Source organism: Phyllostomus hastatus, unplaced genomic scaffold (genome assembly GCF_019186645.2).
Source record: "Phyllostomus hastatus isolate PE091 unplaced genomic scaffold, TTU_PhHast_1.1 phas_contig_29, whole genome shotgun sequence".
Lineage (NCBI taxonomy): Eukaryota > Metazoa > Chordata > Mammalia > Chiroptera > Phyllostomidae > Phyllostomus > Phyllostomus hastatus.
Window position 1 is genome coordinate 41,680,402 of NW_025333835.1, and position 71,939 is coordinate 41,752,340.

The following is a 71,939-nucleotide window of genomic DNA, read 5'->3' on the forward strand; positions in this document are numbered from 1 at the left end:
CGTGTTCTGCAGCGACTCTCTATTGGCCGAGAATGGTATCGGGGGTCCAGAGACGTGGACTGGTTGGCTGGAATGAATTCCAGCTTCCTACTAGGTATCCCAGCGGTTTGTTGCTATGAGGTGTCCCTGGGCATTCTGCGGTTCGAAGATCCACTCTCCCGGTTTTCCAAGCGCCTGTAGCTGACAGGGCGTGGGAAGAGCTCCATTTCTGTCGAACCTTGAAAAAGGGCGGGGCTGGGGGGGAAGGTGGCGGGAATCCCTGCGACGTCCCCAGGAGTGGGCCCTTTGGCCTTCGCCTCGGGCAGTGGGCTGCAAAGACCCGTCACCTCTCAGTGTACTGATGCTTAAAACAAAGCTTCATTTTGTTGTGTTTATGTTCGGCCCCTTAAACAAAGCTTCTCGTTCTGTTTATACAAGATAAAATCAAAACTTGGGAATGGTGAGAAAATGGGTGGTGTCGGGCAAGACCCTCATGCTCAGACCTCCTTTTTGGACTTGTCCGTCTCTTTTCACTTCCCTTCTCTGCGACGGCTGCAGACTTGCCTTGGTCCCTCTAACATCTCGTCTCCGCCAAATTCTGAGCGTGGGATTCTCAGGTGGACGCGGTTCCCGTCTCCGGCGGACGAACTGCGCATGCTCATTACCCAGGCCCCGGAGTTCGCCCTGGAGTGCGAGTGAGGGTGTTGTTGGGTGGCCCAGGTGGTTGTTTATCTAAACGCGGGCGGAGGCTACCCGGCTGCGCCGAGCCTCACGGGAGCGCGCGCTGCCGGTCGCCTAGGCGACAGGGTGCAGGGGCGGGGCTAAGCCGCTGGGGCCCCGCCCCGGGCCGCGGGCCCCGCCCCCGGCAGCTCTGCGGCTGGAGCTCGGGCTCGGGCGCGCGCTCTGGCGCCGGGGTAAGCGGCGGCGGCGGCGGCAAGGCGGGGAGCTGGGCGTGGAGGCGCGAGGGGCGGGGCAGGGCGGGCAGCACTGCGGGCCCGCGGCTCGGGCGGCTCCGGCGGCTCCGGCGGCTCCCACTCACTGTTCGCTCTCATTGCCTACCCGCGCCGGCGGGACCGCATTGCCGCTTGGCTCGGCCCATGCCCGCTGCTCCCTCCGCCAGCGCCCGGGGGGCTGCAGCGGCTGTGAGGTGGTGGAGGCCGCATAAGGCGGCGGGATCGGCCGCCGGGGCAGGGTCCGGGGACGCAGCGCGGCGGGCGTAGGTCTATGTCGCGGGCGGTGGCGGCGGCGACGGCCGCGGAGGGACGATGCGCGAGTACAAAGTGGTGGTGCTGGGCTCGGGCGGGGTCGGCAAATCCGCCCTGACTGTGCAGTTCGTGACCGGCACCTTCATCGAGAAATACGACCCCACCATCGAGGACTTCTACCGCAAGGAGATCGAGGTGGACTCCTCGCCGTCGGTGCTGGAGATCCTGGACACCGCGGGCACGGAGCAGTTCGCGTCCATGCGGGACCTGTACATCAAGAACGGCCAGGGTTTCATCCTTGTCTACAGCCTCGTCAACCAGCAGAGCTTCCAGGACATCAAGCCCATGCGGGACCAGATCATCCGAGTGAAGCGGTGAGAGGGCTCGGGGCGCGGGCTGGGGGCTTCGCTGTGCAGCTGGGCAGCCGCCGTCCCGGGGCCAGCTCTCCCTCTCCCTCTCTGTGCTCTGGGGTGGCCCGCGGGCAGGGGGAGCCGTCTAGGGAGAGGCCTCTGGGGTCTTATGCTTTATAATATTTTTTTCATTTTGCCAGCATCACCATCATCATCATCTTGAATCTCAAATTTGATGCTTTGTTTCACAACTCAAATTGGGCATCCCGTGAACCCAGAGCACAGCTCTTTGTCTCTTGGATATTATTAGTAGCGCTTGTGTAGAACCCCGGAGGAAACAAAGTTTGAAACTTGCAGGGGGTGGAAGGATGAGTTGGTTTGTGATGGGAAGAGGGCAGCTGTGCAAGTGTAGTGGAGACATTTTCAGGCTGAGCAAGAAGAAATCTCCCTTTGCAATATTTGACAGCAAAAACTGTTCACACGTACAGTGTACTAGTAAAAATGTCAAATCGAGGGGAAACAGACCTTGCTCATCTCAAAAGATTGAATGATGCCAAGGCGTTTTTTAAATTGAACTCTTCAGTTAAGACGAAACTTTAAAGACAGATTATCAAATTATTTGAGGACATCTTAACAGCTCAGTGGGGCTGAAAGAATATTAACTTTTTAAAAAATTCAGCTGTCTTACTCTCCTCCCTCAGAAAAAGAAAAAGAAAAAGAGGCATTGCTAGAAACAAAACAGAAGTTTCTTCAAAGCTGTAACTTAAGTATATTACCGATTTCTTTGGGTTTTTTTAAGTATATTATCTAAAGTTAATGCAGCTAAACTCTTTCATTATATAAACTCTTTTCTAAAGTATGTACTTTGGAAATATGGCCATATTTAAATAGCTTCAAATGCTTGTTTTCTCTAAATGGACTTAGTGTTTTTTTCCTTATTTCAAGCATTAGAAGTATAATAATATTTTAGTTCAAAGTTTTAGGAAAATTTTCTAATTATTGTTTAATTGCACGTTAATTCCTATAATTAGTTAATAGTTGCTGATAATAGTGGTGTGTCACTTTATTTTCCTCCACATAGTTCTCCTCAAAATTGGAAGACATTTACAGAAAGATAGTTGTAGGTGTAGACAAAGTCACATCACGAGTCAGTTGGAGTCTGTTCATTGAGAAAGAGCAAGGACCAAGTCCTGTGAACTCAGGGGGGCTCAGAAACGCAATACCAGCAGTGGGTTTTTATCTCAGGGATGAGATCAAAGGGGAAATCCTCTTCCCAAGACCAGCCCCCTCCCCCCCGCTCGAATTAACTCATTGACTGCACAATGTAATAGCTAAACTAATATTTTGCATATTATTCCCTATGTTAAATTTCAAACTGGAATAAAATGGATATTTCCATGGCCTTTGCTGCTGCTCTGAAGTAGAAATCTGGTAGCTTTCTACTTCTCCATTCTCACTTAAGATTGCAAATTATTTAATCCACTGTATCTAAAGTATTATCACTCAATATGTAAACAATATTCAATAATTATTTTGTTTTACTTTGTTTTTCATACTAAGTTTTAAAAATCCAGTGTGTAACTTTACACTCACAGGCCATGTTTCAGACTAGTGTATTTTAAGTGCTCAGTCAGTCACCACATGTGGCTGCTGGCCACCATATTGGACAACACAGGTTTAAGGTGAATGTATTTTGGGAAAATGCTTGCATCTCCAAGCTTCAGGTTCCTTATCTGTGAAACAGAGTATAACATATACCCTCAGAGTCTTTCTTAGAATTAAATGAGATATATTTTAAGGTGCCCAACACAATACCTTGAACAAAGAAATTCCAAAATCCCAGTTGTTCCTTTTTTTTTTTTTAAGATTTTATTTATTTACTTTTAGAGAGGGAAGGGAGGGAGAAAGAGAGAGAGAAACATCAATGTGCGGTTGCTGGGGGTCATGGCCTGCAACCCAGGCATGTACCCTGACTGGGAATCGAACCTGCGACACTTTGGTTCGTAGCCCACGCTCAATCCACTGAGCTACACCAGCCAGGGCCCAGTTGTTCTTTTTAGTAATGATAACCTTGTCACCCTACCTTCTTTAAATTTTATTCTTACTGTAAATGTAATATTATAGGAAATAAATTCGTGATTGCATTTTGAAATTCATTATATAATGTAGACAAGAAGAGGCTAAAAAGCAATTAGGGTTCAAGTAATCCTTAAAAAGATTTGTGAGCGGTCACTTCAAATATCTTTCCTTGCTGAAGTCAAATGGCGCTGGCCGGGCGGCTCACTTGGTTAAGAGTGTTGTTCCAGTACATCAAGGCTGTGGTTCATTTTCTTCCCACCCCCGCTTCCTCTCTAGCTAAAATCAATAAATACTTTTTTTTAAAGATCTTATGGGCAGGAGAATGAACATTTAAGTTCACCTCTGGCACTAATGCATGACCAAACAGTGAAATGGAGCTTTTCATTGAATTGTTACTGTATGGAAGGTTTTGCTTTTAAAAAAATATAAAACAAGCCAATATCCCTTAAATATGTTCAGATGCATAGACGTATGTGTATACACACAGCCTTTTGTCAAGGCCAAGTGGGCCAACTGAACATTGCTACATTTATAAATTGGTATGCTTCCTTTTTTTTAACTTGACTTTGGATGAGGTCACACAAGGAAGAGTGACAGGGCTGCAGAAAATGTCTCGAGTGAAATAAAACGAGAATTCTTTCCCATTTCATCATTGCTTTTCTCATCTCTACCAGGGTAAGCCGTGGTCCTCACTTGAAGTATCTTGGAACAAGGCATGTTCGTCTTAGAGTAAAGCCCAGGAGTCTTCAGCATGACTTCCAGGCAGGCGGAGTGTGCTCTTGCCCAAACCCCCACCCCCCACCACCCCCTTGGCAGCCTCCTCTTGCAACACTCCTCATCCCTTAGATTCCGGCACCCGCGCCTTCTTTTAGTCTCTTCAGAGTGTCCGTGTCCCGGCTTTCCTTCTACCTGTGGAACTCTTCTGCCTTTTGCAGAGTTCACTCCCCTTGCTTAAAAGACTTCCTTCTCAGGGATCTTTCCTCCTCCCCAATTGAATGAGCTCCTTCCCATTTTCCCACTGTAGATTAACTGCTTGCCCGGGCCCCCTCTCACCCAAGGGCTTCAGACTTCAGTTGCAACCCACGCTTCCCTCCTGTAGCGCTCCTGAAAGCTTAATTCTTGTGTAATGATTTGCGCACAGTTGGCCATTGAACTTGAATTCCATGAGGCTAGCCCAGCGACTGGTACATAGGAAACAATCAAGAAAAAATATGTAGAAAAAAAAACTAGTGTTCAGAAGGAAAAGTATTTTTATTGTCCTTTAACCTCAGCTTTCCTAAACATTTTCATTTTGTAGATGAAGGAAATGATTCTTTAAAGCTCATTTTGCGGATGGAGTAGATGGTCTTCCCCCAGCTCGGAAGTTCTATGAGAGTTCCTCTATCTAGTTAGGGCAATGGGGGAAGAGGTGAAGTTCAATATGAACCTTAAAAACTCAAGAGCACAACGTCAGGAGGTGGGAAATGCACAGAACATGTTTGTTAGCTATTAAATAGACCAGATTAGCTAAACTTGGAATTTATGTAGAAGTGTGAGAGGGGATAAGGCTTAAAAATGTAAACTTAAATGATAGAAAGTTGAAGACTTTGGACTTGATCTTACTAGTCAAGGCCCAGGATTCTAACTGTTATAAAAATAATAATATGGTGGTGCTATGATGTATGGCCTAGTGGCAGTAGACCACAGTTAAGAGGAATAGTTGTGAAATATTGTGATAATCTAGTTTCTGTCTGAAGTATAAAGATTCTGAATTAGCATGGTGTCTGTAGAAACAGAAAGGAAAGAATGTACATAAATAATGTCATTAAGAATGAATGAATTAAACTGTATGGGAGGGAAAGAGGGAAAGGTCAAAAGTAACCTTGACATTTTGAAAATGAACAAACAGAATTATGGAACAGTAGCTGAGGGAGATTACTCCAAGCTTGGGCGATGGTAGTCATCCAGGTAGATGCACCTACTAAGAATAAGAATATTTGAGTCAAGCCTGAAGTGTCCGTTTATGTGTGAATCTAAAGACTCGTGATGAGCCGTGTGGTTCAGGTTTATAGAGTAGGTGCAATTTGTTGGGTAGAGTGTAGACAGACAGGAATGAGTAAATGCGGCCAGAAATAGAAATTAGACATGAGTATAGCCAAGGATAGAACTTGAGAGTTGTAAGCTATGTAGAGACTTCATACTTTGTACTAGGCTAGAAGGTGTTTTAAGATTGGGGAAAAGGTTAAAAATGGGTGGTTGATTTGCACTCCCCAAAGTAAATGTTACTGTTTTTTTTAATTAATATTTCTGTATCATTTAAGTGATCACCTTCAAACAACAGAAATGATTGTTTGCACTTTTTTTCTTCACAATAAGTAGCCATATAAAGAGAGAGTCGGAGTGCCCATCGCTATACAGAATCCTGACCTGTAACAGATGGGTGCCGTGAGCCGAAACCAGGAACACATCAAATAATGTTTGTCCTCGATAAGTCGACCTTGTGGAGTTTGCCACCATTCCTGTCTCCACAGACACCTCCTTCCCCAGTGTGACACCTCCAATAACCAAACTGTAACCGAAATCCGGGCCTCCGAGCCCTGGCCAGGTGGCTTGGTCGGTGGGGCGTCGTCCCGCACACCCCAAGGTTGTGGGTCAGCTTTCCAGTCAGGGCACACACCTGGGCTGTGGGATCGGTCCCTGGGTAGGGTGTGTACCGGAGGCAACGGATCATTCAGTGTTTTTCTCCCTCCCACCCTTTCTCAAATCAGTAAGCATATCTAGGGTGAAGATTTAAAAAAAAAATCTGGTCCTCCAAGGTACAGAGCCTAATATCCAGGAGTCACTTTATATAGCCCAGAATGATGTTTTAAGTAAATTTACAATTTTGTGTTGGGCCACATTCATAGCCATCCTGGGCTGCATGCAGCCCGTGGGCCACTGGTTGGACACCCCTGCGTGATCCCCCCTCAGCTGGAACATTCTCCAAGTACTTCTGTCCAGGTGGTGTTACAGAGCAACAAGAGGGCACCGAGGGCAGCCAAGGCAATATACTGTTACTCGAAAGGAACCCCCCAGGTTCATTATGTCTGCCGCCAGAGTCAAGACGTCTCTCAATGCCAGAGATTTGTGAAACGGAAAGGAAATGTTTATTTAATGCTATACAGACTTAAAGTAGTGACCTAATGTCTTCATCAAAATCCCAAAGTCCCTTAAAACACCCACAAAAACACACAGTCCTTCCTTCCCCCACTGTGCCCAGTCTGGGGTACCGTGTCTCAGGAAAAGAAATAGAAGTCCGTGGCTCAGGCAGCCCCCAGTTCTTCCCAGTAATCTGTCTCAGCTGGTAGGCCTCCCTCGGTTCCCGGCACCATCAGCTGTGTCACCGGGATCTCTGCTAAAGCCGGGTGGTGGTTCCCCCTTCTAAAGCTGCGGGGGTCCCACTCTGGCAATGCCACAAGGTTCTCTTTCCACTGCCCCAGCCATGTGGTCCTCCTTCCACTGCCCCAGCCGCAGGGTCCTCTGGCACAATGGCCGCAGGAGTCCCCACTCCGGCAAAGCCTCGTGGTTCTCTCCTCAAAGGCTGCTGCGTCTGGGTTTAAATCCCTGGGCCAGTCCTCCTCTGCAGCCCAGTTTCCGACTCCGCCCACAATTGGCTACACTTGCCAGCACTCTTATATGCTTCCAACTTTACTGGGCTGCCATCATGAGTCTGGGCCAGCATGGCCCCAGGTCTTGGAGCCAATCTTCTCCAAGCTCCCACGCAGGCGCAGGCGCTGTAACTAGGGGGACCTGCCCCCCAGTTAAGTCTTGGTGGGGAAGTTACTTCCATTCTCCTGGCTCAGAGCATGACCACAGCTATTTAACATATCTATGCAACCAGTTAAAGGTTATAGATATGTTAAATGGCCACACCAGAGGTTAGCTGCAAAGCTGTTGCTGTTCAAAACAGCTCTCAATGGCCCTGCTCCATTTGTCCCTTCCCCCAACCCACACCTTTGTGGGGGTGGGGGGGGGGTGAGGACATCCTAATATTTCCTGAACACCCTGAGTTCTGGACCCCATTCCAAATCCCTATTTGGGGGCCCCCCCCTTGGCTGCACCCTGTTACAGTTCAATGAGGAAGAGAGGTCAAGTTGAATATGAACCTTAAAGAACCAGCAGCCTGTAATCTGCAACTCTTGTCTCGTTAAGATTTGGTAATGATATCAATAAAATCTACAATCAGACGAATCATTACAATGGTTTTTTTTTTTTAAGGGAGAGGGGACAAAAGTAGTTTCCATACTCAGCCAGCGGGTCCTCTGCACACCGGCAAAAGATACCAACCGTCCTGCCAATTGAACGCGGGCCCCCCTCCCCCCCAGAACAGCTGAGGCACGTGAAAGGCGGTGTGACGGACCACTGGGGGAGGAGTATTCAGGGCACTCGGCAGTGGAGAATACTGACTTGCCAGCTCTCCTTTAGGAAAAAGTTGGATAATTAATTAACTGATAAACATTAGGGAGGAGATAGAGGAGCCGATAAAATGTTTTTAGAGGATACAGCCAAAGGAAGGGCCAGCAAAGCTGGAGAGTCTATCCGTATACTTGAGAAAATTAGTTCTCTATATGCTGTCTTCCATTCAATCATATATGGCACACTGAAATGCATAGATTGTACATCGATACCCATTTCTAAGCTGTGACCTTTACATAAAAACCATGTGTACCATACTTAATGTAAGGATTTTTTTTCTAAGGATAATCTTTATTTTCTCTTAGCCATTGTCTTCAGACCCCAGGTCTCTGGGGAAGGGTGTGTGGCACTCCTCCAGGGTTTCCTTTGCTTCTGTTTCAGCTTTGCCCTGGGACCCGTTTCTCTCCACCTGCTCTCAGCCTGGTGTTTTCTTAGGCACTCATGCTTTTCCAGCCTCCTGCATGAAAAGAGTTATTAAGTTCTTTACATTTTGGAAAAGTATTTGTGTGTGTGAGTAGACTTCCAAATGAGATCAAACTGATGGACACAGATTAGTTATAAAAGTAAAAATTGCCCTGCCTGGCATAGCTCAGTGGATTGAGCGCGGGCTGCAAACCAAAGTGTTGCAGGTTCGATTCCCAGCCAGGGTACATGCTTGGGTTGCAGGCCACGGCCCCCAGCAACCGCACATTGATGTTTCTCTCTCTCTCTCTATCTTCCCTCTCTAAAAATAAATGAATAAAATCTTGAAAAAAAAAGTAAAAATTACAGATAGTATTTCTGTAGGAAACGTATCATGAAATGTTAATGATGTGCGGAAATCCGCCTTTTTTCTGTTACTTTGAGAGTTGTGGTTCGTTATATTAGAAATGATTCTCAGCCTCACAGGAAAAAGTTTCTTAAACATTCCTTTATGCTTTACCAAATCAAACTGAACCTTTTAGTAGAGTAATATAAATAGTGATAATGCTGTGATTTTAGACACCTGCATTTTGGTAAATTTTAAGGTTATAAAATACTTAAAAATAGCTTACTTCTAGTTGCTAAGATTTTATTGTGGTATATACTGACCATAATATTTGAACAGATTTAACTTTAGACTTCTAAAGATTGAAACCTTTTTGAAAACACCAGCCCTAATATAATAGTTCAACTATTATACTTCTTAGTCTTGTGGGAAAACTCTAATATACCTATATTATCCTGATTTTTAATGAATTTCCATTTAAATTAAGGCTCACTGCTATGAAGTAAGATTTTTTTTAAGCATGTGAGTTAAAATAAGGTTACTGGGTGTCTGAATCAGATATCAGTGTATTATTTTTAAGTTGCGGTTTGGGAAGTCCAGAAACAAGGCAACAGTTAGAAGTCTTTGGAAATTTGATGCATCTAATTGCTTAATGTTGGAAATGTGCTTGTCACACATGGCTGAAAACTAGCTGAATAAGCTACTTAAAGTAGACTTTAGTGTGTAAATTAAATGCACTTGTCATTACGTATTCTTTTTTAGTCAAAATGCTGATGTCATCAATGGAAAAATGGGGTAGGTGATTGCTTTTGTTTTGTTTTGGTTTGTTTTTAAGATTTTATTTATTTATTTTTAGAGAGGGAATGGAGGGGAAAAGAGAGAGAGAGAAACATCAATGTGCAGTTGCTGGGGGTCATGGCCTGCAACCCAGGCATGCCCCCTGACTGGGAATCGAACCTGAGACACTTTGGTTCCCAGCCCGCACTCAATCCACTGAGCTACGCCAGCCAGGGCTGTTTTGTTGTTTTTTTAAAAATATGTCTTCCATTTTGCTGTAATTAATACATTTAAGATTTGAAAACATACCAAAATTGTTATTTTAAGGAAAAATACAGTGACTTACCATTTTTGTATGTTTTTGAAATTTATTTATTGGCATTGAAGTATAATTGGCATGTAGCATTGTATTGGTTTTAGATTTTTTACTTAGTAAAATTACCCAAGAGTAACATTGTAACCCTTACTTCAAATATGCCCATGTGTTATTTCTCATAAAACATAATGATTTTATATATGTACATGTTGAGAAATGATTACCAGTGTAAGTGTAAGTTTAGTTAGCATCCATCATCACACATAGTTAACATATTTTGTGTGTGATGAGAATTTGTATGGTCCACTGCCTTAGCAGCTTTCACGTGTACAGTTCGGTGTGGTTAACCGTGGTCACCACGGTTTATATCATAGCCCCAGTACTCATTTATCTCAGAACTAGAAGTTTGTGCTTTCAGACCACATTCAGCCATCCCTTCTTCCTCACTCTCCCTCCCCCACCCCGCCCCGGCCCGGCCTCTGGCAGCCACCGGTCTCCTCTCTGTAAGTTCAGTGCTGTTGTGTTGTTTCAGATTCCACGCACGAGTGAGATCACTCCGTATTTGTCTTTCTCGGTCTGACTTATGTCATGTAGCATATTGCTCTCAAGGTCCATCCATGGTGTCCCACGTGGCAGGATTTTCTTCTTTTTTTATGGCTGAATAATATTCCATTATTCTCTTTTCTTTACATTCTTGCCAACACTTGTTATTCTTTGTTTCCATGTTATGCTTATTTGCATGTTCTTTCTGATAATAGCCATTGTACCAGGTGTGAGGTGGACTCTCATTGTTACTTTGATTTGCATTTCCCTGATGATGACTGATGTTGAGCACCTATTTGTATACCTGTTGGCCATTTGTATGTCTTCTGTGAAAAAAGGTGTATTCAGATTCTCTGCCCGTTTTTTAATCAAATTGTCCGTTTGTGTTCTTAATGAGTTTTATATTTTTATGTACTTTGGATATTAATCCCTTTTCAGACACGTGATTTGTAAATATTGTCTCCCCTGCCATATGTTGCCTTTTCATCTTGTTGATAGTTTCTTTTGCTTTATAGAAGCTTTTGGGTTTGGTGTAGTTCCACTTGCTTAATTTTGCTTTTTGTTGCCTTTGCCTTGGATGTCAAATCCAGAAGATCAAGCCTGATGTCAAGGCGCTTACCCCCTCTATCTTCTTTTAGGAGTTTTATGGTTTCGGGTCTTACATTCAGGTCTTTAACCCACTTTGAGCTGATCTTTGTGCGTGTGTAAGAGTGGTCCTGTTTCATTTCTGCATGTGGCTGTCTAGTTGTCCCAGCACCATTTACTGAAGAAACCCTTCTTTCCCCATTGTATCCTTTGGCTGCTTTATCATAAAAAAGTTGGCTATATATTCATAGGCTTATTTCCATGTTCTTTATTTTGTTCCATTGATCTATGTATCTGTTTCTATGTCAGTACCATACTGTTTTGATTATTCTAGCTTTGCAATATAGTTTGAAATCAGAGCCCATGATATCTTCAGCTTTGTTCTTTTTTTTTCATGGGAACTTTTGCTATTCACTGTCTTTTGTAGTTTTATACAAATTTTAAGATTGTTCTATTTCTGTGAAAATGCCATGGGAATTTTGGTGGGGATTGCATCCAATCTGTTGATTGTTTTCTGTAGTATAGGCATTTTAACTACATTAATTCTTCTAATTCATAAGCACAGAATTACCTTTCCATTTATTTGAGTCTTCTTCAATTTCTTCCAGTGTTTATAATTTTTCCTTTTTAATTGTTATTTGTAAAAAAAATTAGTAAAATGACACATTTCTGTCTCCTTCTCTGCATTCACACAGCACTGACATTCACGTTTGCTTCATCATGGCCCTCAGTAGAAATGCATTTCATGTGGTGACACAGTGCAGACAGGCAGCAATACATGTAAGCGAAACCACAGTTTCGTGAAATGGTAGTTACACTTCCTGTGTTGCTTGTGTTATACTTTTACTTTTGATTTCATCTTTATTGTATTTTTTCCATTATCAATATCCTTTCCATTTTATTTCATTGTTTTTAAATGCTCCCCTTGAGCCACTAAATCAACCTCATCACACACAATTTGAAAACTGTCATCCTAAAACATTTAACTCTAAGAAAAATAAACGGAACTTTCTCGTTAGTATTGTGAAACAACTCTTATCCTCTCTTCCTGCTTGTTCTGTTTTCAACAATGCTATGTGAATGCTATGAACATGAAATACTTCCCAACGTGAATTAGTCTACGCTGCCTCTGTGACAGAGGAAGATAATATGTAGTCACCGGAAGAAACAAGATACATAAAGTGTGTCTTTTAAGGAAGCGTTGATGACTGTTGTGCATATTAGAAACCTGAAGACATGCCTCTAATTGTGTGCGTTCTGAGAAGGAGGGATAGCCCCTGCCTCATAAAACTTTGGGGCACAGAAAGGGCTACTGTAGTAGGATTCAGACTGGTCCGTGGTGGCAAGCACCAGCCTCCGTCACTGCCTCAGGCTGCCGAGGGGGCTGGGGAAACGGGGCTTTTTAAGAGGTTTGCTGCAACAGTCCAGGGAAATATTGATTCGGCTCTCCCTGTAAGACAGTAAAAACACATGAAGATAACTAAACTTACAGATATCTTAAAATCAATTAGTAATATTACCCAGGAGAAACATTGTAAACCTTTACTTAAAACATTTAGGAGGTTTATTTCTCGTGCTTTCCTAGGAGTAGCCCCTTAGAAATTAATAATTCAAGTGTGGAAATCCTACATCGTATTAATAATTCAGTCCATATTAGTATTTTCTTCTTTAGTAGGTGTCTTTACAGCTCTCCATAAATGAAATCTTACAGTGTTTTTCTCCGTTTTTGCACCGAGAATTTGGTTCTAAATTAATCCATCCTTAGGTTTCCAGTGAACATAACAAATAGTACAAATATTATAATTGCTGTAATTCAGTATTTTATTTAATTGTGCATACTGATATAATCTTATTTCCAAACACAGTTAAGTGGTACTTGCACTAGAGCTGAGCTCCAGGACATATTAGTTATATAATTACGGTCAAGCTAACATTATCTTCATCTCCATTTCCTCATCTGTAATGTGGGTATAATGTAATAAATGATGAGGTAACAAATGTAAAGTGTTCCTCTCTATGTAACTCCAAAATATCAGCAATAATATTTCGCCAAACCTGACAGAAATGGGAATGAAACCCAGGCATTTATCTGACCTTATACAATTGTGTGCTGCCTGGTGATTTCTTAGGAATTAGACTCTTTACCGTATGTAGATATACTGTAGCCAATGTAGTACTTCACTTCCACGTGTCCCTTCACCTTCTCCCCTGCATCTGAAATGCGGGAAGGGTGTGTTTCAGAACTCAGGGCACAGACCAAGTGCTCCGAGTCTCTCTCTCCCCCCGGAGCCCAGGCTGGCTCTACCTGGGGGCCGTGTGTTTCTGCAACTCACGGAAGTTGATGATGATTTTTTAATACACACATTTTAAAAATAAAAAATACTTTCTAAAAAGCAATCAGGCATATAATTTTAAATACTTGCTAAATGACTGTTTTTCTTTTTTAAAAAAGTGAATAATAGACCTTTTTACAAATACCCCAAACTGCACAGGATGAAGATAATTTTAACAGTCTGTATGGATAGGTACATATTTATAGCAATGTGTTGACAATCTTTAATAAACTGGTCCCAGAAGTTTTGTCTGTCTTCGGATAAAAGTCATCACTGTCAACGTGAAATGCTCTGCTGAAGCCGCTTCGTTTCCATGACATCGCCCTGGGCATCGTGCAGAGTGCGCGCAGGAGATCTCTCTGCCACAATGCACTATAAATAAGCAGACAACTAAACAAGCATTTGACAGTGTTAATTAGAATAGAGGCAAATAGAGATTTTTAAAGATTTTATTTATTTTTTAGAGAGAGGGGGAGATGGGGCGAAAGAGGGAGAAGCACCGAGTGTGAGAGAGATACATCCCTGCGCTGCCTCCCGCACACCCCCAACCTGGCCTGCAGCCCAGGCGTGTGCCCGACGGGGAGTCGAACCGGTGACCCTTTGGTTCTCAAGACAACGTCCAACCCGCTGGGGCCACACCAGGCAGGGCAAGAGATATTTTTTAAAATAATTTGACTTCTTAAGTTTCAAATTTTTTTCCATCGAGGACTTTGCTTTTTACCAGGCCACCTTTTCTAAGTACTTTTTCAGGCACTCTGCATCATGACAGAAGTTCAAAAATTTGTCTAAGAGACAAATGCTCACAACAGGCACAGTTGTGATTTGTGCACAGGGGTTTGACTTAAGATTGTTTGACTTGATGATGGCGCAGAAGCCATCCTCATTCCATAGAGACCACACTTTGGACTTTGATCTCCTTCTGGACTAGAAATGTATGGTGCGCCACTCTGTCGCGATGCCAGGCCCAGCAGTGAGCTGCAGCCGCCCATCAGCCATGCGGTCTCTAGGGCAGTTGGCTGGTACTCACCGTGTACATGTTGTGTTTGATGGTGCTCCCTGACTGCTGGCTAATGGGGGTGTCCTGAGTGCATTTGAGGTCACCTAGGCTAGGCTGTGATGTTCAGTAGGTTACGTGTATTAAATGCATCTTCGATTTACAATATTTTCCATTGACAGTGGATTTATTGGGAGAAAATGAAGGAGTATCTGTATTTATTGCTATATGTAGTAATTTGATCCTCCTTGGAAATGAAGTATCTAATTTTCTATTTGTATTTGGTGATAGGATGGTTTGAGCAGAATAATTATTTTAGAAAGCGGTAGAAAAGTAAACTGATTTATGGAAAATTGAGAGAAAACAATGCGTTAGCTAGTGCCCAGGGAGGAATGGGTGGGGTAGTTTTTTACGCAGCAATAGTCATCTGGAAAAATGAAATGTTTTAAAAAATATTTATTGAAAGTAAGTGATGAGTGAATGAATGACTGTATCTTAACTCTTAAAAGGCAGCAAATTGATGCAGGCGCCTACCATCTGCCCCCACAACTTACCTGTCCTGTGGCATCGCACTGTTCCTGCCCACACGTGACTAACTGCATTTTGAGGATCACATTTTACTGAGACTATAACATATTAAAGTTCCAGTTCAGGAGAAAAATCTAAGTATACAAGATATGTCCAGAAGGTATCCAGCCATGCGATATGGAAAATGGAGGCATTTGTAGAAGAAGATACAAGCAAGACACAAGAAACATTGTACATAGGACAAGGACACCTCAGTCCCCTTCCAAGTAGGCACCTTGGGACCTCACGCAGTTCTTCTCCCGGTTGCCATCAGCTGCCCTGTTGTGCTTTCCTGAATCTCATAGATTATCCGAAATCTCTCCCCTTTCAAAGCTGATTTTAGTTTTGGGATAAGCCAGAAGTCACAGAGCGCCAAATCAGGGCTATAGGCGGACTGAGTCATCTGGGTGATTTGATGTTTCACCAAAAAACTCTGCATAAGATGTGATGCATGCGTGGGCGTATTGTCACGATAAAGCTGCCAATCACCAGTTGCCCATAGCTGTGGCCTTCTGAACTCAGCTGAATAGTTTCCACAGAGGAATGTTCAAGCTTAACACAAAATCTGATGTAGATTCATTGCTCTATTCGCTCAGTCATTTTTAATGCAGCGACCACACAGTACGCAAGCTCACTCAACAGCACCTACTGTAAGCCCCCCACTGACTAGTACAGTGAAGCCGTCATTGTTTGTGCATGGTCATTCCAGTCCACTCTCCTTGGCTGCCAGTTTATATCAATGTCACACAAACGATTTTCAGTATATTAACAGTGGCTGGACTTTTTCTGGGCAGGCCTTTGTGTGTGTGTGTGTGTGTGTGTGTGTACACTAATCGTCTGCATTGCCTCTTCCCCCTTCTCTCTGCTCACGGTGTATGTCGTTTGTAAAAGTAGTTGACATATATTATCCAATTTATGTTAACAAGAAAAACCCTGCCATATATTTGCTGGTAATCTGCTGTATGCTGGCACCCGGCACCTGGTCCATAAAAAGCACTCAGTAAATGTTTGTTGGATTCATGGATAAAGGTCCCTTCAGGTCATCACCTTCTGAATTGTGTCCATTTCCTCCCAAATGTCTGGAGACTCCTAGTACTGCCAGCCAGTTTCAGCATTTCAGTATCTAATGCAAGGCCTGACAAAGATTTAAAAACAAAAAAACATTGCAGACAGTGTGCGTCCAAAACTGCTTTTTGGCCGGGTGACCATGAATATGTTTGCATTGTCTCTGTGACGTTTTCCTGCGGGCTCCATGCAAACGCTGTCATCTTTGAAGATCGTCACTTCATTCCGCTTTGTGTGCCTGCGAGTGTCAAGAACCGATCCCCGCCCTGGGGTGGCAGCGGCTGCACAGAAAACACACGCTTTGACCCACTCCTTCCCGGGCTCCCGGATGTAGCTTCAAAGGCAGCCCAGCTGGCTCCAAGGTAGCCCGAAGGCAAAAACACGACTTTATGTAAGGGCTCCTGGTTTTATTGAGTTTTGGTTTTTTTTTTGTTGTTGTTGCTTTTTTTTAATTACCCCCCAGTGTCTTACTAGGGCTTCAGAGCCATGGTCCGCATCTAGTGACTTGGTTTAGCAGTGTCTGGAATGAGAAGGTGAATGGAATAAAGAAAGATATTTCTGTTTAAATAAGATGGTAAGTGGTCAGCCTCTGATTAGAGAGAAGACGCATCTACTTGTTTCTCTCAGACCTTTTCCACAAGGGTCAGTGGCCTCCCAGCCAAACGGTCAGATCGGGCCGTCGTCCTTGCCAGGGAACGGGCCCGAGCAAGGAGGGGAGTAAGATGCTAAGTAAAACTTCGTACTCTCACGGATAGATCGCCGCAGTCAAGATTCTAGAACTACTTACTAGCGGGTGGTTTGAGGCACCTTAGGAAAGAGCAGTTAGCGTTTCTGTAGTATTTTACAGTGTCCCTAACACTTGACACCGCTCATTGTAGTGTCCAGCACTGACTAAGCCCTCTGCTGACTCTACCCATTATCGGTAAAGTCAGCGCCACCGCCCTCCTTGACAAAATACCGAGGTATCATTAACAGTAGTTTCACAGGTAAGGAATCTCAGAAAGGGCACGTGACGTATCCAAGGGCTCAAAGCTGGTGTGTATGCCTAGGTCCTGTGAATCCAAATCCAGTTCCCTCCCCCTCGTAATGCATTTCATCCTGATGTTGCCATTGACTCCGTTGTGGTTGGCCTTGACTGTGAACTCAGGCCTAGACTTGATCTAGCGGCTGTGGAGTCACCACGTGTTTTTCTGGGGTGGTGGATTAGGGAGATTGGGAGAAGACGGTGGGAAGCCGTGTGTTAAGGTGGTGAAGTGACTTGCACGGTGGAATAGAGGGGTGAGACGTTGGAGGTGGGACCAGGCAGGAGACGGCTGCATAGCTCGGGCCTGAGTTGCTTTGGAAGCCCACGGGGTTGGGTAGTGGGAATGAAAGGACACAGGCACAGACTTCCTCGCACCCGGCGAATCCTCGCTCTGCCCGCCTCCCGAAGCCACTGCTGTGCTGGGCCTGTCGTCACAGCTTCTCCGCCCAGCCCCGTGGCTGCTGCAGCTGGTGAAGACGGTCTGCTTCCCACCCATTCTCCATCGCTCCCACTGCAAGGGCTTATAACTGTTTCTCGTTTCCTCTGCTTCGGCGTCGGCGAATCCTGGGAACGTGCCTGTAGCTCCTCATTCACCATTGGCTGCTGCTGGGCCCCATCCTCCCCGCCAGGAATGCCAGTTCCCAGCTCCTTTATTGTGGGTGTGTTTTGTTTTGCTTTTTCCATCTGTCACCTGTTACTTCTCCTGGTTCAAATGAAAAAAAAAAACCTGTTTAATAGACATCGCCAGTCACTCTTACACCAGTTGAACGAACCAGGTCCGTGTCATATATAATTGATGTCTTCCTCCCTGGAGCTGTTTATTGCTGGAGAGAAGAAATGCTAATTCTATGGGTCCAATAACCTGAGCTTTCTAGAAAGCTGGTAGATTTTTTGTGTGAGGTTTTTTTTTTTTAACTTTTATTCAGTGCTCTTTATACTTACTGATTTGGAAATAAGAAATATTTTAAGATCTTACTATTAAGATAGAAACATTTCCTAAGATAAGTGCTCTTCTACTGATAATTTTAAAAGTTCCCTAAAACGTTTTAGTTCTTCATAGCTTTGGTGCATTCTCAGATCTTCTTCATTCAAAGATATCTTTTAAAAAGCATTCGTAACTGCACTTTGTCTACCAAATGCATATGCATTTTTATTCATAAACATTTTTGCTAAGAATTCTAAAATGAAGCCGTGCTGAGAAGATGTACCTTTTAATGTTTTTCAGATAAAAATGTAGATAATTCTAATAACTTTTATACTCTTGAGCAATTGACTCAATATAGTCTTTTCAAGTATAATAGGCCGACTTATTTCTCAATACACAGGTTTCATATTTCAACTCTCACTAAAGTTATGTCTGAACTTTATTATGTCTGAACTATGTTGTTGTCCCTTTAACAGATTGAAACCTGTGTGTTCTTCATATGTGTTCAGGCTTGAATTTTTCCTGCTATTTAAACTATGTAAGAAGAATCATACTTCGTTGACAGATTTGAATATGACATTTTTGATTTGGTGGCTGGATGTACATTAAAACACAGATTGAAATTTAGCTACACATTCCAAGTATCAAATATAGATCAATGACTTTTTTCTCTACATATTCTGGTGTCTTGGATATTTTGCTTTAAAAAAATAAGACAGTCAGTGGGTTTATTTAGACAGTTTTTGCATTTGTTTTTTAAGTGACAAGGTTTTAAGCTTCTAGTTGCAAATACTTCCTCACCATTAATACATTACTTGGGTGGATAATCTCCATTTCTAATTTTAAAAAGCCAGATTAAATGTATTCATCATCATGTTTTTTTCTTTTTAATGTGTATATTTGCAATACTGTGGTATCTTGATGTGCCTGAAACAGATTGTGGTCAGATGGATACAATTTATAGATCTGATTGTGAAGAAAATGTTCAGAACTGTTACTGCTTTTATTTCCAATACCATACACTTTAGTACTAGCATTTATTATCCGTTTCGTCTTTGGCCTGTTTTGAGTCTAAATTAAAAGCATAGCACTTGGACAGAAATTTAAAATTGATTAATAATGTGCAACTGAGTAATAAACTGACTGATCCATTTAATCGTGCACTTTATGTGATTTCAACCCCGTAATCAACATACGTGTTTACTCCGTTTGTCTCGAAGGGTATTTTACTATCCCTATTTTAATGAGGACATCTTTTAAATAACTACCTTACTTATTGATTTTTTTTTTGTTTCAATTTTTTTTACTGAGGTGCCTACACGTAGTGCAACCAAATCCCAGATGGAGAGGTAGGACATTTCAGGCAACTCGGCAGGCGGCTCACGTTCCATCCTTGACGTCTCTGTGCGCAGAGGCCGGCCCGGCTAACCTGGCCCGCTGCCGAGCCCCTGGCTCTGCGGGGCTCATCTCTGTGGCCATTGTTCATCCTCGCTGAGAGGCGCAGTGGTCCCCTTGTATGATGCACTGCGGTGTCATCGTTCCGTGGACGGGCGTTTGGACAGTTTCTGGATGGGGCGGTCACGTGTGATGCTACCATGAACCTTCTAGTGCGTATCTTTTGCTCGTATACCTACATGCAGTTTCTCTTAGTGTATACCTGGCAGCAGAATTCTTGGGCCGAAAATGCGCGTGTTTGCCGTGAGTCCGTACTGCCAGATAGTTCTCCCACGCAGTCGTTCCGGCAGGTCACCCTTCTCCCAGCAGGAGTTCCAGGTGTCTCACAACCTGGCCCACACCTGGTACTGCCGGACTTTTTAATTGTAGCTGATCTGGTAACATTCTAAAAGGGGTACTTAATGGTGATCTTAGCTTTTGTTTCCCTGGTACAGCATGATTTTGAGCACCTTCTCACATGTTTGTTTATTGACTATTTGGGTATCTTTTAAGACATATTTAAGTGCTTTGTCCATTAAAACATTGCATGGTCATCTTTTTATGTTCCGTATGAATTCTTTTTACATTCTGGATAGAAGTCCTCTCTTCCTTGAGCAATTGTGAGTAGAGCCGCTATAAACACCAAGGCAGGCTTTCACCCTCCTGGGCAAACACCGAGGATTGCGGGACTGTGTGGGAAGAGTGTGTGTCGTTTTGTAAAAACCCATCAGACTGATTCAAGGGGCTGTGACATTGTGCATTCCCGCCAGCAACGGATAAGAGTTCCAGTTGCTCCACCTCCTCCTGAGCATGGATCCTCTCAGCGTTCTGGACACTGGCCAGTCTCCTCGGTGTGAGGTGCTGTCTCGTTCCGATTTGCGTTTCATAACACAAATGGTGACATAGGACGTAGAGCATCTTTTCACATGCGTATTCGCCATCTTCGTATCTTTTTTGGTGAAGTGTCTATAAAGTTTTTGGCCCAGTTAAAGTTTTCTTATTGTCGAGTTTTAAGACTTTGTATATTTTGCATAAGAATCCTTTATCAGCTGTTTATTTTTCAAACGTCTTCTCCCTCAGTGGTGTGTGTGTGTGTTCCCGTGAAACCCATTGCTGCAGACAGGTGGTGTCCACAGCTGTCCTGTGGGCAGTAGTGTGCGGACCCTGCTCTAGGTGGTGCTCCTCCTCTGCATGGGCCAAGGCAGGTCGTTGTGACTTAGTCCATCCAGTTCTAGAAAAGAAGGGCAAAGGGCAGACGTCTGGGGCAAGGAATTTCCTTCTAACAAAGGAGTGCAGGATCCCACAATCATCCCCACTCAGATTTTATTGGTAGAATTGAGTGCCATGGTCGCACCTCACTGCAAGGAAAGCTGGGCTGGGAAATGGAGTTTCTGGATGAGCTGCCGCGTGGCCAGGAAGAAGGGGCGGATGGCATGGCAGGACAGCCGGACACGTGGCACTGGGTCCTTCCTGGCACCAGAGCCCTCTGCGGTTTGCCCTAGACGGACTTTGGAAGGAGCGCAGAGCGGTCTGGGCGAGCAGTTCAGATGTCTCCGATCCCGTGTTTTTCAAAGGGTAAGTCTTGTCCATGATTGAGCCATGAAAATCAGTTCAGTGGGTTGTGACCAGTGACCTTTTTTTTTTAATGGAAAAATATGGAAAGGAGCAGAATACAGTACAATAAAAAAGTTAAAGTATATTATATCAGTAACTTGCATGTTATACAGGTAAATAAGTTTATGAATATTTTTATATACTGGTTATGATATGAAATGTATTACTGACTTTAGGTCACAGTTTCGAAAAGTCTTTTCCCATTTCCTTTCTTTCTGGATTAATACTCTTTTTAATCTTCCCTGGGTCTTCCTAGTACTTGCTTCACCGAATGTTCAAACTTTTGGGCCCACCCCAGGGTTATGAGAAAGTAAAAGACAGCTTGGCCAGTTAGTAAAGAAGTGCTTAGAAGTTCGAGAGAGGATGGGTGATGTGCAGAGGGGAAATCGGTGGGTTTGTTTCCTAGTCTTTTTTAAAAATAATTTTTATTTTTTTAATTATAGTTGGTGTGTACAATATTATATGACTTTCAGGTGTACCAACCGTGTGATCAGACATTTCTGTAACTTACAAAGTGATCACCCCAATAAATCCAGTGCCCATCTGATACCGTATATAGTTATTAGAATGTCATTGGCTGTATTTCCTGTGCTGCGTTTACATCCCCACGACTGTCCTGTTACTGCCGATCTGTACTTAATCCCTTCACCTTTTCACCCAGCCCCCAGCCCCGTTCTTGTCTGTCAATTATCAGGATGTTCTCTGTATTTTAAGTGTGTTTCTGTTCTGCTTGTTCATTTATTTTTTTTTAATATTCTACATATAAGTAAAATCACCTGGCGTTTGCCTTCTCCGTCTGACCTAGCTCAGTCAGCACAATACCCTGCAGACCCGTCGCGATCCGTCCGCACTGTGACAGATGGCGAGGTTTCGTTCCCTTCCGTGGCTGAGGGCTGTTCCGTTGTACACGCGCTCCGCTTCTTTTTCATTGGTCGGCGGGCGGGCACGTAGGCTGCGCCCCGGTCTTGGCTAGGGCAGATAGTGCTGCAGTGAACGCGTGGGTGAATGTGTCTTTTCAATGTAGTGCTGTAGGTTTCTTCAGATGAGTACCCAGAAATGGGGCTGTTGGCTCCTCTGCTGTCTCTTGTTATGGGGTTTAAAGTCTGTTCGGTCTGGGATAAGCATTGCTACCCCAGAGTTTGTTTGTTTGTTTGTTTGCTTGTTTCCATTTGCGTGAAATGCCTTTTCCCATCCCTTTTATTCTGTGTCTTTAGATCTGCGGTGAGTCTCTTGCGCACAGCACACGTAAGGGTCTTGTTTGGTTATCTCCTCAGCTACCATACTTCTTTTGATTGGCACATGTAACCCATTTTCATTTAAAGTGATTATTGATAGACACGTAGTTATTGCCATTTTATTATTCATAGTATTTATTACCTTTTTACCCTTTAACATTTCTTGTAATACTGGTTTGGTGGTGATGAACTCTAGCTTTTTCTTGTCCGGGAAGCACGTTATTTGTCCTTCCAGTCGAAAGGATAGCTTTGCTGGGTAGAGTCATCTTGGTTTTAGGTCCTTGCTTTTCATGACTTTGAGTGTTTTGTGCCCGTCCTCCTGGCCGGCAGATTTCCATGAAGCCAGCTGATAGTCCTAAAACTACAGAACGCCTCCCGAATTTGCGTGTCGTCCTCGCACGGGGCCCACCCTGATCTTCTCTGTGTCACCCCAGTTCCCCCGTGCGCGCTGCCGAGGCGAGCGCCCTCGGTGACCGTTCAAAGCAGCGTTTCACCGCCTGAGCTGCAGCCAGGACCCGTTGGGCCCTCACAGTCATGCTGTTAGGAATTCATTCTTCCGATCAAAGGTCGATCCTTAACTTCTGTGAAAGCAGATTATTTTTATTTACATTGGAATGGAATAGCCCTGATAGCTTTGAATGGGGTTTTTTTTAGCATCATTACTCTCCGTACTTAATTTTTACATTACATTTACGGTTTCTCTCTGTTCTCCTTCAATATGTTTTCTGAAACCAAGAGAAAGTCAGAGCAAAAGGTTGTGATTTCCTTTCATTATGCAAGCTAAATTACCAGGAGTGCCCTTTAAGATAAAGTATTTAGTCACTTCCAAACAAGTCAGCTTGGAGGAAGAGGGCGGCCTCATTGAGCCCGTGTTTCCCTTGCAGGAGGCGTTGCTGCCCCACGCTGGCACGCTGCAGGGCCCGGGCCCTCGGCGCCCAGCCCCGGACGGCCTTTTCCACAGGCCTGCCGTCGCCCTCTGTTGGAAAATTAAAAACATCGATCCCACGGGCGGGGAAGCAGGCACCCTTGTCCGAAGCACTGGCAGATTTAGTATACGTTTCTGGGTGTCCGTTGAGACTGCGTGTGTGTGTGTGTGTGTGTGTGCGTGCGCACAGCAATCTGACGAACCGACCTTGAAGTGAGATTTTTCTGGTTCAAAGGGTGTGTCAGACACACACACTCACACACACATCCTGTGCGTACCTTTGAGACAGAAATCACACATCTAGGTATAATTCGTCAGATCGTCATTTATGTCAGTGAAAAAGATGAGGGGATGGCAACCCTTCATATGCATTCATGGGGGAGGAGTGATTATATCACAGTACAGCTGTAGCCTAGAATCTATAAAATGGAATATTACTTATCTATTAACATAGTGTAAATCATAGATTGAAATAGAAAGTTCTGTGATAGTAAATAGAGCTTGAAACTAGTAAATAAAATAGGTATGATACTTTTTATAAAAATGTCTATGTTTATATAGATAGGTAACTGTATAAACTATTTTATATACTATATTTTATAAAATATACCAAAGTAGTTATAGTAATTATTCTGATGGAGGTGAGAGGTTTTTTTTTTTATTTTCATCTCTACCTATTTACCTATTTCCAGAGACTTTTTAAAAATCATCAAGTATTACTTATTCAACTTGAAAAGGGAGAAAAGAAAGAAACTCTCATTTTCATTTTGGAGAAAAGAAAAGATTTCTCTGTTCTAAAGGGTGAAAGCACTAGCACCCAGAAGGAAGGGGAACACATTAGATTCCAGCTCATCCGTCAGGCGGGGTAAACCCTGTAACACCAGCATCTAACAGGACTGGCCGAAGGGCCAAACGCACAGCCCGAGATGCGAGTGTTGTATCACTAAAGATGCTCAGACATGACAGTTTGGGAAGGTTGCCATGGAAGCAAGTGATTGACACACCAAGTGTTGGAACGTGTTGCCTTGAGACTCCTGGTAGGTGAGATTTTTTAACATCGGGTGGAGGATTGAACAGGGGGACCTATAAAAATCTTTCTGATTCTCATTTCTGAATTCAAAGACAATTGTATTTCAAGCTGCTTGCAAAAAAGTAGCTAAGGCAAACAGGAAGATAAAATTCATGCGATGGATGGCCATATAATGTCGTACTACAACATCCTCAAACGGAAGTTAAAGACCCTGGCAGTCCTGGGGTCTGTCCAGGACTTCTCATGGGTGAACCATGAAAGGAACAAGGAACCCGTCCCGGGCTCACCAGTGTACAACCAGGAGCCAGGTCCCTACCCGTCCGGTGGGGGTCACAAAGCAGCAGGTTAGGCCAGTGCTTCCGAACCCTGCTGGAGTCCACAGGTGGTCTTGAGTGCTTCCGGGTCGTGATATGGGTGTCGATATACGTTTTCTGTCTTGAGCCCCGATCCCACACGTTCAGCCTCAGTAGGTGGAATAGGACCTGGATCTCAGTATATATATTTTTGAATCATCAAGTTATTCTGATGACCAGCCAAGTTTAGGCACACAACCAAAGTAAAATACACATGCACACGTACATAACAAATATGCACATGTTGGGACAGTTACAAACAATAGAGAAAACATAAGGTTGATGGGTAAGCACATCAAATTCTTTTGACTGTTCGTATTTCCAAAGCCGCCTCACCGACAGTCCGTGGACGTTCAGGGCTGAGTGACACTCCAGCCAGGGATCCTGATGTTTCATGCAGTGCGTTGAGCAGAGCCGCTTCAGAGAACTAGTTTTACTTATTAATACAGTTCGTCATCATGCTCATCTATATTCTCGTGAGAAGAATGAGATGCAGTTGTACCTTTGCAAGCAGAACAGACTAGGAGCCGGCCTCGTCCCGACGACGAGCCTGGCAGGGCGGCTCCGGGCGAAGCTGCTCCGTGCGGCAGGGCGGGGTGGCCCGGGTGCGAGGCGGCTGACGTTCGGGGGTCTGTGATGCAGCCTCACTCTCACTCTCATCGCTGTCGGTCCGCCGGGAGGCCGAGGGGGACACAGTCGATCGCGAGAAACAAGGAAGGGCCCCGGGTAGAAGCAGCAACAGGAGTGGGCGGGGCCACTGTGACTCCCTGGAGAGTCAGGGACGCGGGGCCTTGGAGACAGGTTCAGGGGGCCCGGCCCGGGACGAGCTGCCTCTGCCCCTGCTCCCCTGGCTGCAAGTCTCGTGGGGACTCGGATGCTCAGCTGGGAGGGAAGGAAGGTGTGGGCGTGCTCCCCGGAGGGAGAACGTGCCTAAAGGGTGTGTAATTGATTAATTAAAAACATCATTTTGGAAAACTCACTTGTGATCCACTATGGGAGCAGCTCCTAAATGCCCTCAGGTAGGTGTGGAGCCAGTGGGGCGAACGATTTTTCACGCAACTACAGGGAATATCTGCAGCGGGTAGAGTACGGTGGAGAAGAGAAAGTGCCTGTACCCACTGAACTTCGCGCTAACTCTCAGAACGTGTGTGTGTTCTGTTCCCGTAGGTATGAGAAGGTGCCAGTCATCCTGGTCGGGAACAAGGTGGACCTGGAGAGCGAGAGAGAAGTGTCCTCCAACGAAGGCAGAGCCCTGGCCGAGGAGTGGGGCTGCCCCTTCATGGAGACTTCCGCCAAGAGTAAGACAATGGTGGACGAGCTCTTTGCAGAGATCGTGAGGCAGATGAACTACGCCGCGCAGCCGGACAAAGACGACCCCTGCTGTTCGGCGTGCAACATCCAATAGCGTTCGGGAACGGCTGTCCGGGACCGGATCCGCCCCACGCCGCAGGCGGCACAGACCCGTGCGCGTGACCCCGGGGTCGGCAGGCTGTGCGGCGTGGATCTGCAGTGAAGGAGCAGCCCTCACCCGCCATTCAGCGGCGATCGTCCGTGGGCGTCCCTGAGTAACGTTTGGGCTCCGCAGCTACAGGTCTCGCCATTGTCCTCAGTCGGCCAGACGCACCTGCAGCTTCCAGGCACAGCCGATCGATCGGTCGATCTACGGGGCGGGGCGGTCGCCTTTGAATGCTCTGATGGCGTTGTCGCTGCGTCCACCGAAGCAACTCTTGTGTACATTGAAAATAATCATGAGAGAGAAACCAGAAGAATTCCTATGACCACTACAATTAAAATATTTTATCTTCTTTAAAAAAAAATAAGTAAAGGAGAAATATTTTCCTACGAGAGTACTGAATTTCAGGAATTGAGATAGTGCTTCTAACCGCTGTATTCCGCCAAGCAGGACAATAGCGGACCTGCCGACCGCAGTCCGGGGAGACTCTTTGCTCCGCTGGCGCATTTCTGTTTCTCGAAATCGATGCCTAATTGTAGACGTTATCCTCACTGGTGACACGGAACTGACTCCCGCATCCATCCTCGGCAGAGCAAAAGTCAAAACAGGTTGTACGCAAATGCAGCCTGGCTTTAGAATGTGCAAAATTACCTGCTTTGCCACAGAAAACGGAGGGCCTCGCTAGGGTTCCATCCGAGTCCAAACCCCAGGCCCACCCTCTGCCGACCAAGCGGGTGGGGTCACCCGTTAGTACATTGCTGAAGGAGAAGGAAGCAGCTGGAGGCAGAGGTCACCCGGCCTTACTAGCCAGAAGCGCTCTAGTCGTAGGTTCACTAGCACCATCACGTAAGGAAAATGAAGCCATGTCGCATCCACATGTCCCCGTGTGCAGAAACCTCGCAGGACGGTACAGACACCTTGCGTTTTTCCGTTCGTTGAAGCAGCAGATTCCTTCTTGCCTTTAAGGGCTATGGTTGTGGTGTGATTCTTGGTTAACCGGCTTTCAGAATCAAATTTGCTGCAGCAGAGCTTTATTGCAGGCATTTACAGAGATTGAATAACCATGTGAAATCATTTGGGCTTAAAAGTAGAACATAAATTATAGAGTGGAAGGTAAGGGACAAAAAAAAAGTCTTTTATCTTTCATTTTCCTGGAGAAGTACCTAAAGATTTCCCTGTACCAATTTTGCCCTGATTACTGAAGTGGCAAATAAAGCTAGAGAATATTTTGTTTTGAAAAGGTGCTCAAGCTCTGAAATTTCTGGTTTCCGTAGCCGCCAAGTATTTGTCATTGGCATGACTGACGGCCCAGGAGGAACCTATGCGTAAGTTTTACAATCAAGTGTAGAAGGGTTTTTAACTAACGTCAGAGTTCCAGATGCTAAAGAGAGTACCTCGAGCTGATTCTCTGGGGATGAACTTGGCCTTCAGAACTGCAATATCACTGAGCCTGTGGTCTACATGCCGCCCCACATGCTGTTGGTTTCACTCTCCTGTGCAAGTAGCCTCTGGTCTTACGTGTGTAACTGAGAGAATAGTGTGTGTTTGTGTGTGCATGTGTGTATTGTTCCTAAGAACTTGGCACAAGTCAGAAGTAATTGCCTATACTGAGAATCTGTGTTGCAGATTATAGTGTATCAAAAACATCTTTTTGTTTTAAATTATTTAAGTGTTCGTTATACATCATTGAAATCATTGGTAGCCACCCCTCCCCCGCACCCCAAGTGTTTAGTTAACTGGTCTTAAGCTTAAAGGTGGATAGTAACTTCTCATAGATGAGAAAACAGGTATGTGGGCAAAACCAGGCCATGGTGGTCAAAAAAGTCTTTGAATTGTGAATATTTGCATTCTTCTGTGTAGGTTTTTTTTAAAGCCCAATTATGAAGCACCTTGTTTATAGAACGAAAACTTCTAACCAGTCTGACTGAAACAGATTTCATTGTGTGAAAGTTGATTTGACTCAACATGTAGAGAAATCAAAGGTGCAGGGAGTTTGACTTATCTCCTGAAGTAGAAATAGTTGCCAGTGAGTTGGTTGAATTTTGAAGCCTCTCACTTCTCGGAATGATTCTGTTTTTGAAAATGCCATATTTAATAGCAGTTTATGACAACTAAGATTACATATTACAAACATAAAAATTCTACAGTCTTACATAGTGGATTGCTATGCAGACGAGAAAAATAAGTCTAGCAATAGGAAAGGTATGGCAAAACGTGTGGTTGGAAGAGATTATCTAAAAACTGGGGTTTTGGTTAGACGCGTGTGTCAGGCTGAAGGTGGGCTTCCCCGCAAAGATGTTCCTAATGACAGACTGGGCCGCCTGATCGGTGTTCCCTACACGTTTAGTGACACGGCATCGAAGACACCCAGACCCGGGGGAACCCGGGGCGCTCCTCCTGTTGGTGTTTCGCCTGGTATGAATAGAACTCAGCGTGAATGAGTGTGTCTGTGGAGATGTTAATAAAAAGCTTAAAAACCGGAAGATTGCATTGGTTGGCACATGAAATAATAGTGGCTACAGAGAAAAGCCAGTGACTTGGTGTCGCTGTTTGTTTTATGCCCTGATCAGACTAGCAACTAGATATGTGGACGTTTTTCTAACATGCCTTAAAAATATTATGGTTTGATCCAAAGACCCACTTTTTTTTTAGCTGTTATGATAACGTTTTTTTGTTGTTGTTGTTTTGTCTTGTTTTACTTTTATACAAAGGTGGCATTTGTTAAAGTTTTTTTTATGTTGCAACTTTTTAGGGTTCTTTTAAGCTGTGATAGCAGTGGTAACGGATGCTTTTCATTCTGTTCATCGTACACAAAACAAGCCAGCATCTGGTCAAAAGTATTACATACAGTCTTTCTTATGCTTGAAAGGTGCTTCGATGACTTTCTTCCCTGGGTTTGTGGCATCAGGGCTGAACTTGACTCTCATCGGGACAGTTGCCATCACCCTCCTGTGGCAAAACTACTGAGACTTGCTTTTCTTTATTAAAAAACGTGGCCTCGGTGTCTGCTCGTTGTTTTCAAGAGTCGTCCAGTGCGAATGCTGTCGGTTTATGTGCGAATGCGAAAGTGCTCGTTCTGTCTGTGGCTGTTGAGTTCCGTTTGTTTCGTTTTTCAGTTTTTTGTTCTGCTCAGCAGCATTGCGTTAGCACTGGGTAAGCGTTACTGGTCTCCTTAGCCAATCACGTGGTAAAGCCGACGGGGGTCTTTTCTTTTTTTTAATTAACGTGTCATTGTGCATCTGTTCAATCTGGATCAGGGTTTCAGGAATGACTGCAGTGGGTTTTGGAAACAGACTTGTCATTGATTTGGGGTTTCCCAGAGAAAAATATAGTTCACAGTTCATTGTTGAGCTCTAATACAACTGACCATTTCAAGTTGAACAACAGTTTATTGTTTTGTAACAATGTCAGTTGTTAAACCTTGACATTTCAATTAAAACAGGAATTGTAGTAATAACTCAATGCAAATTCAGCAGTTGTATTTGGAGTTAAATTATTTTAACAAATAAATTTATTTAATGAAATTTCCTCTGGATTTCATTTGGTTTTGTGCATGTTCACGATTGAAATGTTTTTCATATATACAAGAACAACTAGAAGTTGCCACCGAATGAATTTAACACTCTTCACACAGCCATAGCCAAGCTGAATAAGATTGAGGCCTCATCCTATAAAAAGGGAGGTTAACAGAACATTTTTCATACCCTTTCTAAAGAAAAAACACCACAAGATTTAAAAATCAGTAATCACAAATATAAACTTCTAAAGTGTCACATTTTTTAATGCTAGCTGGCTAATTTGGAGTCTCAGTGCCCACGTTAGCAGAATTTTTCTGGATAACGGTAGTTGGCATTTGTGGTCCCGCTGGTATCGCTGAAAAACGTATCATTGTCCTAGGGCTGCCTGGGAGCTTTCTCTGCAGGCCTTGTGTCGCGTGCGGTGCCAGGAGCCGGGGGTTGCGGCTCTGCGGGGCTGCAGGACCTGCCCGTCCCGCACGAGGGTCTGTGAATGACGACAGATGCTGTTAATTATATACAGCTCCAGCTGCGCGGATAAGGAGCCCATTCATTCCCTGAGCCAATTTAAACGATGCCTTTTGGTTATGTTGCCTTCAAACTGGGTGGAAGTCCCCTGGCAGCCTTCCACCCAGTTAGAAGCCCCATTGTTTTAGAATATAAGCACAATCTGAATGAACAGAACAGAGGCGCTATACGCAGAAACTCAAACATTTAAATGAGGGGGAGGTGCCTATATTTTGGTAGAGCAGATACATATCTGCTGGTTAGCTTTAGGTTCCCCTTTGAAGCATTTGTAAAGTATGTACATTGATCAAGTTCTAATTTCAGTTGGGAGAATTTCTTTGCGACTAAAAAGCAGTGTGTGGGCGTTCTCCCCAGTTGCAGGGTTTATTGGCCGGCAGAGGTCCGCAGATGGACTTCGAAATAAATGGCTGCAGGAATAAAGCGCCCCCAGTTTGGAGCCCGTCCGACCTCCAGGACCCGTGAGGCAGAGCAGACTGTTACCAACTCCCAGAAAAGGCCGCTGACCTCTTACTTGCTTCTTAATTTCAGTCATCCGTGTTTCCATGGAAATACTAAATGAAACATCGGGGCACTTCATTTGTTACATGGCTGATTTGAACTGGTTTTACACTTTTCAATATTAACTAATTTTTTCCCCTCTGGTTTTAGTGGGCTTTTTTGAAATATAAGGGGTTTTTAATAAAGATTTTATTCATTTATTATTAGAGAGACAGGGAGGGAAAAAGAGAGGGAGAGAAACAGCAATGTGTGGTTGCCTGTCGCTTACCCCCTACTGGGGACCTGGCCTGCAGCCCAGGCATGTGCCCTGACTGGGAATCGAACCAGCCAACCTTTGCTTCTCAGTCTGGTGCTCAACCCACTGAGCCACAACAGCCAGGGCTGAAATACAAGGTTTTTAAAAGATCTGTTCTTCCAGGTAAGGTAGTGTGATATTTCTTTTGATATTTTCTTAGAACAGTACTCCTCATGTTACTAAGGATTTCTCCAAGACTTACTAGTGAAGAAGAAGGTAGAAGATTATCTCCTTGAAAGATTAAATACGAAGACCTTTATAAGTGCAAACAAGTTAGGGAAAAAGTAACCAAAGAAATGATTCAGGGGAATTTTTTTATCAGATTCTCCCATTTCTAAAGCTCAGAAGTTAAATATTTTATTATTTTGCATACAGTTATCATTTTACAATGACAATGTTTGGAATTAAACTTACATTTTCACCTTTAAAAAGTTAGTGATGACTACAGAGAATAAAGGGAAAAGCCACCCAGTTGCAAGTCAACCCTGTTAACATTTGTAAAACCTTCTAAACACCTTCCAGACATCTTCCTGTGCAGATCACACAGACACGGGGAGAAGCCTGAATAACTCCGCTCTTGAACACCGCTCTTGAGAAACGGCCCCTAAGCACAAAAGAGACAGTCACCCTAGGTCACTCAGCTAATCACATGCAGAGCGAAGGTGCAGACCCAGCCTTCTAACTGCAGGTCACCTTTTCCCCACTGCTCCTTCTTCGAGTGACACGGCCACTCCGTCCAGGCTCCTGCAGCTGCCGCTCACTGAGCGTCCCTCCCACGCCTGGCCCGGTGCAGCACTGCACGAACAGGCACGACTGCAGAATCCCTGACACCGAAACCGGCTTTGCCCGTTCTGGCTGCTGTAACAAAACACCCCGGGCTGGGTGGGGCACACGACCAGCACTCGCGTCTGGCCCTCCCAGAGGCTGAGAAGCCCGTGGTCAGGACCCCGGCAGGTCTGGGGTCTGGTGCAGCCCATCCCCAGGTTTCTGACTGCTGACGCCTTGTCACCTCGCTTGGTGAGAAGGGGAAAGGCAGCTCTCAGGTCTCTGGAAGGACCACACCCCTTCCATCTCGAGGGGCTCCTCCCTCCTGACCTCATCAGGTCCCGAAAGGCACACCTCGTTTGAGTCTGCTTGGGGGGAAAGGGAAACGCCAGGAGACTGGGCTAGTGCTATCTAGACCGAAGGTTTGAATCCTTCCTTTCCCGTACCCTCCAGCAGACACTCGGGAGCCCCCTGGCGAGGAAGAACTCATGTGCATCCTACTTTGGCACCTTTTCTACTTTGCTCGCCAAGGCTCCGGTAACGCGGGCCACGCTGAAGTGCTGGGCGCGGCCCCCACAGGCTGCCGCTGGCTGGCTCTCTGGCTCCGTTCTTCGCCAAGCCTGCAGGACCAGCCTGAGCTGTTCCGATCCGGGAATGCGAGGCATCTGTGCAATGAGTGGGGGTGGATGGCAGCACCGCAGAGCTGTAGGACACTTTGACTTCCTGAGGAAGCGTTGGGGCTCACAGTAGGATGTGCAGGGGGCCAGCTCCTGGAGGGTGGCCGATGGGGGCACTGAGCTAGTCCGGGGGCAGAGCAAAGCTGAGGGGGTCAGAGGGACCTGTCCGTCAGACACCACGCTGAAGACTACACCCTAGGTCCATGCCCGCAGTTCAGTACTAGACATGTTTAGGCTTTGGTGAGATTTTCAGTTTAAAATGCCAGGATTGGAAAGCATTTTCTGAGATGCTCCAACAGAATGAGGGGCGAGTCACATCTGCTTAGAGCAATTGAAATAAATCGCTGTTTAGCGGGGAACTACTAAAGCCAAAAACAAAACTGTATACTAGTCGTGGAAGGAAAATAGAGAACTTCTGCGAAGAGAATCACGAAATCTGAGTAAGACAGCAAATGAGAGAGTGAACCCAAGCGGCTGGGCCTTTGTTTATTTAGTCCTCGGTCCCATCCCCGCTCCCACACCACGCCCCCCGCACCCCGAAAGCAAGTGAGAAAGCCACGTCCTGCGACCTGCCAGCCCAGCTTCCAGAGGGACGTGTGCCCATGGGACAGTCCAGCACGTGGCCAGGATTGATGTCTTTGCACAGGTTTTACCCCAGGCATGTTCTGAAGGAGTCTTACACCCTGAGACATATTGCAGGAAACTATCCTGGAGTCAAATAAGTTTGGAAAACTCGGCATAATGCATCTGACGTCTTGGAAAAGGTTCTGAGAAATTCCGCCAATGTTTCTAAAACTCACCCCAGGGCCCTTTCCTTATACAGCACGTAGAGCGCACTCTGGAGCAAAGGTTTGGCAACGTTGCTGTTCGGCATTTGCCCCCCCAAACCCTGCTGCAGGGGACTCCGTCCAGGTGGAGGGTTGGGGTGGCGGGGGTGAGTCATTGGTGAACCTGAGGACCCTAATGAGAAAGATATTGGGGGGTTGGGGGGCACCGTAGTCTTTGTCCGCTTTCCTCGGGCCCATACTTAACCTTGGCCCTCAGAGATTACTTTTTTGAGAAAAGAGAAAGAAGGAAAGACAAAACCAAGAAAAATGTCAAGTCTAAAATAATGATTTTATTTTCTTCTTAAAGCCAGTATTGGCCAGTCTATATTTCTGATCCTAGGCCAACCCACAAGAGAGGGTCTTTTCTCAGCAGACAGCAGCCTGAACCTCACCCCCCACACCTAGGACCCACCCCATTGCGCCGCGACTCACCGGTGTCCTTGACCTCGGCCCACGTCAGGACTGGGGGAGCTGGGGTGCCAAGAAGAAAACATTGGCCGACATACCCAGGAATCCGTGAACCTCATCGTCGACCCTCCCCATGGCACCCCTGAGGGAGGTGGAAGCTCCTGTGTGCCCGCCCTCACACAGTCACACACACACACACACACACACACACACACACACGCACGCCCTGAGAGCTACAGTGGAGAATGCAGTGGGGTTGCCGAGGACCCTGGTGTAAGAAGCAGACCCAGGGCCCCGGCTCCTCGTATCTTGGAGCTGAATCCAAACACTGAACCTCGCCACGGGGATGCGAAGAAAGGCCAGAGCACCTGTGCGGGTGATACGAACAAAAAGGGAAGAAGAGAGTTTGATCCAGTGTCTAGGCCACAGGTGGCACACACAAGGCCCACGGGCCGAACCCGGCCCTCCACCTTGTTTTATCCAGCCCCGCACCTTGCTTCTACCGGGCGGCAGCACTGAGCTCCTTGCCTCTAGTTAAGGAGCAGTTACATGTACACAGTCCTAAAGTTACATCCGGCCCTTTGAAGGCCACCGCGAGGCTGATGTGCCCCCCTCGCCGAGAATGAGTTGGATGCCCCTGGTCTAGGCCACCTGTCAGCCCGGTTCTGATGGGAGCCTGGGAGGAGGCCACACAGGCCCTGGACACCCCAGGGGCGCCGCCTCCAGCCTCAGCTCACGGCCTGCAGGGGAAGAGCGGTGAGCGGAGAAACCCCGGCCTCCGTCCTGGAGGCGGCCTCTGCGCAGCCTGCCCCTCTGGCTACGGGGGGCTTATCGCTTCATCCTCCAACAGCAGACCAGACACACCTTTCTTATATGTACACTGTAAATGCCTTTTCCCCTCAATTTATTTTATGTGTTTGCATCCTCACTACCTTCCCGTTCCTTACACGCCCTGTATTCGTTCTCTGTTGCTGTGTAGCAAATGACCCCAGAACGTAGCGTCTGCAAGCAGCGAACAGGTACTATCTCACAGTTTCTGTGGGTCAGGAAGCCAGGCCACCCACAGGCTGGGGTCACCTGACGGCTGGGCTCCCGCAGTGGTCGTTGGCGGGATTCCCTGTCTGCATGTGGGGCTGTTAGACTGGGGACCTTCCGCTCCTGCCGGCCGCGGGCTGCCGCTGCCCCCAGGGCCCTCGCCGTAGAGCAGCTCACGGGGTGGCCGCCGGCGTCATCCTAGGGAGCGAGTGCGAGAGCAAGAGGGGCATGGGGCGAGACGGAAGCCACAGTCTTGTCTTTCGGTCTCAGAAATGCTTCGTCGCGTTTGCGCGGCCTTCGGAGTTAAAAGAGTTACAAGCGAGTCACTAGCTAGGTGCAGCCCACACTCGAGAGGAGGAGAACACCCCCGGGTCTCATCGTGGTTAATTGTATGTGCCAACTTGACTGGGCCATGGGGCACCCGGATATCTGATCCAATATTACTCTGGGCGTTTCTGTGAGTGTTTTTGGAAGAGATGAACACTTAAATCAATAGAGTAAAATAAGACTCCCCTTCCTACTGTGGGCAGGCCTCCACCCGTCCACTGAAGTCCTGAGTGGTACAGAGAGCTGACCCTCCCCCAAGTAAGAGTGAGTGACCTCTGCCTGCCTAGCAGCCTTCCAACTGGGACACTGGCTTTCCCTACGCTCAGACTCACACAGAAACCGTGGCTCTTCCTGCGCCTCGGGTCTGCCGGCCTGGAACTGGAACAATACGTTCTTGGCTGTCCCGGTCCTCGGGCCTGCCCACGGGCACTGCAGTGTCGGCTCTGCCGGGCTCCCCTTGCTGACTCACCCAGCAGGCCTTGGCCCTTGCAGCCTCTGTAAGTGCATGAGCCAATTCCTTATAGTAAATCTTCTAATATATAGACAGATGATAGGTAGAAAGGAGGAAGGAAGGGAGGGAGGGAGGGTGGGAGGGAGGAAGGGAAGAAGGAAGGAAGGGAAGAAGGAAGGAAGGGAAGAAAGAAGGAAGGACGGGAAGAAGGAAGGAAGGACGGGAAGGAAGGGAGGGAGGGAGAGAGGGACAGAGGGAAGGAGAAAGGGAGGGAGGGAGGGAGAGAGAAAGGAAGGTAGGGAAGAAGGAAGGAAGGAGGGAGGGAGGAAGGGAGGTAGGGAGGAAGAAAGGAAGGAAGGGAAGGAAGGAAAGGGAGGCAGGGAGGGAGGGAGGGAGAAGGAGGGAGGGAGGGAGGGAGAGGGAGGGAGGGAGAAAGAATGCACCCCACCGCTCTGTTTCCCTGCAGAGCCCTGGCTAACACAGGAGTGAGCACCAGAAGGCAGAGCTCACCAGGCTCCCTCTTAGAAGGCCACCCACCACACACTATTGTAAATTTTATACCGTACTGTCCCTCCCCTTAGAGAATATGATCTGCAGTCTAAGGATTTCACTGCATACTCTTTTTTTTTCCATGATCTTGACTTCAATCTCTCCTCTACTGTCGTGGTACCAGCATGTTTAGAAAACATGTTCAGTGCGCCACAGACGTGTAGGAAATCCTCGTCAAGTTCAGTGCTAACTAGAAAGGCAGGAACTAATTATGTTTAATTATTGAATATTAAATAAGCGCATGTCAATTTTTCTCCTCAGTAAAGCAAAACCATTTCCCAAATATTCACCTGCTGGACCAGTACAGAACTGGAAATGAACTGGCCTTCGTTAAACAATAAACCAGACTTCCATATTCTTTCCTCGGTGGGTCCTGGAGGTTATCCCGGTATTTGCGGAGGGTTGTGGGGGGAGGGCTGAGTATGGATGATGGGGGACTTCAGAGTTGGAAAATTTTAGCTTAAATAGTAGCTCATAAGCTTAGTAATCCATGCCTGTAAAAGCTTTTGTTCCAGGAACTGAAGATGTGACCCGCCCTGACTCCAGGAGACCATAAGCGGTCCCACCTGTGTGCCCCAGGAGGACTGCAAGCAACTCAGGATGACATCTGAGCCATGGTGCTCCAGGGGGAGATGACCACCGCCCGGGACACAGCTAAAGGCCACCGCCTGGGGCGGGAATGCTGAATCCAATGAACTTTTCCCTGAATTCCAAACCCCTTACCTACACTTCATTCTCCTTGTAAAAAGGGCCATTTTTAAATGGAATTTAAGGTGGTCTGTTAGGGTATGAACCTGCCATCCTCTCAGATCGCCAGCCATCTGAATAAAGCGCCCGTAAAGATTCGATCCCTGTCTCTGCTTATTGGGCTTGGTAGTGACAGGCAGCCCGAACTCCGGTGTCTTTTCCAGTTTCATTAACTTGTTATTTTGTGGCCAGACCAAAGGGTTCACCTGCGTGCATCAAAGCCCCATCAAACGCAAACAAGAGGTTGCAGCAAAGAAAGTGGAGGCTGTTAGTTGAGGATGGTGCCAAGCCCAGAGTCACAGGAGAGCCGGTGCTAAAAAGTCTGGCTCTCCGATGGCATCCAGGGGATGGATTGTCCAGGGGAAAAAATATATTAACCGTGGGGAGTAGTGGGTCATTGTATCAGGCGCCGATGTCAGCCGTGGGAGTTGCTTTCGGGTTTCACGACAGTGCGGTCAGCGGCGTTGTTTCGCTCCCTCGGGCCTGGGGCTGATGAAACGCAGCTGAAGTCGAGATGTCATCCTTAGCTGGAGCCCAGCTCTGTTTCTGGGGTCGGCAGACCCGGGGCTTTGCTCGTCGGGCAGTCGGATGCTGACCGGAATCCGACGTCCTGAGGGCGTCACGGTTACGGGAGGGAGTGAACGCACAGGAAAGAGGAGGAGGGGTCCTGTGAAAGACAGGGACTTTCTGAGCCCTTACAACCTGTAACCTCTCCAGGTCAAGGTGAAGACAAATTAATAACATGAATCTGAAAAATATTTAGAACCTGATTCCCTTATTTTTTTCTTTGTAACGTTGGCTCATAATTGTCGGTAACGAAGCAGCTTAAATCTCAGGCGACAGTTAATTTATCGTCACTGTCCTGGATTGACCTCGTTGCCCATGGCCTGGTCTGGTTTATGGATTATTTTAACAGGCCCATGAAATGACATTATCTTCCTTCCTAGAGATGTTCTCCCAGGGAGGCTGGGTGATAAAGGGGCAGCTGCTAAGATCCGGTGGCAGATATCTGGAGGCGAGGAGCGCTATCGAGAAGCTGGAAACCCGGGATGCCCCCTCCTGCCCCACCAGACCCCCGAGTCCCGAAGACCGGTTCTTTCTGCAGCAGAGGGGCCAGTCAAAGAACTGCGCAGGACTGCCAGTGACGAGCCCCCCGCCCACCTCACTGTCCCTGCACCCTGACCCCAGGTGGCTGTGGCACCTTAGCCAGTGTAGCCCACCCACCAGCTAATCTGCAATGGGGTAATAAGGAATTTACTAGTTTGACGTTTGTTTGACTCACAACATACCTATCGTAAGATGCCCAGAACTTAAGCAGACACTTCAATGACACTTTACGTATGTAACCACCAACCACCTGGAGACGCAGAACATTTCTGACACCCAGAAGGCTCCTTCGTGCCTGTTCTCAGCCAGTCCGCCCGTCCCAGGGGGAACACGGCTCTTCCCCCCACCACCACGGCTCAGTTTTGCCAACCCTAGAACTTCATATAAGTCACATGGCACAGTACGTGCTCTTCTGTGTCTAGATTCTTTTGTTCCGTGTTATGTCTGTTAGATGTGGCAGCAGTTTGCTCCTCCTTATCTCTGCATGCTGTTCTGGTGTACACGCATCCTTATTGATCTATGCAATCTGTCACTGACGGGCATTTGGGGTGTTTCCGGCTTGCCTCTATTATGAATGAAGCTGCTTTGCACGCTCTTGCAGATGACTTTCGCTGGACAGACACCATGTTCACCTCTCCTAGATAAATACCTAGGCTTGGAACTGCTCCATCACAGTAAACAATTTTCTCAAGCAGCTGAGAACCACTTTACACAGTAACAAGCCCTGTGTGAGAACTCGGCAGTTGTACCACGTCACAGCGCAGGCGCCCGGGGAAGCAGGCTGTGCAACGGAGCCGCGTGTGCGCGGTGTTTATGACGCATGCCCTTGGGGCCACCTCCTGCAGAAGGGAGCTGTAAGGAGTAAGGCTGGACAGAGGAAGAAGGGGGGCTGCATGCAGGCCGACCACCCGGGCTTGGGGGTAGGGGGGGAGTTAGAACGGCCCCTCAGAACTGTCCCACGTTGGGCCCAGTTGGCTAATCCTTTGTGCCTTCCACCACCGACGACCACCGTGACCTTGAACAAGATGCAGCCCAGACTGTGGCTGCAGGCTTGGAGGTGGAAGCTGTCGGCACTCCCGGCAGCGGGGAGAGCACTCACCTGGTTGAAAGAGCTCCAGGCGGCGCTTCCCAGCGTCTCCCGGGTCCACACGCCCACACACGTCCCCTGTGCGGTGTGGTGGGCCGGCTCCGCTTTAGTCGTGCTGGTGGGCGCACAGTGGTTTGTCTCTGTGCGTTTCACGCCGCATTTCTCCAAGGGCAGGGACATCCGTACGCTCGTTGCCCATTGGTTATCCTCTTTTGTGAAGTGCCTGTCTTTCGCCCATCGTTTAAATGGGTTGTCTGTCTTCTCCTTGCATGCTGGTAGGAATTCCTTTTTAATTTTATTTTTCGATTACAGTTGACATTCCACACTTTTTTGTATTCGTTTCAGGGGCACAGCACAGCAGATAGAGATACCCATTTGGTTATAAAACCTCCCCTCTGGTCATTCAGGTGCCTGCCTGGCACCACGGGTAGCTATTACAATATTATGGGCTGTATTCCTTCCCTATGGTTTGCCTTACACCCCCACGCCCCTTTTGTGACTGAATTTGTACTTTGTAGCCCCTTCTCATTCTGTTACCCTGTACCCCAGCCTCCCTCCCCTCTGGCCCCCATCAGTTTGGTCTCTGTATCTCTAAGTCAGTTTCTGTTTTCTTTGTTGAGTTTCTTCTGTAGATTCCCATATAAGTGATATTATATGATATTTGTTTTTGTCTGGCTTGTTCCACTTAGCATAATACCTTCTAGGTCCATCTCTGCTGTCACAAATGCTAAAGTTTCATTCTTTTTTGTGACCAATGGCAGGACTTCTTTCTATTTTCTAGATATGTATTTGTAAATGTACTATCCCGATCTGAGGTTTGCCTTTTTTCACCCTGGTTGGAGTCTTTTCCTAAACAGGAGTCCTTAATTTTAATGAAGTCAATGTGCCAATCTTTCCTTTTATGATTAGTTTCTGTCTATTCTTTTAAAGACATCTTTCCTTGCTTCAGGGCTGTCCTTGACCTCTGACACCCCAGAGGTGTGCTGACTTGGCCTTATGCACAGAATAGAATAATTGTATAATAATTATTGTAATCATACAAGTTTCTTTTTCTTTTTTGAAAGATTTTATTTATTTTTTACAGAGAGGGGAAGGGAGGGAGAAAGAGAGAAAGTGAAACATCCATGAGTGGTTGCCTCTCGCACACGCCCCACAGGGGACCTGGCCCGCAACCCAGGCATGTGCCCCTGACTGGGAATCGAACCGGCGACCCTTTGGTTCACAGGGAGATGCTCAATCCACTGAGCTACATCAGGCAGGGCTAAAGCTTAATTTTCTTAGTCATGATGTTCCTTACCTTAGATGGAGAAATGCTTACCTAGATGGGCATTTCCTTCATGAGCAGGTGGTCACAAAGGTTGTTTTTTTTAGCAATAAATCAGCTCACTTTAGTGCTGTGTTTACAGTCACCATTCAGGGACACGTGATTTGTAGCCAAAACAAAACAGAACAGAACAAACAAATAAAAAACCCTTCTCATTCACTCACACCACTAGTATTCATTGTATAACTGTCTTTTATTTTTTAAATTGAATGTGTTAGGGTAACATTGGTAAATAACATTAGCAGGTTTCAGGTTTACGAGTCTATAATACATCATCTGTCTATTATATTGTGTGTTCACTATCCCAAAGTATAATTTATTTTTTAAGTGACAAACTGTTTTTCTGCAGCTATCACACACAACAGAACTGATGTCTGGGCATTGACCTGAAACCAGGATGACAGTGATTGTTAATGTTTGTCCCAGCGTCTGTCAGAGCTCCTCTCTGAGAATCTCCCACGGATGCCCAGGGCCCTGGCCACGGCTGGGGGTGGGGCGGGCACCCAGAAGCCCAGGACACAGGGGCAGGGCTGGCTGGGATGCCCGGCCCTGAGAGGGAGCCAGGGCAGATGCTTCCTGGGACTCAAGGCAGAGTGGTTAAAGGGTGGGTGCTGGCAGGAGTCCCCGATGGGGAGATGGGATACTACAGAGTGCAAACCCTCAGAGTGGCTGGCTTTCTCATCCACCCAGTGCGGAATTACAAAACACGGCAAAGGGATATATCTTTTCTTCTTGTTTATCCTGCCTGCGTGGTTCCTAGTGTTTCTTCCAGAAGACTGTGTCCTCTTTCCCTTCTTCTTACAATGACTTGTCAGCCTCAGTCCTGAAAAAACACTGTCAGACATATGAGCACATCCGTGGCTTAGAAAAATATGGTCCAAGGGACAATGTATTAGAAATAAAGGATGTAAGATGCCCTAGCCACTCACTTTTAATTACATTTGGATGGGTTCTTTGTTGCCATAGAAACTCTCTATCCTCAGGAAGTTTGGGAGGCAGGGATCTCCTCCAAGTTTCTCAGTTCTGTATCTTCAAGAAATCTCTTGTTCTACTTATGAGTGTAGAAGTTACGCTGCAACTTTCCAGTGGGATAACATGCAAACGTAGCTGTTGTCAGTTGCTCAAAACAGTTAATATTAAAGGCATTGTTTTTTTTCATTGTTACAAAATGTTACACATTTCAATGTTATAAAATTGTCACAAAGTCTCTCTATATGGAACTATTGTCTCTAAGTTCATTGATTTGTTTAACTTCTCTGTTCAATATGGCAGCTATATCTGAATGTACCTATTTCAATTTATGTTAACTAAAATAGAGTTAAGACTTCTGGCCAACATGGAAACATAGGTAGACACACTGTGCCTCCTTGCACAACCAAAAGAAGGACAACAACAAATTTAAAAACAAAAAATAACCAGAACTGCCAGAAAATTAAACTGTATGGAAGTCAAACAACCAGGGATTTAAAGTAGACACATTCATCCAAACTGGTAGGAGGGGCAGAGACAGGCAGCCGGGCAGAGAGGACTTGTGGCAAGGTGGAAGCTGGAGGACTGGGCAGCAAGGCAGCAGCTGGAGGACCAGTGATCCCACTTTCACGTGCAGATAAACCAGGAGGAACAACTGGGGAGAGAGACAGACCCACAGCCCAGGGTTCCAGCTCGGGGAAATAAAGCCTCAAACCTCTGACTGAAAACACCTGTGGGGGGATTGTGGAGGCAGGAGAAACTCCCAGCCCCACAGGAGAGTCCGTTGGGGAGACCCACAGGGTCCTAGCACGAACACAAACCCACCCACCTGGGAATCAGCACCAGAAGGGCCCAGTTTGCTTGTGGGTAGTGGGGGAAGTGACTGAAAGTTGGTCAAGACCCCAGCAAGCAGCTTTGTTTCCTCCTGGACCCCTCCCCCACATACAGCACCACAGTTCACAGATGTGGGTTGCCCCACCCTGGCACATACCTAAGGCTCTGCCCCTTACTATGTAACAAGTGCATTGAGACAAAGCAAAAATGGCCCAAATGAAAGGATAGATCAAAGCTCCAGAAAAAAATACAACTAAGCGATGAAGAGATAGCCAACCTATTAGACACACAGTTCAAAACACTGGTAATCAGGATGCTCACAGAATTGGTTGAATCGCAAAATAGAGGAAAAAGTGAAGGCTATGAAAAGTGAAATAAAGGAAAATGTACAGGGAACCAACAGTGAAGGGAAGGAAACCGGGACTCAAATCAACAGTTTGGAACAGAAGGAAGAAATAAACATTCAACCAGAACAGAATGAAGAAACAAGAATTCAAAAAAATGAGGAGAGGCTTAGGAACCTCTGGGACAACTTTAAATCTTCCAACATCTGAATCATAGGGGTGCCAGAGGGAGAAGAGGAAGAGCAAGAAATTGCTGTTTTCTTTGAAAACATAATGAAGGAGAACTTCCCCAATCTGGCAAAGGAAATAGACTTCCAGGAAGCCCAGGAAGCTCAGAGAGTCCCAAAGAAATTGGACCCAAGGAAGCACACACCAAGCACATCATCATTACATTAGCCAACACTGAAGAGAAGGAAAGAATCTTAAAAGCAATAAGAGAACAGGAGAGAGTTATGTACAAAGGAGTTCCCATAAGACTATCAGTTGATTTCTCAAAAGAAATCTTGCAGGCATGAAGGTACTGGAAAGAAGTATTCAAGTCATGAAAGGCAAAGGGCCTACATCCAAGACTACTCTCTCCAGCAAAGCTTTCATTTGGAATGGGAGGACAGCTGAAGTGCTTCCCAGATAAGGCCAAGTTAAAGGAGCTCATCATCACCAAGCTCTTATTATATGAAATGTTAAAGGGACTTAACTAAGGAAAAGAAGATCAGAAACACTATGAACAGTAAAATGACAACAAACTCACAACTATCAACAATTGGACCTAAAAAAAAAACAAAAACAAAAACAAACTAAGCAAACAACTAGAATAGGAAGAGAATCACAGAAATGGAGATCACATGTCGGGTTACCAGTGGCGAGGGGGTCGGGGGACAATGGGAGAAAAGGTACAGGGAATAAGAAGCATAGATGGTAGGTACAAAATAGACAGGGGGAGGTAGGGAATAGCATAGGAAATGTAGAAGCCGAAGAACTTACATGTACGGCCCATGGACATGAACCAAGGAGGGGAAATGCTGGTGGGAGAGGGGTGCAGGGTGGTGGGGAATAAAGGGAAGAAAAAAGATGGGACAACTGTAATAGCATAATCAATAAAATATATTTTAAAATAAACAAAGTTAAAATATAATCCCTCAGTAGCACTATTCAAGTCACACTAGCCCCATTTTCAGTGCCCAAGAGCGGTAGGTCGTTGGTGGCTGTGTACCGACTGACAGTGCAGGTGCGGGCCCCCCATTCCCATCATCACAGACAGTTCTGGGGAATGGCTCTACATCAGAATAAAACTCACTTGCATCCGACCTATTCCATTTTCTTTGCTCTTCCTTCTAAGAGATTAAAAATATATATGCAAGGTTAGTTTTATGGGTGTGCCTCCTATATAGTTGTAAACAGCCTTGCGCTTAAAAAGGACCCTATGCTTGGCTTAATGCGATTGCCACAAACTTAAAATTCTTAATGATTTTGGACAATGGACTCCGCATATGTAGCCAGTCCTGCACCTATGAGACAGAGCTGGGACGCTGGGTCTTTGCCTCCCTTCCCTCGTAATTGTTTTTCCCCCCCCTTCACCTCCTTTCTTATCATCTTCAGAGATTAAGAAAGGGCAGTTGGCCCATGGGATACGATTCAGGTGCCTGGAATCCTGTAAACCATTCATCAGAGATCCTCATTAGGGATTCAGCTTTTAATAATGTGTATTCCCAAAAATTTTAGAAGCCTAAAGCCATGCATTGGCACCTCCAGCATTAAGGAAGAGTTGAGTTCACTTTGTTTTTAAAGATTTTATTTATATATTTGCAGAGTGAGGAGAAGGGAAGAAGGAGAAGGAGAGAAACATTGATTGGTTGCCTTTCACATGCCCCCAACTGGGGACCTGGCCCACAACCCAGGCATGTGCCCTGACTGGGAATCGAACAGGCAACCCTTTGGTTCACAGGCTGGCACTCAATCCACTGAGCCACACCAGCCAGGGCAGGTCCTCTTGTGAACAGGTATTTTCTAGCCTGGATTCTGAGTTGCCCACACTGGAATTCCTTTCCCTTAAACAGTCTTGCTAGACACAGCTCATGTTTAAGTTTAAGCCTAATTAGTTCTATTCTTTATTCATTCCTTTATTCGCACATTCATTCATCAAATGTGATGCATCTGTTATATACAAGACACTGTTACAGGTCTGAATAAAAAACTATACGACTCACCTACTGTTGCCATCTGGTAAATTACACGCTGCAATTAACTCAACATTAACAACAGATACAGGAGGGAAAAAATCAAATGCAACCGAGTATCATCAAAGATTTATCCATGACTCACCGTGTTTTCACGGTCAAATTAAAACAAAAACAATAAAAACAGGATGACTGGAGCACCAATTCTGACTCATTCATGTGCTATGTTATGAAGGAGAAAGTTTTCTTCCAGCCAAATTTTGGGTAGAATTTTTTTTTAAATGTACCTGCCAGAAAAAGAAAAAATAGCACAGATAATAATAGTGTTAGTAATAACACAGTAAATGCCCAAGTCATGTTCCCACCTACACTGGGAACTCATTGCGTGAGGTACTTTTCTAAAAATTGATTCTTAATTATGTTTGAGTGACTCTAATGTCTGCATCGGGTTGCAGTCTTGAGCTTGCCCGACCCAGGTGAGCACCAAATGGCAGAGGAAATGGGATAAAACCAGCCAGGAAAGATTTGCAAAGCCCGAGACGCCCACACTGAGACCTGAAAGGTCATTTTAAGAAGTATTTCTTTCTCCTTTCAATATCTTGGGTGCTGGCAGAAAAGCGTATCACGTGCATTGACTAGGAAATAGTGCAAGAGGAGTAGAAAATAGAAAAAGGAGAAAATGAACAAGAAAACCAGGGGTAGCGTTACTGTTCACAACATGAGCCACATGGGTCGTCTTTCTGAAAGCGGAGCTCTTCCTACTGGATTCGGGGTGCGCTGGCAGCCAGGGTCGACAGGGCACCAGACTGTATATGATTCCGAACGTGCTTATGATAAAGACAATTCTGGAAGTTTGCTCCAGATGTTGCCATGGATCCCCGCCAAGGAGCACGCAGTATGACGCAGCGAATGATCCCTTCCACTCCAGAGCGGGGGGCGGGGCGGGGGGGGGCATTGTTCTGTTGTTAGTCTTGTGATCCCCATCCCTCATTTACTCTGTTTCAGTGCTTCATGTTTATCGAATAATTTTGTGGATTTCCAGCGAAGGGGCAGGTTATGAAATACTCTACTTAGAGCATTACGGAAAGATGAGGGGTTTTTGTTCTTTTCAGATTTCAGGCGCAATGATCATACCCGTCGACGGTCAGTAAACTTTTGAAAATGGAGTGGATGAGAAAAGGACTCTCGTGAGCTATCTTAGCGTTTAGGGGTCAAGGTTATTTTACAGAAGGACCCTCCTCCGGTGCCTCACAATAGGGAGAATGATGGGGGTGGAAAGTGCAGGAATGAAAGAAGAAACAAAAGGAGAACGGGACGGGAAAACAGACTCGGGTGCGCGTGCGCGGAGCAGCCCTGCGAGGGCAGCCCTGTTGCATTTAGCATCCCACACCGCACCCCCGAGGATGCCCCGTGGGGAGATGCCGGACGGTCAGCAGCAGCAGGGATGGAGCCCGTGGGCCCTCTGGGCAGGACACCGAGGTAACATTAACGGGCCATTCAACTTATCCACATTTGTGCTTATGTGTTTTTCTGTTCTCTTTTTTACTATTTAGATGTAATGACACGTAACATCATGTACATGTTGTGCATTATTTAATAGGCCATTTTTAGGGCAGTTTTAGGTTCACAGAAAAAAACATGAGAAGTACGGAGAGTTGCCATATAGCTCCTGCCCGACACCCCACACCAAAGTGGCACATCGGTTACAGTCAATGAACTTTGCTGACAGGTCATTACCGCTCGAGGTCCATAGTTTACAGTAGAGTTTGCTCTTGGTGTTTGTACATTCTATGGATGTTGACAAGTGTAAAATGACGTGGGTCCCCCACTCTAAGCTCCTATGTTTTTAATAGATGTATAATTGACATTATATTAGCTCTAGGTGTACAATATAAAGATTCTGTGTTTGTGTGTATTGCAAAATGATCGCCACAAAAAGTCTGACACTCGTAACCATACATAGTTAACAGATATTTTTCTTGTGGTGAAAACTTTTAAGATCTACTCTCTTAGCAACTTTGAAATATGCAATGTGCTATTAACTATAGTGGCATTCTTGTGATTGATTTAGTCTGCAAGTTTGCACGAGTGAACTACCTCCGCCCATTTCACCCACCGCCACTCCCACCCCTGGCAACCACCAACCTGGTCTCTGTGTCTGTGAGCTTGTTTTACACTTTTGTTTTCTGATTCCACACATAAGTGAGGCCATGCAGTGTTTGTCTTTCTCTGTCTGACTTACTCACTGAGCGTAATTCCCTCCAGATCTTTGTATGCTGTCAGAAGTGGCAAGATTTCATTCTTTTTATGGCTGAATAATAATATATGTGTGTATTTATTACTATGTGTGAGTGTGTGTGTATATATAATATCTCATATTTTTTTATCTATTTATCCATCCATGAACAAGCTCGTACATATTTTCACCCTCGGGAAATCCCGGTTCCTTGTCGTCCTGCGGCTAGACTTGGCCGTGAGATTGGCAAGAGCCCAGGCTATGGGAAGGGCCAGAGCCGGGTTCTCCCCTTCTACCGCAGGAATCGATGGGTGCTAGGGCACCGGAGTGGGGTGGACAGTGGGCTTCCAGCTCAAGAGCTTTCATCTCATTAGCTTCAAGTTCGATGTTCTCTGGTCTTGGTCTAGAAAACTATACATTCTAGTGGGAGGTAGAAATAGCATGCATGTTGGAAAGTAATAGAGAGTGAGATAAATCTAATTAGGAAAAGCCAATTATAATTTTACCTCAGAGGACTGAGATGCTTAGGGAAATCAATTGAATTTTTAAAGTTAATTAGGCAATAAAATATTGTACTATTTGCTGAAAATCTTTGTAAAATGTATGTGTTCATTTCAACTATAATAGCAGCATGTTTGGGGGTCCACGTAAGTGTTTCCATTAAATTGCCATGAAAATACTGAAAACTAAAAACTGACAAATTGGCAAAGTCAAGATGGCTTTTCCACTAACTGCGTGATTCCTATTTTCTACCACAGTTTTAACACACACAGTCCCTTACAGGTAAAAACACCAGAAACCAGCTCAGTGCAGTAAAGGACAAAAAGAGATGCTCCTTACATTTACCATATCATCAACATCTTAACACCGTGCAAGATGAGACGTTTCACCCAATTCAATAAAATCAGAAAAAAATCGAGATAAGAAGTGAAAAGAAATATTGCACATACACAGCGGTATGTATATTTGGAAACCTCAGGAAATCAAACAGTAAACTATTATAACTAAAAAGGAACACAGACAGATACACACAAATCAGTGCCAACTGCTTCCACGAAGATATAATAAAGATCCCATTCATTATTATAAAAATGGAAAAAGACAAACACATTTTTAAAAATGCGCCAACAAGAGAGGTGAAGACGCCACGCTGAAGGAAACCACAAAACTCAATAAGGCACCTCAGGAGCATCTTGGTGCTGCTGGAGGATCCGATATGATTAAGGTGTCAATTCTCTCGAATCGAATGTATTCTCTTAATGCAGCAATAGTCAGAACGCCAATTCTGAGAGAATTGATAAAATGATTATGTAAGTTCACCTGGAAAATTGGAAAAGAGGAGACCACACATTTTAACAATGTGGAGAAATATCGAAGAGATGGGTCTTAGGTGCCTGATCTTTAAGTGTCTGATGAAAAAATAAATAATAAAATTGTATATATGTTTCAGAATTGGACCTGGCTGAAACTGTACCAACTCTTACCTGTGCTGTTTGGGCAAGTGGTTAAACTTTTCTAACAAAATTTCTTCACTTAGAAAATTGTATATCATAAAGTATGGTTAGACTTAAGAGATTATTTTGTCTCTTAACATAAAATCTGTCACATATGTCTGGCTGTTATATTAGGCAACAGAACCTTTAGGGAAACATGTTCTATGATCACAAAAAGGTCATTTTCCAAAACTGGTAAAGCAAATAATTTACAATAAAACCACCTTATACATTTTTACAGGGACAATAATACCCTTTGCTGTTAATGATGTGGTGAGGTAGGCCCGAGAGTGGAAAATTGGCACAAAATTACTGGAGAATAATTTAACAACACTTACCAAGAGCCTCAGACATGTGTCCAGCTTTGATGTAACAACTACTAGGGATCTCATCTAGGGGGGAAATGGATAAGGGCAAATGTAATTGCTGTGTTACATATAACAAAAATATGCAACACAGAAATATTAAGTAAAACATGTTACACCCTCATGAGAATATTTTGTGCTATGGATATTTATGCAAATAAGAAACTATAAATGACATGGAAAATGCTCACTGCAGAATAAAGAATGTATATATTGTATGATCTCAGTTTTGTAAGTTAAAATCATGTAGATAGCTATTTCTGTATACGACAGAAAAAATATCACATTATCTCTAGACTGAAATTTCTTTGTTTTTCTGTATTTTCTAAATGTTCTACAAAAAGCAATTACTTGTTTTATAAGAGGAAATATAGGTTATTTAAAATAACATTATCTCTGAGAAAAGTTAGGCCACTGTAAATGAAGATATTAAAAAAAAGTTTAAAATGTAAACATTTTTTCAAATAAAATAAAGTATATAAAACTATTTCCCAGTATTAGTATTGTTTAATTAAGTTTAGTCTTTCGACATTGATTTGAGTTTTTAAAAACTCCTGGGGTTATCTCTGAAAATATTAATTGTTCTATAATATTTACAAGATTAAAGAGTGGAATGTTACATGTACTGTGTTTTAGGGGAATGACAATAGTTTCTGGAATTGTATGTGTATACATCTATGTTTTAATTACTGTTAGTAGAGTTACCATTCTTGTAATTTATTTTTCTCTTAAAAAAGAAACTGCACTAAAATAACTGAGTCACAGTTACTTGGGTTCTTGTCCCTGGAGACCCTTCTGTCTAATAAAAATTAGAGAGCGCCTATGCATACTGATTTGTTGGAACTTTGAAGAAAACGAGCACGGGACATGGAACACAGTCAAATCTCTGGAAATTCAAATTTACTCTCTTGCGAACGTCTATGGCTCTGCCCAAATTATTGTACTTCTTCAAACCTCAGTTGTCTCAATGAAGCAACGGGGACAATTTTAAGAGTTGTTTTTCACCTGTGGCAAAGGTTGGAAAAACCAAGCTTTGCCCCAGAGAGCTGAATTTAGGGGTCAAAATTTCAAACAGAGGCCCTGGCTGGCACAGCTCAGTGGACTGAGCGCAGGCTGCGAACCAAAGCATCGCAGGTTCGATTCCCAGTCAGGGCACATGCCTGGGTTGCAGGCCACGGCCCCCAGCAACCGCACATTGATGTTTCTCTCTCTCTCTCTCTCTCTCTCTCTCTCTCTCTCTCTCTCTCTCTCCCTCCCTTCCCTCTCTAAAAATAAATAAATAAAATCCTTAAAATTTTTTTCCAATAGAAAACAACATACAATTTAAGTGTTGTTTTGGCAAGGTAAGAGCATGTTCTTACAGCAGCACAGAAAGAAGAAAGCCTAAGTTTAGGACAGAGGTAGCAAAAATAAATGTCTAAATTTGAAATAAGAGACCAGAGGGTACGTTTGAAGCTAAATTTGCTAATTTGGCTTCTTGAAGTCTTCCCCTCCCCCACCCCTGTGTCCCCCCCACCCCAAGTCCACCCCTTCCATCATCTATCCAGGATAGTAAGAAATTGAGTTTTCTGGTAAATTGAATATTCTGATTCCCCCGTATTACCATAAATGCAAAGGCAGCTTACATATTCCCAAAGAACTAAAATCTTTTCACAAAAGGTACTTCACCTGACACTGCTCTGACCGTAATTACAGACTGTGAATCACAGATTGTATGGGAATATCTGTAGATTCAAACATTAGCTCAAGACGGTACAGTGCCCCAGCTTGTCAATTCAAACACCCTTTGCATAACACAGCAAATGAAAGCCTGGTTATATTCACGTTATGTCTTTCTGTGTACTTTTTGAGTAGGACTTGGTGACATCAAATGTTACACTTACAGCTGTTGAAAAAAGATACATGACAAAACCCTGGGAATCCCCTGTGCTGGACCAGAAACAAGCCAAAGCAGAGGCCCAGGGATGGGACGGGTCGACGCAGAGGACGTAGACGGTTGAAATGACTCTGCTTTGGACAGTTGCCTTGAAAAGTGGATAACAATCAAATACGGCATTTTAATGTTGGTGGTTTGTGTTGTCCGCGTACACACTGATCTTTTGAAAGTCAGGAATCTCCAGGGCCCAGGCAAGTACATCGAACGCAGCAGAACATATTTCATATGCACACCCATTGTCTTGAAGGTATTTGGAAAGGTTAAAAGCCACTCGAGTGAGAACTCACCAAAAAAAAAAAAAAAGAAGAAAGAAAATACTTAACGTAAATAAAATATTCAGAAGCCTATAAAGAAATTAATTTGAAGAAGGAGAATCAATATAAAAAGCACAGGGCTTTCTGGCACCGATTGTCTCGCTCTTGGCCCTGAGCGGAGGGACAACGTCCACAGAGGAGGAGTTAAACATTGACCGCTGGCACGGGGGTGTGTATCCTGGTCCAAGGTTGTGTGGGTTCCTTGTGTCGGGGGGCGGGGGGTGGTGGGAGAAGGAGGCAGCATTTGGTTTTGGCAGAAGGAGCTGTAGAGTTTGCACAACAGTGGGACTCGGCGATGAAAGCCTTGGCTCAGTGGCAGACGGTGGAGACTCTTAAACCAGACAATGCCGGGTTGAAAGAGATTTGAGCGATCCTCTCGTGTATCCGTCAGAGGTGGGTGCTAATTTCTCCGCCCACTGCCGTGGCTCGCCCTGGTGGAAGGGTTTCTTAGGAGCCATTCCCAACCTCTCTTAGAAACCAGCTGTAAAGATTAAAAGAAAAACGTCCAACTGAGGGTTCGTGCCCTTTTGGACAAGTAGCTTGAGAACTTATCTGCTAACGGTAAGTCAATTTGAATTCACTCTGTCGATGTCAATGGTGCGTACTACTCTGAAGAAGGTATCACAACACTAAACATTTAAAAAATGCAACACCCAGGTGCCTTCTGGCTGATGACAAAGCACTTCCACATTTTAAAACCATGAAAATTCTACTCTTTTTCATTCTTTTTTTAAAGATTTTATTTATTTTTATTTCTAGAGAGAGGGGAAGGGAGAGAGAAAGAGAAGGACAGAAACCAATCGGTTGCCTCTTGCACACCGCCAACTGGGGACCTGGCCGGAGACCCGGGCACGTGCCCTGATGGGGAGCCAACCCAGTGACCTTTCAGTTCGCAGGCCGGTGCTCAGCCCACTGAGCCACACCAGCCAGGGCTTCATTCTTTCTCGTTATACTTAGTATCATAGAACTTGAAGGCAACCTGAAGATCACCTCGCTCACACCCTCAGTTTTATCCACAAGGATGCCGAATCCCAGAAGTTTACAACTGCGCAAGACTCATAGATGTCCCCCAAAGCCACGATGCTTCATATCCCAACCGGAGCTCCTTGTGGTACTGTGAATTCATTCCTTTTCCTGCACCCTCTATTTCAAATAATAGTGGAACCGTTCTCTTAGTTACCTTAACTCTTTTTCTTAACCTCAAATTCTATCACCTTCGTTTATTCCTCCTCCTGTCCGTCCATCCATTCATCCAACTACCTATTTATTTATCAAACATTTATTCGGCATTGACAGCATACAAACACACTATACTTGAATCGCTGGACGTAAAGATTAAGTGAAATAAGTCTCTCTCTCCAGACCTTGGACAGGGAGAAAAGGGTGGTCCAGGAAATCCAGGTGAATGGAGCATGACCCACCACCACCGACCCCCTTGGCAGAAGTGGGGACTTCCTCTTCTGCTAGAAAACAAAAGTTTGAAGAAAAATGGATCCAGATGAGTTAGATTGCAAGCGTTGACTTCCACTTTCCACGAGGCATTCCCAAACCAAGCAAGGGTCAAGATACGGTGTCGCGCAATTTTCACTGCATTTTCTGCAGGTCGTATGGTTTCACATAAGAACAGAGGTATTTTTGCTCGCACCTTGAACTTTCTTGGAGATCATCTCATGCACCCCATGCCTGTGCAGCCTTCAGCAGTCTGCCCTTCCTCCTGGGGTTCCCAGTTTCCAACTGAACATTAAAAAAGAAACATGGACACTGAAGGACTTTCCCACTTACTCTTGGACCAATTATTCAGCTGCGATCAGTATTAATCTGTGGTGTGATGTGCTTCACTAGAATTTAATAGGGATACATCAGCCATTGCAACTGAAAACATTTTTAAAGTTAAAAAAATATATCTTTAGTTTCTGCTACAACAACAGTACATGTTCATGGTAGAAAAAAATAGTCAAAAGCCTTTTTCTACTTATTCCAAGCACTTTAAATTGAAAATCCATTTGTGCTGCCAGAACACTCTCTTAGAGCAGAGGTGCTAAGGACCTGTGATACTCTATTAACTCTCCCATCACAGAAGTCTGCGGCAAGACCAGGAGTCCTGATGGGAAGAAGTCTGAGTCGGTCACAGCGTGCCTTGCAGCCAGCTGCCCTGTGCTCAGAGATGAGAGGAGGCCAGGCTTACCGCTGAAGTTTCTCAAGCGGCCTCATTTTAAATTAAATGTGGTTGTGAAGACATCCAGCTCCCAGCGCGAGCTGTATACTTCTGTAGTCCTTTCCCAAGGGTGGGTACTGGGGTCCTCTTGCTCACGGCTCTCTTCTGTCGTAGGTAGCATGACGCGAGACACACAGTGGGGATGAGCACCAAGGGTTGAGTTATACAAGGAAATTATGACCCTGTATAAAAATTTCAAGGCCTGGCTGGAGTAGCTCAGTGGATTGAGCGTGGGCTGTGAACCAAAGTGTCGCAGGTTCAATTCCCAGTCAGGGTATATGTCTGGGTTGCAGGCCACAGCCCCCAGCAACCGCACATTGATGTTTCTCTCTCTCTCTCTCTCTCTTTCTCCCTCCCTTCCCTCTCTAAAAATAAATAGATAAAATCTTTTTTAAAAAGTTCTGTTAAAAAAAATCTTTAAAAAAATTTTCTGCAAAGCATACCGGGTCATTGTGCTTTATGATGGATCTATTTATCTATCTATTTATTAAAAAGTGTGTTTGGAGCCCTGGCTGGCGTAGCTCAGTGGATTGAGTGTGGGCTGCGAACCAAAGTGTCGCAGGTTCGATTCCCAGCCAGGGTACATGCCTGGGTTGCAGGCCATGACCCCCAGCAACCACACACTGATGTTTCTCTCTCTCTATCTCCCTCCCTTCCCTCTCTAAAAATAAATAAATAAAATCTTTAAAAAAAAAAAGTGTGTTTGGCCTGAGGGCTGGTTCTTCCAGTCGTAAGTGAGCAAGCAGATTCCAGCACAGAAGATGGTGAGGATGGTTCTCCCTCCACAGCAGTGATGGCTCAGCCCATGACTAGTCTACATGCTATGTACCAGGCACTGTTCTAAATATTTTATAAATATTACCCAATTGAATTCTCAGAGAAGCTGCAATTTTTAAAATTTTTTTTAATTAGATGTTATTGATTATGCTGTTACAGTTGTCCTGGTTTTCCCCCCTTTGTCCCCCTCCACTGCCTCAGGCAATCCCCCCACCATTGTTCGTGTCCGTGGGTCACGCACATAAGGTCTTCGGCTACTCCCTTTCTGATAGTGTACTTTACATCCTCATGGCTATTCTGAAACTACCTATTTGTACTTCTTAATCCCCTCACCTGTTCACCCTTTCTCCCCCTCTCCCCCTTACCTGGCAACTTTCCATAACTAACTTCTTTTCTCTTGCTTTTAAGAGCCTCTCTTTAACTTTTGGCCTTTTAATGATTACATGTCTTGGAGTGGGCTTCTTTGCATCCATCATAATTGGGACTGTCTCATGGAGAAGCTGCTGTTTCAAAGAGGAGGAAACAGAAGTCCACAATGGTTAAGCCATTCTGCTGAAGGTCACATCACCAGGGTGCTCTGAAGGTCATGTCACACAAAACTGGGATAAGGCACAGCTCGCTCCAGAATCTGGCCTCGATCACCACACAAGCCACCTCTTTCAAGGGTCCTTAATGCTAAGCTCCAACGCATGTAAACTCTGCAGGTTGTCTCCAGAAACTGTTGCAGGGTTTGCCTTCTCCTGTGACTGGGCTCTACAGAGCTGCTTGAGGAGCATGCTTGGCTCTAAGACTCAGCGCCACTGAGTTGGTGAGGCCTCTAACTTGTGCCTCATGAGGAGGAGCTCCTGGGACTCTTTGATTCTCAGTCACACTCGCAGCCCCAGACCCTGGCTGCCGTGAGTCACACCCTGCAGATGAGCACGGCATCTAGCTTGAGGCTCATCTTGAAGGGAGAACACTGCATTCAGGGAATTTCAACGTTTAGATGGCTTAGCAACTAGAGATGCTGTATTGGAGGGAGCTTTGGCAAGAAGCTTCTAGACGTCTCTCCACAGCCTTTCTGCTTGCTACCAGAGGGCATAGTACTGATGCAGCCAATAGCCCAAACCTGTGGCAACATTCCGCACCCCCGCAGGAACAGATGGTACCACCACATTAGGTTAATCAAGGGAGGGTTCATTCACAAAGTGACTAAGGTACAGAGGTAGGGGTGGGGTGTGTGGGAGCACAGGGCTCTTGCAGGGACCTTACAGGAGGCTGAGCCACTAGTGTGTGGTTGCGCCAGCCCTGAGACCCAAGGGGATGAGCACAGGGAGTGGCTGCAGCATCTAGAAGAAGGCTCAAGGCAATTGGTTGTTTAGAGAAGAGCAATGACCTTCAACCAAGGGATACAGCCAGCCTGAGGTGACCTTACAGGAAACAAGTCAGAGGAATAAATACCCCAACCTCACTCTCTTCCTTCCTTCAGATATCTGGCCAGGAACCCTCCTTGGCTGGACCCAAAAGGAAGCAAGGGAGATGGAGACGCCTTTGATACAGTCTGTATAAATCAGCCTTCTGGGGCAGAGAGCAGTAGGAGAAGACGGAGAGTGGGTGTGGCATAAAAACTACCCAGCCCAGGGGCCAACTAGGCTATTTATAGTTGGAAACTGAGGTAGAGCCCATGCCAGCTACAGAAGGTAAGAGAGAGATTCAGAAGAGAAAATGGAGATGTCAGAACAATGCCCCGTGAACAAAGCACCATGATAAGGCAGCCTGGGTCTCTTTATGCCAAAATAATGGTAAGCTGAGGATGGTGAGATAGCCATGCAGTCTCAAGTTGTAAAAACAGCCTGCGGCTAGGGGTCACTGGGCCACTCTGTTCTCTGAGTCTCGCACTAGATGGTGCGTAGGAAACATCTGGAGACCATGCACAGCCTTCTGCACTGGGGCCCGGGGATAACCGGACAGACTGGACGGCTGTGGTCACGGAGGCAGCGCTGCAGTATGACCTGCATTCTTCGTCCCAACTGAAACGCTGCGCGAGAGCAAGTGGCCAGTGAGTATGTGATGAACCTATATTTTCTTTTTAGCAAGTTCCTCTCTCTTGTTCATAGCTTCATCCAGTTCCTAGAACAGGGCTGGGTGGAACGGGTGCCCGGCGCACGTTTGCGGAGTGAAGGAATGAACACACGTTCCTTGTGGCAGAACATGCACGCATTTATGCAAAAAGTTAGACTCAGCACCTTCCCCAGAGCAACTTTCCTTTAAAGAGACAGAACACATGTACCTATCACAGAGTTGTATTGCATTTGTCTGTAACTGGCTTTGTTTGAGATTTTGTTCTTTATCATCCTCCTTTATTGGAAAATTCAGATTTGAACTGTTTGTGGAAGAGAAGGAAGGGGGCCATTGGCAGTTTTGCATGGAGCAAGAGGAGTTTCTCTTCCCACCACTATTCCCTGGTTATGTTTCCTGTGCACGTCTGGAATGTTGATTTAGTCCCATGAAGACTGGACCCAGAGTCGCCCAGAGGTACCTCTGTGGTTCTGACCTACATGCTGGACACTGTCCCTGGGCTGTTTGCCAGGTCTTTCTCCGACTTTGCTGTAAAAATGGTGAGTTCTCACTGCAGTTAAATGGTCTAGCTTCCAGGAATACACGTTAGGAAAAAAAGTCAAAGTACTTCCTTCACAGAAAACTCTGTCTTCTGAGGCATTCATTTATTCATTCATTCATTCATTCATTCCACAAATACTTATTAACAGCCAATTCTGTGATGAGTATTTTTCTAGGTTCAGAATATGTAACACTGAACAAAAGAGACAAAAATAAAATAAATTCTTGCCCTTGTGTGTATTCTGGTGTGTGCGCATGTAAGACAGAGGGAGAGAGACAAAATTTTTTGTTCACTATAAGTAAAATATACAGCATGTCAGACAATGAGCTCAATGGAGGAAAATAAATAAGGAAAGGTGGTAGAGGGTGCTAGGTTGCAAAGGGGGGAAATTTTGAGTAGAAAGTCTCGATATATTTGAAATATCTATTGATAATCTAAAATTGCATATACCTGTTGACTCATGGTGTTGGGGGTAAATGACCTCCTTTCCCCTCTCGCTTTCTTAACATTATAAAGAGAAACATCATCACTGCGCTAGAAAATATAGTTGGCTATTTTGCCCTGAACGGTGTGGCTCAGTTGGTTGGATGTTATCCTGCAAAGCAAAAGGTCACTGGTTTGATTCCAGGTCAGGGCATTTGCCCGGTTGCGGGTTCAGCCCCTGGTCAGGAAGTGTATGAGAGGCAACCAATCGATGTTTCTCTCACGCACCGATGTTTCTCTCCTCCTCTTTCTCCCTCCTTTCCCCTCTCGCTAAAAATAAATAAATAACATCTTTAAAAAAATAGTTGGCTATTTGATTGTCACTTCAGGGAGGAAAGAGGAAAAGTCATTTATCGAAAACTCAGCTTCGCTAGGGTTCGAAATTTAAAAATGCTCTTACAGTGGCAATGCATCTTCTGCCTTGAACTTCCTGCATGCGCCTTTGTTATAACCCACTGGGCCAAGTGGGAGTAATGCCTTGTTGGTCCACCCAGAAAATCAGGGAACAAAACACAGAGGTTGACTGACGCTGGCTCTCTGGAGATAAGCTGGCCAAACAGGTGCGTACATTTTCATATCAGACAAGAAAACCATGGGAGCCAGAGAACTATCCTTTTACAGTCCTCTATCCCATTAGGCATTTCTGAGCAAAGTGGTGAGGTGACCACATATGAAAACATTGCTTTCAGGAAAAAATGATCTTCTTGAAAACAGAATTGGCTTGGCCAATAAGATGGACTCTTTCGGAAAACCACTTGTAGAAGCACTGGACAGAGACTGAGCGAGCACATCACATCAACATCTGAAGACTATCTCTCCTGCTCTAAGCAACGAGAGATGCCTCTGCACCAGAGGAAACAAAACCCAAACTTCCACCGCTCAGAGAGTGGGAAGGGGCTCTATGACCTGCTCTCCAACCCGAGAACCCCCCGATGGTGTTCAGAACGGGGGTAGGGGCGAGGCTGGAGAAGTGCTATCCGAGTCCCCACGATGTTCCTGGGGCACGGAGACAGCAGGGCTGGGGGTAGCTGGCTCCCGCAGTCCTACAGAGGACAACTGGAAGATCTGGTTCCTACAGCCCTCCCCCAGGCCTGTTCCCCACTTCCCCCACTCTCCTGGGAGCTGACGAGTCTCCGCAGTATAGGGGTAGGAGCTGGGCTTTCTCAGGCCTGGGGCTCAGTCCAGAAGTGAACGAGAGTAACTTCGGAATTTCCTGCAGCCCCTGTGTTCAGGGAAACGTCCTGCAGCTCCGTGGGTCCCGCCGAGGAGGCTTCAGAGCCCTCCGACACCCATGGTGGTCCTCGCTCTCCTCCCACAGCTTGTTGCCCCCTCCCACACCGACGGCCGGAAAAAGAAATTCTTTTTATCCCTAGCTTCTCGCCCTCCTCATTTCACCTCATCCTCACTCCAAATTTCAATACAAGTTAGTTACCTGAAATTGTTTTTAAGATGTTAAAGCTGTATACCAACAACATCACCCCATGCCCCATGCGTGGGTCCCCGGTCAAACAGTTTGCGCGTGACCCTGCCTGAGTGGGTCGTTTGGGCCACGTTTGCTCCGCTTGGGAACCGTAACAACTCCAGCCTTCGTCTTGTACTCGTGCCAGGCCGTACTGTATTTAAGAAGGGTTGAAATTCCCCATGGCATTTTCTTTCTGATGGTTTAAATATTTGCTTATTTTTCCCACAGGAAACTTTACAATCAGTGCGCGCTCCCAAATCCATCGTGACGTTCCCCACACTGCCCTCTCGCGCACGTCCTTGGGCAGCCCACTGGGGACACCTCCCTAGTTCGATACCTCGTAGCAGCGTAAGACAGGGTTCGATCAATGGCAGCCCGTTTCCCGATTTGCTCAGCACATTTCAGCTTTGGCCTGGTTCAGGACTTCTCTTCACACGTGACAAGCATCTCCCAAATCCAACTGGACTCCAATTTCTTTAAATCTTCTCTACACTCAGACTTGCCATTTTCTCTTGGCACCAGCTCCAGGAGCTCCTCGAGGCGCTGGCCAGGGAATGCAGGACCCCCCACCAACTCCAAACTCTGAAGGACACTAACAGTTGGACCAGATTGAGTTTCTTAGTTACACGTGACGCACAGACGCCAAAGGAAGTGGCGCTCCGTGAAGATGAACGAGAAGCTGCTGACACCCGCGGAAAAGAGTTGTAGTTAGACGTCTCCGGGGGATCATTTTATAGTGTTGACTGTTTATTTGGGGGTGGGGGGAGGATGAGAGGACCAGTCAGGACACAGAATCAGCTACTTTAGATCTGCTCCGTCAGCTGTCGGAACCAGCCAGCAAAACGTCCTCTGCGGAAATTCTCAGCTTTCACGCTGTCATCCCAGGAGGTCCCGTGAGCTGGAGAGTGGTGCAGAATGTTTGACCGGTGCTGAGGATGGCAGCAGGGAAGCTGTTTGCTTTGAGGAGCCCATGGGGGGTTCAGAAAGAGCCTCCCCAAGATGCGCTTCTGTGGTGTGCCAATTACCTTGAGCTAAAGGCAATAGGAGCTTCAGGTTCAAGAGAAACTCCTGCCCCTCCCTTTAACTACCTAGAACTTGAATCGGGAGCCTTTCTCCCAATCAGAGATGACCAGAGATAACCTCTTTTGACCCTTCTCCAGGACAGAACAAACTTCTATGTACTAAATGTCTGTTCTTCCTGCCTCGTGATGACCCTCCGAGGCCTGCAAGATGTGTTCCCTTCACCCCTCGCTCAAAATGGCTTCTAGACCTTTCTGTCTCTGGGCCTCTCCTGCATGTGGGGTCTCTGACTCTTTCATGCACACAGGGTTCTCACACGTCTGTGTCTTTTAAGTTTGCACTTTTTCCTGCAAATCTGTCTCGTGTTTATGTGGTGATTAGACTAGCCAGGAGAATCTTGAGGGTAGAGGAAGGTTTGTTCCTCCCCCACATGCCTGAGGCCCAGGGACCACCCTTGAATCTTGGAGAGATTATTGACAGATTTTTGGGGGGTTTTTTTTAGGATCCAGGAGCTTGTGGAACTAGGTGGAGATGTCGTAGTCAGCCACTGTTGCCCGTGAGTGTCTGGCTCCGTGTCAGGTCATCGCGGAACTGCAGGTTGGCAGGTGGGGGATTTTAGTGCTTCCGAAGCACTTTGTGGCTGGATCTGAATTGAGATTCAGCTGAATTCTGTGAGTACTTGTCAGAATCCACCCTGTAGGCCACTGTGCTCCTGGGGGAGCCGTGCACGTCCTGGGCTGTACGCACGGCCACCTCAGGACCGAGCCGTCCCCAGTCTGCACGGCCATGTACGGTGACCACCGTGCTCCACGCTGCACATGTCCCAGACGGAGGGAGACTCTCCCTGCCCGCAACGAGCTCAGAGTCGGGGGCTGACAAGATTGCAAACGAAGCAACAATAATGTAAGGCAAAGCAAGCTGCGCAGCCCAACGAAAGGGAGTACGCAAAACCGAACTCAGAGTTACTCGAGACGTGAGGAGTAGGCTAAGGAAGGGCCACAGAGGGGCGAAGAGGCAGCTGGATGATTTTGTGAGAGCCTCCTGTGCCCAGCCTTAAAGAGAACACCGACAGGAAAAAGTGGTCAAGTTTTCAGCAGACTGGAAGCCGGGTAGAAAGACTGTTCAAAAAATCCTGGCAGAAGATAAGAGGGCTGACCTGGCGTGCTCACTAATAGTCCAAGGAGAGGAAGGTGAGATTTTTGAAGTTTATAAAAATTCGTTCTGACTAACCGTAAAGATAAACATGAGAACATGAGTAAGAGGCAAAGGACTCGTGAACCCCAATTTTAATGACAGGAAACAGCCTAGTTACATATATTCAAGTGAACAATAAGAAACTGCCATTTTTGTAGATTAAAAAAATGGTGGACTAGCTGTAATCTTGTGAAATTCCAATTTACTTTGCAAGAGACACCCCTGTGTAGAAAAGTAGAGTCCCAACCACAACCACATTAGAACAAACAAAAGTTAAGCACAAAGATAAGAGAAGCAGGAGATCATTTACTTGCAGCGAGACAAGTGAGGGCGTTTTCCAGTCTAACAGAGAACCTCCCAGGGGCTTTCAGCCCAAGGCAACCTTCCAGAGCGGGGCGGTTTGGTCTGTGGACGCCCAGGACTTGTTTGGGAATTAAAGAAAGACATTGCAACATTGCAACTTACTTCCATTTACAACCCCTATACATCTTCCTCTGGGAGGTTGCTTAACAGGTGTGTTCCCGAGTTGCTAGCGAAGATTAAACATTCCTCCCATCAAGTTTTCCCCTGGTCCATTTTCTACCCAAGCTCGCTTCCTTTGTGGCAATGCACGCTGAAAACAGAGTTTAGGAGCAAGTAGAGAACACTGACCGAGAAAACTTAAATCCGTTAAGCAGAACCTTGAGCAGACCTTCCAGGGGATGAGGGTGGCATTTGGTCACCTAGTTAATGTGACTGAATAACCGAGAGTGAACGCTGGGGGTTCCATTCAGAAGGATGCAGGTGTGGAACCCTCCTGATTTTTACTCCCAAATTCTGAACCCTATCGATGTGCTTCCAAGCCTTTGTTTCCACTGCTTCCTTTTCCTAGAAAGTTCTCTCCCCTCCTCTACTCCTCCCTGCCTCCGAATGCCAACTCACCGTTCAACTCCTGACCTTGACCCCCCTCCCAAGGAACTTATAAACACGTAGCTCATGCTTTTGTTTTCATTGTGTTGAGTTTGGTTGTCTGCCAATCTAAGTTCAGTTTTCACTCTTAGATTCAGTCCAGAAAGGTAAGCACAAAGACGCACGGCCTTGTGTTGACCAGTGAAACAAAGGAAAATACATTTCAAGGTTGGGTGCTGATTATATGCTACACTTGGGTCATAACACCAAAAAAACAAACATGCGGAAGAGTTATGTAAACACTACCATTTGTGTATAAAAATATACATGAGTTACGGATGATAGGAATGTTTGCAGAGGTACAGAAAACATTGGAAGGGAAATCCATTGTTTTCCCCTAGGAAATATAATTGAGGGTGATGTGGGAAGATTAGAAACTTTCACAATATTATTTAGCTATTCCTTCAATGTTGCATTTTCTAAATCCTTTTATTAAAATTAAATAAAAAACCTTCTTAAAAACCCTATTGGAGCTCAGAGAACTTTGGTTCATTCAGTATCAGCGCCGCAGGGGGCACATCCGGGAGCCCACAGCACCCACTCCCCAAAGGGGACCTGGCTTCAGGCGTGCTGCTTTTTCCAGTGCTTTCCACTATCGGGTGACTTCTCCAGGGCCGAACACATAATTTGGGGTAAATGAAGCAGCTTTTTAGTTGTTTTGTAGTAACAGAACAGGATTGTTGCCCAAGAAAAACAGGACTGGCCGAAATTTTAAATGCAATATCTGACATCAGCGTATGGAGAATGCAGTCTCTACGGCCCGCACTAGGTCTCTGCTGGACACGTACGCCCTTAGGCCTCGCTGCCGTCTCCTGGCCTCTCTCGCTTCTTCTGACATCTCTCTGGCATTTTCTAGCTACCAGTCTTTACCCAGTTCCTATTCCTTCATTATGTTAAATTTTCTATTTCCTGAGCGCGGGCTGCGAACCAGGCATCGCAGGTTTGATTCCCAGTCAGGGCACATGCCCGGGTTGCAGGCCATGGCCCCCAGCAACCGCACATTGATGTTTCTCTCTCTCTCTCTCTCTCTCTCTCTCTCTCTCTCTCTCTCTCTCTCTCTCTCTCTCTCTCTCTCTCTCTCCCTTCCCTCTCTAAAAATAAATAAATAAAATCTTTTTAAAAGTGTTTCTATTTCCTCAATGTAGGCTTTAGACTAACCTTGCAATATCCAAAAATGCCAAAAATTATATTAGGGACACCCTCCTTAACAAAGGGCTTAGTACCCAGGGTCCTTTTCTGCAGCAACCGACCAATAATCAGTTGAATCAGCATCTGACTTGTAGGCGGGGCTCCTAACCAGACCAATCAGAGCCCATTCAGAGTGAATGGAGGGAAGACCCTCCTCAAACAACAGTGTAACAATGAACTACAAGACCAGATGCGGGACTGGGGCATCTTTCCCGGAATATCTCATTTAGTCTTCACAACACGCCTACACGGTTGTAATAGGAAAAAAAAAAAAAAAAATGGTCCCTGACCTGGTCTGTGTGATGTAATTTATGGCCTCCTTCTGAAAAGAAATTAGGACTTTACCAATCAAATGTTTAAGCAGTTTGCTGATTAGCTTTAATGCGATTAAGTCTTGCTCTGGGAAATCACCCACAGCTGACTGATCAGTCAAGAGCCAAACAGCTGTTTCTAATGACTTCCATTTCTTTGAATAATCCATCCAAGAAGGATAATCTACTTACTATCTTCTTCTGTGAAACGTCTTTACCAAAAGTGAATCTTCCTTAGCCTATAAGAGGATTTTTTCCCCTTGTTGCAAGATTTTCGTGACATTCGGACACATGCGTACAACCAAATAGCTTAAAAAACATTTTTTATTAAGTAGATACTACTATTTTCCCCTTTAGCGCTTAATAAGCAGCCATCGGGCCAGGGAGTAAAGGTCGGTCTGTTTGACCTTGAAACCCAGGCTTTTAACTTCGCCCTTTTACCTCCTCACCAAGTAAACTGGGGTTCCCACTTCCTTCGGTTGTCACATCGCAGGGTGTGTGACTGCCAGTCCCACTCGGCCACTAAGACCTTCCCCTCAAAGTCTCATCCATCAGTCAGGATGTCCAGCGAGCCCCCGATAAAGTCAAACTCCAGTTTTCCAGTTGGACTCTGGTGATGACCTCTCTAAATGGAGAGAGAGCTGGACTCACAGCCTACACGGTGTCCTGCGTGGATTACCCTCTCCCTGGCGGTTCTCCTTGATCTCCACGGCTGCCCCTACCATGCTTACATTGGCCTCAGACGGGTGCATTTTCCCCCTTGATGTCCCTGGTTCACGAGAGACCAAGAGTCTCATGCCCTCATCACAGCTGCGAGCTGGCCCTGAGCATGTAAGCTAGGCTTTGCTCCACGCTGGGGGAGAACGAGGCGAACACGGAGAGGGAGATGCAGGTAGATGATATGCCGTGTGAGTTATAGGAGCTTACAATGTGGGGTCATTTGTAAGTGACTGTACTCATCAGGGTCCCCTGCAGGGCCACTGACAGAGGTCATGTGTAACCTACCATCCAGAAGCATCCTTCGATATGTCCAGAATCCTTAAGTTACAGACCCCAGGGGGCTAGGTCACGAGGCCTCATTTGCCTGCCCAAGAACTGCCTTCAGAGCCGCACATTCTGTTTCCCCTGTAGGAGGCAGGACTGTGCAGTCACCACCCAGAGAAGCACTTCACGTTATACTCCAGGAAAATAGCAGAAGGTTTCCGAAAACATGTCTCTTCTATCCTGTTCAAAAATGTCTGATCACGGAGTATTCACTCACTCGGGCATTCGCTCGACCGGCACACCCACCACGCTGTTCACTCACCTCTGCCTCGGATCTTGCCGGTCTTCCCTCTGACACACGCGCCTTCCACACCCCGCCTGGTCTGGCCACTCCTTCTCATCGTCTAGGTCTCAGCCTGAATGTTCCGTCCCCCAGGAAGCCTCCTCAGATACCCCATAACAACGACTTACACTTCCCCTGCTGTAGTTCTTAAACTTTATTTTAATCCTCTCTTTATTTGCTCTTCGTTACCAGACTCATACTAAGCCCCAAGAATTGCAGAATAGGGTCCACTTCAGCCATCGCCCAGTTCCTGGTTTAAATAAAGTGTTAGGTAAATATTTGTTGAAATAAATTAATCGTGTAGCATAATGCATTGCACACGGAAGGATTTTGGTTAGGTTAAACAAAGTGTTCGGTTGGATTGTTGCTGTCTGAGGTTGTGACATCTGCAGGTAGAAAAAGCTTCAACTTACTATATATATATATATATATATATATATATATATATATATATATATTCAACTTACTATACATATATATATGTAATAGACTTAAAGCCGGTTTCCTTTATTTTGTACTAAAAAGAAGGAATCTGAAATGTACTGATTTATTTCCCCTACCCTGATTAGGCCATCTTTCTACGAGACTATTTATTTTATTAAATTGAGGATGTTAATTAGTGAATGGGATGGCGAAGCAGGTAATAAGACCCTACATTTTACTTCTGACTCCACCACAGCCTTGGGCAAACCAGTCAGCAGCCTTCCCGGTGTGGCCATGAATTAGGATGTTAAGTGATCGGCAATACTTATGAATGCTTAAGTGGTGACTGTCGGTCTCAATTACACATACTATTCCCATTTTAGTCGCCGTTATACAAAAGAGAGGTACCCAGCTTCATTAAAATACCATTTTGAAAGGCATCGTTGGCTATGAATCGAACATCAGACACTTCTACGCATCTGACACTTAAGCAGAAAGTGCTAGCATCGAGCCTAAGATCAATGTAAAAAAACAACTCTTACGAGGAATGTTCAAGTGTTAAGTTGTCCTGCATGTGGGTCAAGTTCTGATCAGCTCAGCATTTGAGCTTAACTGTAACTTCAGTAACACAACAGCTGTGGCACTTCTTCTATTGGGGAGCAGTCGAGTGAGGCTACTTATCACCTCCTACAGGATTCTATTAACTCGGAGTGGAATGTGGGAAGGAAGTGTGGACCACCTATTGTAAACAAATCTATTCTGGTCTACAAGTGTCAGCTCCCTCTGGACAAAACAAGCCCATCAGTTAAGGGCCTTTTTTTTATTTTAAAGAAGCCACATAGCCATTACCCTTACATTGACAAAGAAGTACACAAGGGTCACTGGTTTTTTTCTCTTTACATTTGTCCCTTATAGCATATTTCTAGTCTACTAATATTACAGGATTATTGAGTGCTGCTTTGACTAACCAAGAGATTCTCAACATTTTTTTTAATGGAAAAAAATAATCTACTTAAGTGCCCTAACTCCTGTAAGAAGGAATTTCAGAATGACGAATCTGATGACATAAAAGTCTCCTGGGTGCGCACCTCTGGAGAATTTACATGTGTCAGGCAACAACTGTGGGAGAAGATAGTCCTTCCCAATTTGGGGGTGTTTAACGAGGTCTCGCTGGTAATCTGAACTGGTCAGAGCGTGCTATAGATATGCTCAAAGGCTAAGCAGGAAGTGGCTCTTGCACTGAAAGGAATTTAATGCCCCCTCCCCGTGAACTCAGCGCAGGATGCTGATCCCAGAGATGGTACGACTGGCGGTACAATGTGAAGAAGCACCGGCACTCTGCAGAGCACACGGGAGGGACATGAGGACTCCGTGGCGACTGCATTCAACGTGGGTCTTCTCCCATGTGGCCTATGACCGAAGATCATCTAGAAATAGAAACAATATTTTGGAAGTCCCATCATCCTAACGCAGAACGGCATGAAATAAGACATCCGTGTTGCATGTCAACGCAATAATATTTTTTAAATTAAAAACTAATGAACTCAAATGCTTTATTTTATATCTATGGGCACCTGGAAGAGATTTGGTGCAACTCGGGCAATGCTGAGGGGACAGGGGACAGGGGACAGGGTCCAGCAGGACCGTTAAGCACAAGAGACACACTAATGGAACAAAGGGACCCAAGTCAACAGTCCCACCCTTGGGGAAGTGGGGACAGGTGTCTTTCCCCCACGTCAGTATTACTCCTTATGTCTCTCAACATTCCAACGTTGTCACAAGTGACAAGCGCTAACTTCTCCCATAACAAATGACCGAACAAAGAGATATTAGCTTTGGTCATTGGCTCAAGATACCCTGCCTTTCCAGTGACAATGAAATTAATCCAAAGAAGTCTTCTTGCTTTATCAATACATTACACTGTAAGCTTTAACATCCATTATTAACAATCAGTATTCCTTGTTGAAATAACGGAGGAGGGAAGAACGAAGATTTACATGTTTTAAGTTCTCAGACCCTCTATTGGGCCCTTCCCAACTGTCCGCCTGGCAGCTTGCACTGTCCATCCAGAGCCTTCTCCATGTTCTCTTTTCTTTTCTCCTTAAGGCCTGTCAGATTTCGAACCTCTGCTCTCAGGCAATAGTCTCAGTGAAGGACAATGCTGAACTCAGACAGCCGTTGCAACGCCCCCAGTGAGCTGGCGTTTTTCGGTGTGTACGTGTGCCGCCTGCAGGTGTGGGACACAGTCGGTAAACCGGTTACACAAATGCGAGTCTTAATAACGCAGTAACTTTGAAAACCAACTTGATAATGCATGTTGAAGTCTCAAATTATTATACTTTTTTTTTTGCCAAATAACTCTACTTTTTGGACTCAAACCTGGGTAAATATTCGGAAACCATAGAAACAGGTTTAGTCACAAACATTTTTATCACAGCATTATTTATAATAGTAAACAAAAAACCCTAAATGTCTAAAGATAGAATGACTGAGTAAATTATAGTAAAAAAAAAAGTAGCCATATAAAGAATGTAATAGTATAAAGCAATACCAATTATATTTCAGGTCAGTCTATCCCACAAACATTTACTGATAGCTTCTGATTTCCAGCCCCATTCTAGCAGCACATACTCTAGTGGACAGGCAGATGCGATATGAAGGAATATTTAAATAGAGTGTGGTACGCGCCACGAAGGTGCGGAGGAGGCTGGACTACTCAAGGAGGAGCGTGCGGGTGGGAGGTAAGAAGGGGAACTAGGGAACACTTGGTCTGTAACTGCTGGTACTGTCCTAACGTGGTTACTTTGATACAGTAAATCATGCATTAGGCGCAAATTCAACGTGCACTTGGCTCCTAGAAGAAGGACTTAGATGAGATGTAAGGGATGCAGACAAGTTAGCAACAGAACAGTGGTAGGTGAAGGAAAAGTGTTCTTGACAGAAAAACTTACCTGTGCAAAGGCACAGAAGCGGGAGGAGAAAGAAGGTGTTTGGAGCACCCTAATTGATCAACAGGACTGAAGTCTAGAGTATCAGGGTCATGAGGCTGGAAAGGTGGGCCCACAGGGCCTAAGGTTCTGGAAAAGCCTACAGAATCCGGGCTTCACCTTGAGGGTGACGGGAAAGCACCGGAAGCATTCGTAAGCAGGTTGAGAGGACAGGGTGATGGCTGTGGTATGTGGAGTACGGCCCACCAGGCAGTTAGCCACAGAAGACCCCCCGTCCAAGGAGGACGTTGGAGTTACAGTGCTCGGATCATACCTGAGGCCAAGGCAGTGGATAACACTGGGGGTGGACAGTGGGTGTGAAGGGCTGAAAGGGGGCAGGCGGAGGGACGGAAGTTTGCAGAGGATGTTGAGGGGGGGCGGCTGGGGCAGTGGGAGACAAACAAGAAGCATGTCACGTCACAAGATACAAGGAAAAAGGGTGTTTCAAGAAGTGGGTGAATGTGTCCAAAGCTGCTGAGGATCAACTTGGATAAGGATATGAAATGTCCTAAGGAAGCAGCAGCTAGAGGTCCGTGACCCAAGCAAGGGCAACGATAGAGGAGTGCTGAAGACAGACACCACCGACCAGACAGAGCACAGCAGGGTGTGAGGGTGGCCCCGATGCAGTGACACCTCTTCCGTGAAGTTTGGCTGGGAGAAGGGGTGAGCGTTGAGGCAGCAGCCGCAAGGGACTATACTCTCCAGAGGCAATGTTATCTTTTGTCCTTTAAGACAGAATACGATCTAGATTCAGTGATTGGATGCTGCTGGGAATAATCTATTAAGGAGAGCAGAGGTTTGAGGATAAAGGTGAGAGAAGGCATGATTGATATAGCAAGGTTCTTTGCGGGAGGTGGTTTGGAATGGGATACAGAAACTTAGACTGGGGAAAGGACACTTATTTTTATTGTCTTTTTATTCCAAGAGCAAAGGGATGGGGTGGAGGGAGGAGCATTTGTAGGTCCGGAATTTGGGAGAGAGGTTTGTCTGGCGGATTCCGCTTTCAGCAGGGAGAAGAGGCAGGTGCCTGGGGGGAGTGGGTGAGAGGACCAGGAAAGGGAGTTGCAGGCAGAACAAGACTGTGGCAGCTGCTGTGGATACGGGGAGGGCTGATTAGGACAGAGGGGAAGGCAGGGTGACCTGGAGGATGACACTGAGCAGCGTCATTGTGTGAGTTTTCTCCAGCAGAGTGGACTCATGTTTCTGGGTTGTTTTTTTTTAACCTCAAGAGGCTTTGTATTGAAGCAAATTCAACTCACTGCATTCCAAGTACCCAAAGGCAACCGCAGTGGGATTTGCCACAGGATTATCGAAGGGAGCCAGGAACTTACCCTTCGTTTTCCCAGGTGTTTGGAGAAGCCGGCTCTGGTGATCGGGTACAGCACAGGGAGTCTAATCAATCACTGCAGTAACTCTGTATGGTGGCGGATGGGTACTAGAGTTATCAGGGTGATCACTTCATAAGGTATATAAATCTCTAATCACTGTACTGTACACCTGAAATTAATAAAATACATGTGAGTTGTAATTGGAAAATAAATTTGAAAAAGAAAAAAAAAAGGCCAGTCAAAATTTACTATTATACATAGTAATCTGTTGATAAAATGCAAGTATTGCATGGCAGTTTTTTCAGTTAAAAAGGAATTTCAAACAGAGTAATTGGCCTCTCTTCCTCCCAATAGTTGCTCAACATCACGGAGTGGGTGAGATCGTGTTGAGACCAGCGCAGCGTTTCTGAACTCAGAAAACCTCTCTTTTTAGCATCCCAGGCGCCTTTCTGACCCCAGCCGAGTGGTGCTGAAGTAGCATTTATGAGAAGAACGGCAGCACCTGACCCCAGTGTGAGCCGCCTCGGCCTCTATAGTGAGGGTCCAGCAAGTTTTCTCACCGATGCCCCGGGGCCCAGTCTAAACATGCGCGCATGTGCTGTTATATTCAACCACGGTGAACCGCGGAGTGCAATGCCGTTGCCTCGCAGACTCAGGGTCAGGAAGAGAGATGAAGTGGGTCCCTGCCTTCTCTGGACCAAGTGGTTTCTTGACCTAACGCGGAATGGTAATGGGAGACTTCTGCTTCACAAAGAGCGTTTGCCCAACTCAACACGAAGCCCTTTGCCGCTCACTAGTAACTGGTAGGAGTCACTTAGACCCATTTATTCTCATTCTCTCTCCTTCTCTCTCCCCCTCTCCCTCCCTCTCCCTCCCTCTCTCCCTCTCTCTCTCTCTCTCTCTCTCTCTCTCTCTCTCCCCGCCCCCCCCTCTCTCCCTTCCTCCTTCTCTCTCCTCTTTCTGCTCACATACCCTTGGGCTATTTGGTGATAATCCACGAAGTCTGGGAAGAATGCCCCAGAGAGAAAAGCAGCAGGATTGCTTACTCCTTCCTGTATTCAAGGGCCTTCTCTCTCCCAGTTGTCCTCCACTACAAGCCTTGGACTCCCCTTTATGAGTGGGCACCAGCCTTGCTTATCACTGCCTCTTCCAGATTTTATCACAAAGTAGCCATTTTCTGCCAAGTCATTGTGGTTTCTGGTGCTAACATGTGGAACTCCGGGCTTCCAAAGCCCCAAGATGAGCTCATAGGTTGATTGTCGTCTTGCTTCCCCTTGTCTCTGTCTTTGTCATGGTCATCAAATTCTTTCCCACAATTGCTTCCCAAATGCAGAAGCCATAGCACAGCAAAATCTCCATCTTGCATGAAGAAAAACGAAACATGAAATGTACCTGAACTTCACAAGCCTGTAACGTTTGGTTCCCGGCAACTCTGTGGAAGAAAGAGATCCAAATGTACATCCTTGTTCCACTCAGAACTGAATGGACGAGTCTGAATTGGGCCCTGGTTTTATTTTATTTATTTAATTTTTTTAAGATTGAACATCTTTTTTCTTTTTTTTAAAGATTTCATTTATTATTTATTTTTAGCAAGGGAAGGGAGGGAGATAGAGAGAGCAAGAGAAATATCAATGTGCAGTTGCTGGGGGTCATGGCCTGCAACCCAGGCATGTGCCCTGACTGGGAATCGAACCTGCGACACTTTGGTTCACAGCCTGCGCTCAATCCACTGAGCTACGGCCAGCCAGGGCTTGGGCCCCGGTTTTAGATCCGGGCAGTGGTCGAGCCGAATTCTGACTCTGTAACTCACTGGTCGTGTGAATGTGGTCACTTACCCTGTTCGAACCTCAGCGTCCCTTGTACACTGGGATGACTGAACCACACACAGGACATTCAGACATTTGTCTCCCTGCCCTCCCCTGCTTCCCAGAACTGTAAGCAGTCTTGCACAGAATATTGCTTTAAAAATGAAAATATTGGGTGCAAAAAATAACTTCGCAGGTGCCGGCGTTATTTTTGCTCTGCTCCATGAAGACGCGACAGGTCCAGACGAGCCTTCCCCCAAGCCTCATTAGAGTTTTTCCATGACTGTATTTCTGTTTGTTTTTGCTTCCTTTGTTCCAGTTCGGTCTTAAGGCGACCAAAATGAAATGTTCGCCGAAGAGTCATCCTTTGTAGCGGGGATGACACAAATTACATTGTTCTCCAGGGTTGAAAACAACCAGTCATTACATTTAACTATGTGAGCTTGGCAAATCTTTTCAAAAACAAAGCAGCTGTTTCCCTTTTGTTCATTCTTTTTAAAAGCTTTGCTCAGTGCCTTAAAGATGTACGCACTCCTACTGTCAGTCCGGGGAAATGCTGTGAAGTAGGCAAGTGCGTTCACCAGTGGGAAGGCTCACGACCATTAAAAGAGAACGAGGTGCTGAATCTTATTGTGAAGCAATTCGGTATCTCCTATTTGTTAAGCAGTGAAATGCTCGTGGCGTGGCAGTCACTATCCAGGTCCGCAGGCATAACAAGTGGTTTAATCGTCATGAGGTCGGTACCACCATATTCCCACGGCGCAGATGGGAAGAGGGCAGCGGAGAACACGGAACAATTGGCCCGAGACCACACAGCAGTAACCGGCGGAGCTGGGGCCCTGCCCTCAGGCAGCCTGGCTCCCTGGTCTACAGGTCTTAACGAGGTTCTGCCACCTCTCATTTACGATTTACTCCTTTCATTCCTTATCGCTTATGTACAGTCCCGTCAACGCTCCTTACAGAAAGTCCTTGCTTTCATTGCCCTCTGCTGACCACCCCCCTACTACTCCAGCAAAGGTGGCATCCCCCCCAGCTGGTCACCACCTTTGGGGCCGCCCCCCGCCATGCCTCCCCGTGGGGTACGGAGCGGGTAGAAAAC

At 45.7% G+C, this 71,939-nt stretch overlaps 1 protein-coding gene and 1 non-coding gene across 2 annotated transcripts; one reads left to right on the forward strand and one right to left on the reverse strand.

Moving 5' to 3' along the window:
- The first annotated feature begins 954 nt into the window (after window positions 1–954).
- Window positions 955–29,492, forward strand: RAP2A (RAP2A, member of RAS oncogene family). Its single transcript, XM_045839215.1, has 2 exons — window positions 955–1,558; window positions 25,683–29,492. The coding sequence occupies exons 1-2, from the start codon at window positions 1,245–1,247 to the stop codon at window positions 25,918–25,920; spliced, it is 552 nt and encodes a 183-aa protein (XP_045695171.1). The 5' UTR covers window positions 955–1,244; the 3' UTR covers window positions 25,921–29,492.
- On the reverse strand, window positions 22,565–22,671 carry LOC123818991. The gene has a single exon (XR_006785751.1). It is a non-coding gene; the product is annotated as a U6 spliceosomal RNA (small nuclear RNA).
- Window positions 29,493–71,939: the final 42,447 nt, after the last annotated feature.

Coding starts and splice junctions, on each gene's coding strand:
- RAP2A (XM_045839215.1), top strand. CDS start 1,245: ATGCGCGAGTACAAAGTGGTGGTGCTGGGCTCGGGCGGGGTCGGCAAA. Junction 1,559..25,682: donor CAGATCATCCGAGTGAAGCG/GTGAGAGGGCTC, acceptor CTGTTCCCGTAG/GTATGAGAAGGTGCCAGTCA.